A 61793-nucleotide genomic window follows, 5' to 3' on the forward strand; every position below is an offset into this window, starting at 1 on the left:
AACGTACCACTCCGTGGCATTTATTTTGGGAAGTTAAATCACAGCACTCAGTTCCTTGCTCGCATACAGCCACCCAAACCTTCAACTAGACTGCTCAACGGCCACTTTCAACAGTGATGCTGTTTAAGCTGGAGGTTTCATCTATTCTGCGCAGCTTAATGTGTTCGCAGTAATGTCACCATGACCAGATGTGACATCATCATGACGTCACATCCAGTCTTGTCTAATAACCAGAACTGAGGTCACCACATGACAACATGTCCGGTCATGACCGATGACTTCACCGTGCGATTCACGCATATATGAAGCTAACCTTGCCAGGCATCCAATCTCCCCAGTACTATTCACAGCTTGCTTAGAGGAAGTATTCAGAGACTTGGAATGAGAGCAGTGAGGGATAGAGCTAGATGGAGAATACCTCAGTAATCTGCGATTTACCGATGACATTGCCTTGCTAAGCAACTCGGGGGATGAACTGCAAATAATGATTGATGACCTAGACAGGAAAAGTAGAAAGGTAGGCTTGAAAATCAATATGCAGAAGACTAAGGTAATGTTCAACAGCCTCAGAAAGGAACAGCAGTTTACATTAGGTAGCGAAGTACTGGAAGTAGTAGGCGAATATGTCTACTTAGGACAGGTAGTACCCGCAGATCCGGACCATGAAAAGGAAATAACAAGAAGAACAGGATTGGGATGGAGCGCATTTGGCAAGCACTCGCAGATTATGACTAGCAGCTTTCGCTCAAGAGGAAAGTATACAACAGTTGCATCTTACCATTACTCGCCTATGGGGCTGAAACGTGGAGGCTAACCAAGAGAGTTCTACTTAAGTTGAGGACAACCCAGAGGGCTATGGAACGAAAAATGGTAGAGGTAACATTAAGAGACAGGAAGCGTGCACAGTGGGTCAGAGAAATAACTCAAGTTACCGACATTCTAGTGGAAATTAAGAAGAAGAAATGGACATGGGCCGGACATGTAGTGCGAAGAGAGGATAACCGATGGTCACTGAGGGTAACAAACTGGATTCCAAGGGAAGGAAAGCGTAGCAGGGGGCGGCAGAAAGTTAGATGGGCGGATTAAGAAGTTCGCAGGGGTGAAGCGGATGCAACTAGCACAGAACTGGGTTAAGTGGAGAAATATGGGAGAGGCCTTCGCCCTGCAATGGGTATAGTCAGGCTGATGATGAATCCCACAGACTTTCGGCAGAAGCAATGTTAGGTAACCCAAGGGCCGCCTTATACGCCAGCCTAATCATAGCGTCCACCTTGTTTTCCTCCGTCACGTCCATATTCATACAAGGCGTCGCATAAACTGTTCTACTGATCACGAATGCCTGTACCAAATGACTTGACTCCTTTTCCTGCAATCCTCTCTTTAGATTGGAGATTCTTTCAGTGAGCCTCATAGCAGCGTTTACCGTATTCTTTAGCTTTCCTAAGGCCTCCTTATTTTTCCTGTTAGTCTGCAAATACATGTCCTGTTGTAGCATATCCTCCTCCTCTAATTGTCTGTCTCTACCCCTGGTGACACAGAGTAACATCGCACCAAGTGGTGACACAAAAGCGATCTGTATCTGAAGAATGGTGGCACCTTAGATAGAGAAATGTTCGTGTCAGGCCGCACAACAAAAAACACTGAAATTGTGTGATTCAGCAACTTCAGCTACAGATTTTTTTTTATCGCACTAGCAGCAAAGAAGCCAGAAGAGTCTGTCAGAAGAAGCTCTGATTTCAGCTTTTAGCGATTCAGGTACTACAACCACCTGTAATGCCAACTAGTGGCCAAAGGTGCACATAGTTTCCGTACCCACTTGCTTTTGAGTATGTACACATGATCGCTGCATGTTCTCAGTTTTATCTCTGTTTAGGAGGGTTTCCACAATCGTTAGCAACGATCTGCTGACACTGGCACACAAGCGTGTAGTTTTCACGTAGATAGGAACCTAGTGTATACTTGAGTGAAGGCTCTCCAGCTTATGATACAAATTATTTGTAAAAATAAAAATAAATATGATTGTACAGGGATTTTGGGGAAACCAACAGGTTGCTTGTTTTGACGGATGTTTGGAAGAAATGACTAAGTGAAATGCTTAAGTTCATAGGCCTCTTGTTTGTCCAACACGGGCATTGTGAAACTTCACTGGCTGAAGCTGCACTCGAATGAGGACATCTACAGTGGTTTGCCTCCACCAGGAACAATGCTGTGAATCTGCTTCATAGCAGTGCTGGTGCTTCTCAAAGTGGCAGTCCTGTACAATGTAGACCAGCTGCCACAAGTAATGCACTGGTACATCAATCAAGTGCGAAGCCCTCACAGCCACATTAGGCAGTATTTGCATGTAGCTTCCCGAGAAGAGTTCAATAAACAGATATTTAACCTTCGTGGCACACCAGCTCAAATTTTGTCACCCTCTGCAAAATGTGCCAACCATAAACCACAAAAAGTTGACAAATGCACGAAATGAGTTGTGCTATGAGCAAAAGAAGACCGGGCTTAAAAATAATGTTTCTAGCAATTTGGCAAAGTTACGAGAATGGCAAGCCTTCACAATGAACCACGTAACACATTGGTTCCTGGTATTTGGCTTCATTACATTTTATTGGTGTAGTCGGGAGAATAGGAATTTCCAACTCGCAACAACCACCCCATCTTGATACATCAAGGCAACTGCTGCAGACATACAACAGATCCGAAGGCATGTCGCCTAGCACACATTACAATAGATGCTGTCAAGAGAGTGCAAGAAGTGGCCGATTCCATGCCAAGTTACTTAAGACAATGCCATGTTTCGGACACCATCACATACAGAGAACTTTTGCTCAGATAACCACAGCTGTGTTACCCCCGCAAGGGTCAAGTGTTGTTGTATATGACAAACCCTTTAATCCATGCCAGGCCTGTTCACATATCAATCTGTTGCTTTAATTCTAAAGGCTGAAAACTAGAGAGGCAAAAAATTGCAGTCACACATTTGTGCTTCTCCACCTCCCGCCACTGCAAATCATGCGTCCAAAATCACTCTGAATGCTTTCCAAATAATAACATATCAGCAAATGCAAGGGTGACGATACTCCACAACAAGATTAAATACATTGCAAGCAAGATATTTTAAACTTAACTAGGAGCACGCTCTAAACCAGTAGGAGTGAGAGTGTCCATTTGGTCACACCAGTTACAGCTCACTGCACTACTGAGGTAGCGGCGGAATCCAACTGGTGGAGGAAACTCGTACGTCGGCCCAGAGTATTCCTTGCCTCTGTAAATGTAAATAAATGAGAGTAATACAGCAATAACATTTAGTTTGCATAAATTCAGCAAACTCACTCACAGTAGAGTTTGATTTGAGTAAAGCAAGTGAGAGTGCCTGCCGCAGAAGGAAAAAGGCAGTAACGAGACTGGCAGTCAATGCTAGCACAAATACAAATATTTAGCACACTTGCAAAACACTGAAATAGCAAACGAAGAGACTAAGTTAAATCACGTGTGCAGTAAGTGCGGAATATGCTGCGGCTTGCATGGAATTGTAATCAAGAGTGCTTATAGCAGCAACTGCCAAGCTCTTTGACAGGATTACGAGGTACAGTCTTTGTCAAAAGTGTAGAGCCTAGGGGGTCTGCTTCTGAGCCAGTTCCTGCGGCTTGTAATGAATTTCCGGTATTCCAACTTTGTTGATGGCAAGAAGATTTTTTGTCCTACCCCCTTCAGTGGGAAAGGCCTCAACTAATTCTACATCAGTGCCACTATTCGGCTCAGAAGCGGACCCCCCGGGCTCTACACTTTTGATAAAGGCTGTACATGCAACGGTACCTCACTCCCCTCAACAAAACGTACCACCTCAGGTTAATTATTGCTCTGTTTTCAAATAAGCTGTCAATGGCCTTGACAGCAGCTTGAAGCCAAGCACTGCCCGCTATTTATGGAGGCATTGTTTCTGCTATCATTCCCAGTTTTCTCAAAGTGATGACGCTGTTGGAGCAAGCAAAAGATATATATTAGGGAACTCTGCGGTATCGACATGCATCTGAAGTTCTAAATCTATATAAATAAGCTCAGCGAGTTCTACCAATGCAGTTATTTTCGTAGTAAGAGGGCAGATACTCTCATGGGCAAGAACCTATGATAGCCGAAAAGTCACCCTCATTGCTGCATGCACCGACGTGAGTACTCGACGGTGGAACGTGTGAGCATACAAGCACAATAAATTCGTGCGGGTATACGCCCGTATCTTGTAGCAATTTTATGCTGAGCAGTAGGCTCGTTTCACTCCAGGGCTCATTTCGCACTGGGCCAGTTTACATTTATACTATCTCTCAGCTAGCCAGCAACTCCCCTTCTTTAGCACTTCGTCGACACTGTAAAGAAGCTGACCTCTTGCACTGCAGCACCACGTATGGGCCGCATAGATAAATACCTTACGACAGTTTTTTGACAGAAGCACGACCGTTTCTATGGGCCCGGCCACTCTATCTGCTGAAGCTGCGAGGAAGGCAATAAAACCTCCTGATCATAAACCAGCGCGTTCACGCTGGCGCACCACACCAAAATACCTGCTACTGCCCAAACAAACTAGGCCACAAACGAAGAGTTTCAAAAAAAAAAAAAAGCAAATTACAAACTTCCGTGACTCTCGACTCACAATAGTTTCACATCATCTGTAAGTCGCCGCGTACGTCCCAATACCCCAGTGCACCCCGAAGACAACAGCAACCGGCGACCGATCGGTGCACAGCAGGTATGCAACGGTTGTTTCAAGCGCGAAGAAACGGGATCGACGCATTTATGCAGTCTCCACATGCCTTCGCCCGGAGACTGTCGCGTGATTACGCCGTGTCAGTAATTGTGATTACCGCATAGCTGCACTGCCGTGTAAAAACTCGTTAAAAAAACTGCAAGACTGTAGCAGAACGCCGACAAATGCTTTACCTAGAGCTCGCGGGCATGTACGATCAACACCATCTTCGCGTACGACTCACCGTAGTCGGAGGCTGCAGACAGGCCAGCGACAGGACAGAAGGCTACGCTGTTGAATTTAGGGCAACAATCCACAAACTGAATCAGATTTTCACCGAATTTGCATCTATCGGGATGATGCCCCGCAAACTACAACAAGCCGACGCATGAAAAGCGACCTAGGGCTCGCAAGGCGCAAGCACCCGTTGCCCGAAAAGCGCGCCAGCTTTTACTTGGGTGCGGTGGCTCGAAACTGGGTAAGTGGCATCTGGGTTTGAGGCTTATTTCCAGAAAAAAGCAAATACTAAAAGTTGTTTGACGTCACATCCGTCGAGAGAATCAACGCATCCTCCTTTCCACTTTGGTTCTGGGCGCGCATGCGCAGTTCACGGAGCCGGCTCTCTGCAAGTTCAGGGGGGGAATTCAGGTCTTATCCAGCGCGCGGTGGAGGCCGCGGTATCCCAAAGGATCCCCGCCGACCTCCTCTGTCAGCGCAACCGGTCCTTTGACTGGTCCCCTGCTTTTGGGCGCAATAAAAGAGTTCACCACGTTCACCACCACCACCGCTTAGTGTGACCGGAAGAGAGGGCAGCCGCTAGGGGCAGCACGTGTTCTGGGGCCATCCTCTCTGCCGGTTCTGCTGGAGTGCTTATGAAGCACCGGCGCGCGCGCTTATAATTTCGCACTTAAATCAGCATTAAAAGGTCCTAACCCTTCGATATTTATTTTGCGATATTTACACCCCAACTTCTGAGCAGATAGAAACTTTCGTAACGCTGACTAAACAAATAACTCCATTTCCGAGCAAACAGAGACGCGTCGTCTGCTCGAGCAGACGACACGCTGCGCTCACCGCTCCGGAGCACGCATCAGGCGCGCTTCTAGCTGATTGTTGCCACGTCTGGCCAATTAAAGAGAAGCTTCATGACATCATGCCGCCGGTGCAACACCTCTTGGGTAGCTGTTCAACGCATGTGAAATGAAGGTTCGCTATACTATCCGCCCCTTGTTCGCATCGCAACCAGACGCCGATTACATGGTGGTGAAGGAAGCAAGATTAAAGCGCTGTCGGGGAGGTTTGAGCGCCCGCTTTATCCCCGCGGGCACGACAACCATTGCCACACGAGAAACAGCGCTGCGCCTCATGGCACCAGAATGAACGTGGCGCTCCAGTGGCAAAGTGAAGTATCGAACACAAAAAAGCAAAGCTATCTGTAGGATGCGCGTGTCTATCTCAGACGACGGCCTCCACACTGTCAGACTGGGGCTTTTGCCGCGCGTTCGATCTGCGGTTCACACTTCTTGCAGGCATGCATAGCCTGGACTGCATGAAAGAAACAAAGAAACTGTGCACAGGAATGGAGGCAATGTGCGTCGTCGAATGATTAAAGTAAACGACTGCAGCTAAGAAACATTCTATTTTTAAAAGGGAATTCTCCATGACATTAACAATGTCTTCATTTCATTAGTAATATTTGGAATGCGTTGCTGGCTCATTGAACTTTATCGTATTTTTGCGCAATCTGTGTTTTGGTGAAGGTAAGACTCAAAAAACATCTCTGTGCTGCCCGATGCCACAAGCGCACCAGGAACACCACGCGTACGAATTTCCGAATCATTCACTACGGTGTCTGCCAGATTATTTGCAACGCCAAGACATAAATGACAAAATACAATATTATGCCACATTGAAAAACGGTGTGCGATTCACAAATGTCGTAGAATCTTGAATCCTGCGTCGTGCGCTGAGACTTGCGCAAGGGCGTTATTGGAGTGTCCGTAACTACTAGCGCAACGAAATTATGCAATATCTTTTCAATGAATTTGAAAGCTGAAGCAAAGGAGAATAGGGGACAAAGTTTAAGAAATATAAGAAAAATTATTTGCCTTCAGAAATTTTCATTGCTCGCTGTTTTCTTGAAATTAGCGCGATCGTACGTCTGTATTTGAAACATTATATAAATATAAGCTTTTGCAGTTTGATACATAAGTATGCTGAGAACAGTGTGTGGAAGATTGCCGCTCTATCACAAACGTTTTTTGAGACAAAGGCCTGCAAAATAGGCAAAATTTCATTTCCTGGCCTGATTTTGCCCCGCCGCGTGGTGCAGTTGATAAGATGCCCGACTACTGTGCCGGAGCACCCTGGTGCGATCCGACCGCCGACGGCTGCGTTTCGATGGAGGCGAAAAGAAGAGGCGTCCGAGTGCTGTGCGATGTCAGTGCACGTTAAAGATACCCGGGTGGTCGAAATTACTCCTTAGCCCTCCAGTGCGGCACCTTTTTCTCTCTTTCCGCTTTCACTCCCACACTCCTCCCTTCCCTAAAGGCACGGGTCAGCTGTCCACAGAACATTTGTGAAAGATACTATGCCTTTCCTTTCCTGTGAAAACTAATTATATTTTAGGAGATTTCATAAAAACAGACTAGGTGTTTCTTACAAATCTGGTGGAAAGGAGTAGTCGGAACCGCTATGCGCTACCAAATTCTCCTTTATTGTTCATATAAATAAAAAACTACAAAACCAAAAAAAAAAAATTATACGGATACAAACAAAAGCATGCATATTTTTATTGAGACCATTTCCAGCTACCTAGCTTTATTATAATTTCTGTAATCAATGCAATCAATAACCAAAGTTGTCAAAAACAACAGAGAACATAAGTGCGGCACTCTACTTCGTTATTATTAATTTCCTATGCCTCGAAAAAAAAAAATGGCAGCACAACCAATTGCAGATATCTTCTTTCCAGTCATCGGGCAACAGTATATCAAAATTTTAAAATCAATTTAAAAGGTCGGCCGACCATCCTTTGTTTGATCTTACATGGAATCGCCTTATAGCATCCTACCTTCAAATTGTGCTGTAATGCACGACAGGCACGTGTAATGGCAATAAAAAGAAATGCGAGCAAAGGCACGCCTACGGGTTCCGCTGTTTAAATTTCTTGCGTCATGTTTACAGTTGGGTTGCAGAACAAGCCTTCTACAATTGTCCGCAATGCAATAAATCAGGACATTAGCGTGTTTTTGATAATCAACCGGAAAAAAAGAACGGCGAGAAAAAATTCAAATCGTGGAGTGCGCGAACGTAACTGTGTTCGTTGTTTTTTATTTTTTTTTTTTTTTCAGCGCGACATTACCTGGAACTTTGCACATGTTGGCAGCTGTGAAGGCTCACATAGTCCTCTTGCACTCCTTTGCATGCTCTTTACGCATCGCTCACAGGAGTGCTTTAAGGAAATATTGTATTACTCGCGTTTGTCGTAAACAGCGGAGCTGCATATCAATTAAGAAATTATTCATGTGATCCCGAGTCGAATTATAACCTAGAAAATGGGCAGAAATATAGAGGTACATAATTCCAACATAAAAAAAAATTGTTTCAAGCAGGCGAACGCCCCTATGTGTCAAAAACAAGCGCCCGTCCTAGAGGCACCCATTGAAAAGCCAGCGAAACGAGCGACGAGACAGGCTGGATGGATGGATGGATGGAATATAGGAGCGTTCCCTTTGAAACGGGTTGGTAGCAGTAGCTATCATGCTCATTTTTCTCCCTATATCTTAATTGTTGATTTAAAATGGTTAACTAAACCATCATTCTATTTATTAAATTTTTTTTCCTTCATTACTAACATTATGTCACTTCTCTGCTTTTAAGCCACCAATGTTCCAGTCGTTTTTTGCTAGTTTCACCCGCCGGTTTATTCACCCGGCCACTGTTATCTCTAAACACCAGAGCTTCAGCAACAGTGATTGCGCCTGCATCAACTTCCGCATGGATACCATTACATTCGTGTATAATACGGTCAATTGTTTCACTGGAGTTTCCACACACAGCACATGCATCATCTCCATTGTTAAATTTCGATTTGTAGCTGCGTGTTCTAAGGCACCCTGATCTAGCTTCAAAAAGTAGGGCACTGCCTCTTGAGGTATCAAAGAAATCTTCCTTCTTGATCTGCATTTTCCACTTTCGGTATAATTTCACACTCTGTTTCTTTTCCATCGAATTTATCCCATTTTTACCTTCTGTGTTTTTGACCTGTTGCTTAATGCTCTTTAATTCTCCGTCCTTGTGACTAGCATACTAACTAGTTAGTTTCCTAGTTCTTTTCCTCCATTGTGAGTCAACGCTTTTTAAGTACAGGTATTTAAATACTATAGCTGCCCATCTGTTACTGTCCAATTTCCTCAGGTGTTCCTCATATAATATTTTACTCTGAGCTTCCCGTACTACGAAAGATGCCCAGCCCATATCTCCCTGTACCGCCTCATTTGTAGTTTTGCCGTGGGCACCTAGTGCTAATCGTCCAACGGATCTCTGATTTATTTCTAATGTCGACTGTACCTCTGATTTTAGGCACAAAACCGCATTTCCGAAAGTAAGTCCGGGCACCATAATTCCTTTCCAAATACCCCTCAAAACCTCATACATATTGTATCCCCACAATGCCTTATGCTTCATTATCCCAGCATTCCTTCGCCCTTTGGCCTTAAGTGATTGCTCATGCTTTCCAATGTATGCCAATCCTTCGTTTACCCATACCCCCAGATATTTATATTCTGCTACTCTAGGTATTTCATGGCCTTGTATTTTAAGACCCTGATCAGTTGAGCCGTTGAAAATCATCAGACCCAACTTAACTGCGCTGAAACTGAAGTCTAGAGCGTCCCCTTCCTCTCCACAATACTTAACTAGAGTTTGCAATTCTTCCAGACTCTCAGCTAGTAGCACAATATCGTCTGCATACGTCAAACCGGGCAGGCGCTGCTCTACCGCCTTTCCACCTAATCTATATGACAGGTTAAAACCTAGGTTACTGTCTTGTATCCTCCGTTCCAGGTTTATCATATAAAGCATGAACAGCACCGGTGATAGAGGACAGCCTTGTCTTAATCCTTTGCATACTTTGACATCCTCCATACTTCTTATCCCTTCCCACGTAATTTCTAATTTGTTATCCCGGTATATTTCCTGTAGGAACTCTATTATCTCATAACCGATACCTTCTTTTAATATGTTCCACAGGAGTTCCCTGCTTACGTTGTCGTACGCCCCGTTTATGTCCAGGAAGGCCAAATACAAAGGTCTATTATCCACTCTAGATATTTCGATGCATTGGGTAAGCACGAACAGGCTATCATCTAAGCGCCTACCATTTCTAAAGCCGTTCTGAAGTTCTCCGAGTATCTTGTTGCTTTCTACCCATGCTTGCACCTTTAATTTCACCGCCTGCATGGCTAACCTGTACATAACAGATGTTATGGTAATCGGCCTGTAGGATTTTATGTGCATCCTGTCCCCAGTACCCGTGCTGCCCCTGGCGGCCGTGCCATGCGTAAATGTCACACTAAGCGGCCGCTCCTCGCGGCGCCGTCGGACCACCTCTCTTTCTTCCACCGTGGTAGGTACATATATAACCCGAAGATGGTTAACGCCTGCGCATGTCCTGAAAAGTAGGACGAAAAAAAAAAATAAAAAAAAAAGCGTCCTCAGGCTAAACCTGTCATAATCTCGTATTTTTCAACAATATATGTTCACTTTCATGCAAAGATATATAGAAGTCGTGCTGACACACCTGACTCCACCCCCCCCCCCCTCTCATTGATAAAAAAAAGGCTTCTGCAAACTCGCGAGCTAATCTGTCTTTACTTCTGGTTCGAATTTTTATCTCTCCAAATTGTGGTTCATAGCTTTTTTTATATTCATCAAAGCACGAGTGGCAATGGGCGGGTAGGTTTTGGAACGAATCTGATGCTTTCCCTAAAGACCTGTTGTGTTCACCAGCACGCTCGTTAACGTAGCGCCCGGTCTTACCGACGTACACCTTTCCACACGTAAGGGGGATCTCGTAGACCACTCCTGTGGCAGAACTTACAAAGGGCTTCGAGTGTTTCCTTCACAGCCCGATGTTGCTTTAGCACTGCCGGTAACCTTCGGGCACATCTTGGCCAATTTGCAGGGGGCGGAGAAGACCATGGCGACTCCGTACTTGTTGCCAACTCATTTTAAATTGTGGGACACTTTGTGGATATAAGGTATCACCACAGGCTTGGCTCCATGAAAGTGTTCTTTCCTACGTTGCCCCTTTGGCTTGCCCTTGAGTTTTTGTAGCAATGCCTCAGTGACGCCAGCCAAAACATGGTCTGGGAACCCTGCTTTACGCAGTCTACTCACCTCACCCTGGAAGCTCACCCTCATCATGTGAGAGCATGGCTTGTGGAGTGCAGATTCCATAGAGAGGGCAGCAATAGCCCTCTTAACGGTTTTTGACTAGGCCAAATCAAATGGCAAGAAATCTTTCTTCGCCCTAGGTATAGGTAGCACCAGCACACGCTTCTGTCTCCCAGCTTAATGTTCAGGTCTAAGCACTGAAGGCAGTCCTGTTCAGGAAGCTCAAATGCGAAAGAGAGCCCCTTCCCATGTTGCTTAAACATTTCTAATATTCTCATAGCAATTACCTCATAGCGGCCTGTGTCATGTCTGTTTAAAATAACTAAGAAATCATCTACAAATTTAAAGAGTTTTAGGACAGTTCCGTCGTCAGTTAGTGATGCCAAGATATTGTCAATAGACGCGAGAAAAATGTTACTGCCACACTAGTGAACTGACTCACCTTCGTAAAATTGAAATGCGCGGACTGCTGGTTAGGCAAGAAAGCGACGGCCTGCATCGAAAGCCAGTGCTGCGGCACCAGCTGGTGATATGTGCAATCAAAGTGTGGTGATGTGCAATATAGAACAGGAACAATTGCCAGTACTGCGATCATTTTTATCACTGCGCCATGAGAGACGCGACCCCAGGGGAAGGCTTCTAGTGAATGTCGCGGAATGGACAAAGCATACATGTGCTCTTGCGGGTGCTTTAATAAAGCACCAACTTTGTAAAATCTTGTCATTTTGACTCTCAAAATCGGGACTGGCAGCACGGTCCAGCCCCGCTTAAGTCTAATGTCGGACGCTCGTTATCCTGGGCATGGGGACTCTCGCGCCGTTTAATTCGGTCGGAGTGGTGTGGGTCGCATCAGAGTACTACCCGTGAAAACAGGTATTGCCAATATATGAGATATTCTGGTGAAATCACGGGCGCTACTTTGCAGTGTAGTTCACAGCTTCAGCAGTGGAGGGAGTGATAAGGGAATTAGGTATGCGATGCAGCATTTCACTGTGCTACTTGCACCACAAAACGGCGACCACTGTGACGTAGGTGCATACTTCTGATAGTCCTCCTGAATCTTAATTTTATGCAACAGTGGTGGACAAGCACTCGTGCATGCTATGGTAGGCACAGTGGTTTAAGTTCCCCACTTCCTAAGCACAGCTCAGTGGCATAGTTTCTGTTTGCCTAACGTCGTTATCCCGCGGCTACGATGAGGAGCGCATCGAACGTTTCGAACGCTGCTGGGCACGCACTTGTCTTTTACTTTAAATGAAATGATTTTGCCTCTAGTTGTCGGTGACCTTGTGGTGACGTTGAATCAACATCCGGTCACCAAACGAGCTATAACCAGGAGAGTTCTCTGCTCTCTGGGCCTTGTACAGAACCGGCATACAAACACTAGAGGTTACCCAATCATTTTATAGTCATTTTCCCCAATTTATTTTCAATGTTCGCGGAGATATCGCTGAAGCTGTGCTTTTAAAATACTGCTGCGAAGATGACGAAGCGGGCAGTGGCGCAGGGCAGAGCGCTCGCGCCAGGCCTGCTGGCCATTAAAGCATATTTTATTGTCATGTCATCACGTCGTTCTGTTTCTGTTAAAGTTTACTTTGCCATTTATAGCAATGCTGTGCCAACGGTTTATACATGGCACCACGCGCTTCCTCATCCTCTGGCTTTCAATCGCCATTGAGGGAGTTCCGTTCCAGGGCAACAAGGGCTTTGTGCAGAACAACGGCTTCTGTGCCATCCCCAAGAATAGCGCACGGTCCCACACAGACGCATATTGAAACCCGTTAGACTCCGGCGGTCGAGGCAGCAGCAGTTTGAAGAGTGCTCCGGCATTTGAAATCAAGTCAATCGTGGTGCTGCGGCGTCAGTTCATCTCGTTTCTTATTGGCTGGTGGATGTATACACGCTTGTGTAGAACTGGAATGCCCTGCTTCCCCTACATTATTGGTAGACCAGTGTCGCATCGTGGCCTTGTACTTTCAAGGACCTTGTTTTTGTTTTTTTTTGTGAATGATATGTAGGAAACATCTTCCGGGACGCAGTCGCTTTGCGTGTTACGCCGAACCACGACAACGCCAACATTATGCGACCGCGTAAGAAGGCCACAAGGCCGCCATGGAGCCGGTAACTATTTCATGCCCCTTTCTGTTACAGGAGAGGCAGTAAAGTGTCGCCAGCAAAGATGGCATAACATGATGCTAAGCGCGGCGCAATCCACAAACTTGCTGAAAGTATGCGAGTTGATTAACGTCCCAAAGCGACTCGGGCTATGAGGCGCTGAATTATCCGATATTTCACTTTGTCATCACCGCACAGCTCATTATAACGCCCAAGAGGTTTTCTCAAAGAATGCTATTTGCAATATATTACCTTAGTCTTGTGCATATTGATTTTTAAGCCTACCTTTCTATTTTTCCTGTCTAGGTCATCAATCATTATTTGTAGTGCATCCCCCGAGTTACTTACTAAGGCAATATGATCAGCAAATCGCAGATTACTGAGGTATTCTCCATCTACCCTTATCCCTAACTGCTCCCATTCCAAGTCTCTGAATACTTCCCCTTAGCAAGCTGTGAATAGTGCTGGGGAGATTGTCTCCCCTTACCTCACACCTTTCTTTATGGCAATTTTGTTACTTTCTTTGTGCAGAACTATGGCTGTTGTGCCGCCACTATATATATCTTCCAGCACTTTCACGTACGGCTCGTCTACCCTCTGATTTCGCAATGCCGGCATCGCCGCCGGTGTTTCTACTGAGTCAAATGCTTTTTTGTAAACAATGAATGCAATGTATACTATAAGGGCTGGTTATATATTGAGCATTTTTTTATCATCATATCATGGATATGACCAATAGTAGAGTACCGTTTCCGAAAACCTAGCTTCATCCTTAGCTTGGTTGCAGTCTAAGGTTGTCCTGATACTATTAGCGAATAGCTTGGTAAATACCTAATATGTAACAGACAGTCAGCTGATTGGTCTGTAATTTGTGAAGTCCTTAGGGTCCCCTTATGAAACACGATAATGTTTGCGTTCTACCAAGGTTCTGGTAATGTTGACGACATCAGTTCCTGCATATACGGGGCGGTTAGTTTTTTTAGCACAATATCCTCCCCTCCCCATCCTTCAACAAATCTATAGTTACCTTATTCTCTCCAGCTGCTTTCCTCCTTTTCATAGTTTCTAATGCTTTCTTAACTTCATCCTTTGTGGCTGGCAGAACGTCTGACAGTATTTCCCTACCGCCAATCTCATTATTGTCCCGAGTTCTTTGGCTGCTATAGAGATCAGTATCAGCTACTTTGCCTATCTTGTCCAGATTCGTGATGACATTGCCCACCTTGTCCTTTAGCACATACATCTGAGTTTTGCCTATGCCCCATTTCCTCTTTACCGCTTTAAGGCTTCCCGTTCTTTACAGCATGCTCATTTTTTTCATGTTATACTTCCTTATATCGGCCACTTTGTGTTTATTGATTAGCTTTGATGTCTCTGCCAATTCTATCAAGTTTGTTGGATTGGAAGCTTTCATAATTTGGCGTTTCTAATCAAATCTTTCGTCTCCTTAGACAGCTTACCAGTATCGTCTCTATTCTGCTGCCTACTTCTACAGCGTACTCAGCAACATCTCCACAATTATTTTTCATTGCTTCTAGGCTAATGTCGTCAACCTTGGTTAGAGCTGAATATCTATTTTGTAGCTCGATCTTGAACTCTTCTGCCCTCCCCCTCACTGCTAATTCGTCGATGGACTTCTTCCTTACTAACCTCTTTCGTTTCTTCTTCAGATTTCAACAAATACGAGACCTTACCATCCTCTGCTTATTTCACTGCATCACACTTTCCCGTTTACCTATCCTGTGTAATGCCGGGGTTAGAACACATTATGAAGTCCATTTCATTTTTATTCTCCCGGTTAGAAATTTTCCATGCCACTTCCGGTATGGCCATATAAAGCATGCATTCACGCATACTGCGGTGGTGCTGTGTGATTGGTCAAGGCTTCTATGGTGCCACACCGCCTCGGTCAAAATAAAGCCGGCGCAAAAGCAGGTCACATTTTGTTCACGACCAGCATGAGCCATTAAAATATTTCACCCTAATATTTGTCTATATTGAGCATATCATGCTGGACAAGAAATAATTAGTCGGTCTTCGGCACTTTAGATGCTTTGACGCACGGCATCTCAAATGAAGCGATGATGTCGTTAGGCACCATGTCAAAGCAAAACAGGTTGCTGCCGTCAATATAACGCAAGGCAAACTCACAAAAAGTTTATTCCCGTTTTTGTTTGGAATACCACAGCTACTCCTGCTCCATTGCAAAACAAGTACTTTTTGCTGTTCAGCCTCCATCGCGGAGTTTCAGTGGTAGGATGCTCGACTGCCGAGTTCGAGAACGGGGGGTTCAATCGCATTTGTTTCGCAAGGCGCTCCTCTGCTGGGGAATTTGACTGCACGCAAAACTACCACAGGTGATCAACGATATCGAAGCCCGCCACTGCATCATCCGCCATAGCCTATGCATCTTTCAGGCGATAAAATTTTGTTTGTTTGTTATTGAAGGCTTCTGCGCACCCGAAATAGTAAATTTCGCTACGCAAAATGTGCAAACGTTTGAGAAACATATCTTCCCAATCGCCTAATTGTTACACTAAATATGTATACATCAATATACTTCACCGCTAGGAAATTAAAATCCCTTTTCGTATAAGTGCTACTGCTTGCTCCCGACAAAACACGTTTCTGATAAGGGCAGCAAAATATAGCATCATATGTGGCTAACCATCAGTGTTTAGTTCAGGAATAAATACATATTGATAGTAGCAACATAAGATCAACTCATTGTTTTGGGATAGTTTAATATATCCGGCACCTGTTTTGCAAGTAACACGGATATTTTGCTTCGCATAAGGTTGAGCCAGGGCTCAATATTTACAGTGATGAAATCCTCAGCCTCTCAAAATTGCTTGCCTGAGCATGACACTATCCATGCGCACTGTTTTTACGATTTCCTTGTACTGACTGATTCATCGCTTTCACTTTAAAACTATTGAACAGTCGTATAAGGCACATGCATACTGTTGAAAAAGCGATACAAAAAACAAAGCTGTCATTAGGCAAGTGATATACAACAAAAATATCAGGCCCATGAGTGCTGTACAGCGCAAGAAGCGAGAAAAACGACACCAGTCAATCTTTTAAGACCGGTGGTTGTGTGTCATATTTTCCTGAAACCCGCACTTTGTTTTTTCCTCGGCATTGGAGCATGGGCCAAATCCACGGATGTTTTTCTGCAATGCTGGATCATTCATCGCAGAAGGAATGTTTTCTTCACCAACAAACCCACCGTAAGCTTGGAAGCAGACCTACACCGCGCGATTTGCTGTGATCGTACCGGCTGCCGATCCACACTTATTGGAATGACGGTGGCGCCACCTCCAGGTCGACCTCGCACCAATACTTGGACTCTCACTGCTTCTTTGGCTCCCCGTTTTGCAGCTCAGCACTCATGGGCCTGATATTTTTGTTGTGTACCACTTGCCTAATGACAGCTTTGTTTTTCGTAGCGCTCTTTCAGCAGTATGCACATGTCTTATACAAGTGTTCAATCATTTTAAAGAGAAAGCTATGATTTAGTCACTGCAAAGACATCTCAAAACCACTGCGCATGGGCGCTGTTATGCTCTGGCAAGGAATTTTGAGAAGCTGAAGATTTCCTCATCACTGTAATTATTGAGCAGTGGCTCAACCTTATGCAAAGCAAAATATTCGGGTTACTTGCTGAAGATTTCTTCATCACTGTAATTATTGAGCCATGGCTCAACCTTATGCGAAGCAAAATATTCGGGTTACTTGCAAAACAGGTGCCGGATATATTCATCATCAGCCTGATTATACCCACTGCAGGGCAAAGGCCTCTCCCATATTTCTCCACATAACTCGGTTCTGTGCTAGCTGCATCCAGTTGACCCCTGCGAACTTCTTAATCTCATCCGCCCACCTAACTTTCTGCCGCCCCCTGCCACGCTTTCCTTCCCTTGGAATCCAGTTTGTTACCCTAAGCGACCATCGGTTACCCTCTCTTCGCACTACATGTCCTGCCCATGTCCATTTCTTCTTCTTAATTTCCACTAGAATGTCGGTAACTTGAGTTATTTCTCTGACCCACTCTGCACGCTTTCTATCTCTTAATGTTACCCCTACCATTTTTCGTTCCATAGCCCTCTGGGTTGTACTCAACTTAAATAGAACTCTCTTGGTTAGCCTCCACGTTTCAGCCCCATAGGTGAGTACAGGCAAGATGCAACTGTTGTATACTTTCCTCTTGAGCGATACCGGTAAGCTGCTAGTCATAATCTGCGAGCGCTTGCCAAATGCGCTCCATCCCAATCTTATTCTTGTTATTTCCTTTTCATGGTCCGGATCTGCGATTACTACCTGTCCTAAGTAGACATATTCGCCTACTACTTCCAGTATTTCGCTACCTAATGTAAACTGCTGTTCCTTCCCGAGGCTGTTGAACATTTGCATATTGATTTTCAAACCTACCTTTCTACTTTTTCTGTCTAGGTCATCAATCATTATTTGCAGTTCATCCCCCGAGTTGCTTAGCAAGGCAATGTCATCAGCAAATCGCAGATTACTGAGGTATTCTCCATCTACCCTTATCCCTAACTGCTCCCATTCCAAGTCTCTGAATACTTCCTCTAAACAAGCTGTGAATAGTACTGGGGAGATTGTGTCATTGTGTCTTCTTGCCTAACACCTTTCTTTATGGGAATTTTGTTACTTTCTTTATGCAGAAATATGGTTGCTGTGCAGCCACTATATATATCTTCCAGCACTTTCACGTACGGCTCGTCTACCCCCTGATTTCGCAATGCCTGCATCACCGCCGAGGTTTCAACTGAGTCAAATGCATTTTCGTAATCAATGAATGCTATGTATAAGGGCTGGTTATATTCCGAGCATTTTTCTATCACCTGATTAATGGTATGGATATGATCGATAGTAGAGTACCGTTTCCGAAACCCTGCTTGATCCTTTGCTTGATTGCAGTCTATGGTTGTCCCGATTCTATTAGCGATTACCTTGGTAAATACCTTATACGTAACAGACAGTAAGCTGATTGGTCTGTAACTTTTAAGGTCCTTAGAGTCCCCTTTCTTGTGAATGAGGATAATGTTTGCATTCTTCCATGGTTCCGGTACCGTCGATGACACCAGGCACTGCGTATACAGGGTGGCCAGTTTTTCTAGCACGATATCCCCCCGTCCTTCAGCAAATCTGTAGTTATCTGATCCTCTCCAGCTGATTTCCCCCTTTTCATAGTTTCTAGTGCTTTCTTGACCTCGTCCTTCGTCACCGGTGGAACGTCTGACTGTTTTTCCCTACCACCAATCTCATTACGGTCCTGACTACTTTGGCTACTGTAGAGATCTGTATAGAACTCCTCGGCTACTTTGACTATCTTGTCCATATTAGTGATGACGTTGCCCGCTTTGTTCCTTATCGCATACATCTGGTTTTTGCCTATGCGCAATTTCTTCTTTACCGCTTTAAGGCTTCCCCGTTCTCTACAGCATGCTCAATTTTCTCCATGTTATACTTCCTTATATCGGCCACCTTGCGCTTATTGATTAGCTTTGATATCTCGGCCAATTCGATCTAGGATATATTAAACTATCCCAAAACAAATAGAGTTCACCTTATCTTGCAACTATCAAGATGTATTTATTCCTGAACTAAACCCCGATATTTAGCCCCATATGAAGCTATATTTTACTCCCCTTGTCAGAAATGAGTTGGCTCGAGAGACAGCAGTAGCAGTTATATGAAAAGGGATTTTAATTTTCTACTCGTGATGTATATTGATGTAGGTGTATTATGTAATATTTGGTGTAACAGCTAGGCGATGGGAAGATATGTTCCTCAAATGTTCGAGCATTTTTCATAGCGAAATTTACTCACTGTTACTATTCCATCATTTCTCCAGCTGCGTCATGCAAGTATGAAGCATTTGAGCCGTGCTAAGATTGGTGCCCTCATTGAAGAACTAGAAGCCGTTCACTGCATCGAAATCACCAAGGAAGAGGGTATATTATGGTGCGATATGTGGTGCAACAATGGGGACACATCAGATGCCACTTACTCTGAACTTCTGCTTCAGGCCAAGAAAAGTTGCTGTCTGATGTATTTCATGCTCTCTGCGGTACTAACAAATATTTGTAACAAACTGTAACTGATAAAATTTTGCTTATTTTCCACATTCGGCAACACTTAGAAGAGATTTCTTTTCTAGTTAGTGAAAAGTTTTGCAGAGAAGTTTTGGGTTTGGGGAGTTTAACGTCTCAAAGCAACTCCAGCTATAAGAGATGATGTAGTGGAAGGCTCCGGGACGTTCGACCATCTGGGGCTCGGTGGCCGCTTTTCGCCTCCATCGAAAAGCTGCCACCTAGGCTGGGATTCTATCCCGCATTCTTGGGCAAACCACTCGAGCACCTTAACCACTGCGGTGGGGTTGCAGAAAAGTAAACAAATATAATAAATGTGCGTATTGTAACGTGATTATGTCTCCTACTTTTCCACAAAATATTATTGTCATACCAGTTCAGTCTGAGCGTGCTTCATAAGATCATACGTCATTTTATTCAAACAATAAATTATTTAGAAAACGATACGTTTATCATATATTAAAACACCTTGGAAGGCCGTCCTCGAAACTACCATATTCCCCAACATGGCGGGTTGAAGGAGGCCCCAGAGCTGGCTTCCACCTGCATTGAAAAAGGGTATTGCATTTATAAAAACACCCGATTCGAGTAGAAAGTTAACAACAATGCAATCAACTGCTTTCTGGGAGATGAAGTTGTCTTTTTTTTCTACACATCCCAGTAGTTATTAGGCAACGTGATTGTGCCTTTCTGGTGGTTTGGTTTGGGTTTTTTTTTTCTGAAAAAGGAGGGTGTATGTGTACACCTAAAGTGTAAGGGTCATTCAATATTCAGGCAACTTTCAGTTATCACATCTGGAGGCACACACTTCTTTGGCACAATACGGCACACCTAAGTTGGCTGATAAGCACTGCAGCATTGCACGTATTCGTGGCTAAAACCCTTGCCGCTGCTGCTAGTGTGCCTCTGTCTACATGGGAAGAAAATTAGAATAATTTCGGTTTGCACTAAAAGATTACTAGCAAATATAATCGGAAACATCTCTGAGCCTGTGCCCGAGCCCTGTAGGAAGACTGGGACTATGGGTCCTCGCAGGCAGGCGATTTCTTCCAGTTATCCTTAGAGACAACTGGGGAAGAAGGCCCTGCAAAATGAACCGAACTACAAGACAGATATGCTCAGCACCTTCCATTTTTCGACGTCCAAAAGTGTCGTTGCTCTGCTCTCTCAGCCTAGCCCTGCAGTTGCCTATAAGTTGACGGAGATATTCGATCTGGTGACTAGCCACCTGCGCCATTTTACTCATTCATCACACGTGCAGTAGTGTCAAGTATATGGTGCTTTATTTACATATTTGTGACTAGCATTGCCTTCGGCATCACAGAAATCATTAAAAAATTTATCCAAGACTGTCTGGGTCAATTTCAAAATTCCCTTCTTCCTTTTGAATTTTTGCGTAATTTACTTTTATTTATTCTCCGTACCCTCAAGCAACGAGGCATTATGGAGAGGATTGAAAAAACATAAAATGAAAAATGTATAAGTAAGCGGCAAGTACACATAGTTAACCCTAAAGATAACTGGGAAAGAAGGCCCGACAAAATGAACCGAGCTACATGACGAATATGTACGGCACCTTCCATTCTTTCAACATTCAAAAGTGTCGTTGCACTGCTATCTCACCATAGCCCTGCAGTTGCCTATTAGTTGGTGGAGCTATTCGATCTAGTTACTAGCCACCTTTGCCATTTTACTCATTCATCACACGTGCAGTAGTTTCAAGTATATGGTGCTTTATTTATATATTCAGCTGGCACACGCACTGGAAGCTCGGTCTGTCTTTTTCGGACGAGATTGTGCTTCGCTCTACGATCGTCTTGTGTCACCGGTCACCATCTCCTGTCCTCCGATCAACCCCTAATAAACCCCTCTGTATTTGATGGAGGTGCCAGGGTACGACTCTTACACGATTACCGTGGAGCTCCACAGCCGTACGATACCTATGGTGACAAACGAGGTAGGCCAACAGCCAGTGGCAGCCCCTTCACAGTCTCTCTCATGCTCCGCTGCCATTCAGCAGTGAAACCCCGCAGTTTTCAGCGGGCAGGGTGACCAGGATGTTGAAGATTGGTTGGCCTCGTACGAGCGGGTGAGTCATCATAACAACTGGAATGACCGCATGAAGATCAACAACGTCATCTTCTACCTCAGTGACATTGCTAACCTATGGTATCGAAATCATGAGGCCGACGTGCCAACTTGGACTAACTTTAAGGCAAAGTTCACAGACGTTTTCGGTCGTCCCACAGTGTGGCAACTACGCGCTGAAGAAACCTTGCACATAAAAGCTCAGCCTGAAGATGAAACCTTCGCAAGCTACACTGAAGATGTGTATTTCTGCAAGCGTGTCGACCCGTCATGGATGAGGCTGCCAAGATAAAAAACATAATGAAGGGCATTGATGCCGATGCATTTCACATGCTGTGGGCAAAAGAGCCCCACCACGGTCGCCTCAGTATACAACCTTTGTCAAAGTTTCGATGAGTTTCTCAAGCAACGCCTCTGCACTTGTCGCCCTCCCGCACCTGCTGCATCCATCTCTTGCCTGGCTGTGAGCAACGACCTTTTGGCTCCCATCAAAGATTTTGTTTGAGAAGAGGTCGCCCGACAGCTTGGGCTTTTGTCTGGCCCACGCCTGTCGTCTACAGCCCAGCTGCTTACCCCTACGATCCGACACACCATTACGCAGAAGGTTGCCAGTGGTCTACTTCCCAATTTTGGCCAGCCAGCAACTGTACCTTTGCCAGTACAAATTCCTCCTACGTATGCAGAAGTTACCACCCGCTCTCCACAGCCACAGTCCTTTGCATACACGCCGACTATGGTGCCACCGTCTGTCGCTCCATGATTCTGATCAATGACTGGTCCCTACAATCCTTGGTGCACAAATGACAACCGGCCCATCCACTATGCCTGTGGTATTCCAGGCCACGTCGCCCACCTGGAACACCGTACCCGGTGTTCTGCCCCCACACGCACTATGGCTGAATGCAATTATCAGTACACCTTATGCCCCCCTTCGGTGACATCTCCAGGGCAGCCGCACAACTCGTCGCGCCGCCAGGACATTCCATTGGACCGCTCGTCGTCCCCTCGCCGTCGGCCTTTGTCGCCAATGCGGCAACGCAGCGTGACACAAGACTAGAAAAAATAGCACCCGCAGTTCCTAGGACACGAACTGCGCACATTTCGCCTACCACAAATCCTCGCCTGTCTGCGCCGAACATTCTCGAAATTTTAGTTGACGGTGTTCATGCACTTGCACTCGTCGATACAGGGGCCACTCTCTCCGCCATATATATATGACAACATGAATCTGATTAGGGCACCCCAATACAAGTATCTTGGTGTGCTATTTGCAACTGATATGCACTGGAAAGAACAAATTAATATTTGCTCCAAATTAGCCAATGGTTGTCATGTTTTACTAAGAGCCAGGGACTGCTTTGTCTTCAAATTTTACGCATCCTGTATTTCACCTTTGTGCACAGTCAGTTGTCCTATTGTCTGGAAACATGGGGTGGTACATATAAAACATACCTAGATCCTGTTTCTCGCCTTCAAGAACGAGCCATTCGTATAATAACTTATTCAAACAGTACATACCCCAGTAAGCCACTCTTTCAGCAGCTTTGCGTCCTACCGCTATCAATGGCATATAAACTGAAGATAGCTGAAATAGCAAACATTGTAATAAAATCTAACCCCTGCCCTTTAGTTTATTTAGATTACCAAAGAAACAAACAAGAGCTCCAAATAACAACCTATTTATTTACCACCTTGTTATAATATGTACGGCCGGAGACTCCTAGAATATAGTGGAGCCCATGTGTGGAATGAAGTCCCAAATGAAGTTATAACTTTCCGGCATCTTTAAAACACTAATTTCCATGGGAATGTCGGCATGAATTATATTGTGCGTGCTAATTTTAAAGTTTTTCATTAGGTCTGGAGTAACATTGTACTTGTTTTGTATTTGGACCCATTACTAGCCGTAAAGGCTATGGGTCCATTCAACCAATTGTTCGTGTAGTTTCTCAGAACAATATTAAAGAAAAAAAAAATTAATTTCACTGCATCAATTGAAACGTTAGCTGCAGCCAAAACAATGTGCAGCCACGTTATGTGCTTGTCTTGGTAGCATCAATGCGTGGTAGGCATGCTTTGGTGCCACTGAGAGCACGAGGATTAACAAGGCAATGATATTGTAAGATTTAGTGTATTACAGGCTTTATTCTGCCTCGCACGTCTAACAATCATTGTTACATGAAATAGTGACAAATGAGTAAGACAAATGTTTCAACGTTTGCTGTAGTGTGATAGCAAAGCCTATCTTACAGGATGTTGAATTTTAACAGATTCTCCGAATTCCCTTTCCTTACCTGGGCCTATAAGAAATGGCCAACACCGCAAAGCTGGCTTTTGCCTTGCTGGCATTCCTAAGTGCAGGCATCATATCACTTCACACTGCTAAACGTAGGGGCTGCCATTTCTTTTTATTTTTGTTTTCAGATTTTCACCCTGTCCGAGTGCTTTGAATGTGCCCGGCAGGATAGCTACTTGTCTTTCTCTAACCTTGCTCCATTTGTATCAGAGCTCTTATCCTCTACATAGGTGCACACCACATGCCTATCCATGCGCTGCAGGCAATGCATGCTGTGGAAATATCTGGCCACATTTGCTCCACAATGATGAGCATTAACCGATGCAACACTGTGCCGGTTCAAAATGTGCCCCCAGAGCTTTCTTAAGCCACAAAACAGAGGCAGCATTTTGTACACAGTCTGTCATAGGTAGCGTGTTGCACACGAGATATGTGCAAGTCAAGAACATGGTCAGAGCTGGCCGTTACTTAGGGTCACCACAGTTTCCTATCAATGAGAAAGTTGTCTTTACTGAAATACATGTAAAGCAGTTCACCATATGTGGCTTCTCTCACTCTTTTATTACACTCAGTTCTATGGGAAACCAGCCAAGTGGTATCACATTGCTCATATTACAGTAAAACCTTGTTAAGCCGTAGTTGGCCGGAACTCAGAAAAAGTATGTACTAAACGGTACTACGGCTTAACAGGAGTAGCGTAAAATTATTCACTTATCAGCCAAAAAACAAGTGGAAACAGGAAGTAGGTTGAAAAAAATGCAGCTTTTATTTTGCACTGCAAAAGTTGGTAATCTTAGTCTGACGCCGCGGTGCGCCAGCAGCGACAACAGCAGTTATACATTCAACCCTCCATTGAAATCACACGACGATTACTGCCGAGCAATCTGAAGGTTAAAACATGAATAAAGCTATGGCTAGGGCAGGCAGGCACACAAGCTGTGCGAACAACCCAAGTGCAGAGCGAATCTAGCGAGCACCACCTGCTAACGCGGCCGCTGCCTTACCGCGTATTATGCAGGAGTAACCCGTATGTTTCAGGTTAAGGAACACACCACACCTTTCAGCACAGTTTCAGTGTCGCATTATAAGCATGAAGTCCCTGACCCCAACCAGAAAATCACAGGTGATGATGATTGGGCTGTGGATCTGCTGGCAGTGCTTTTCCTATAAGCATCAGGCAGACTACTATTATGAACCTTCCGCGGATACTGGAAAATCGTGATCAATTTCGCTTAATGTAATGAGAAGAGGAAATAACTGCATGGGTGTGAATAAAAGTGTCCCAGGTGGAACCGTATCGCATGGCGCCGCCGCGGTCTCCTGATACCTCGATCAGCGATGGCGCCCCTGGCAGCCGCTCTTGTCTTGGGCGGCAGTTTCATGACCGTTAGAGTATTGAAGGACTCTGCCGTGGCACACTACTGCACGTGGCCAGTGCATACGTGCTCACTTGTCCCGATGCAACTGCTCTATATACGGATTTCAAGCATGTGCGCCATCTATGGAGTCAAAGGGATCTGGGTATGCGCAGTGGAACGTGCGGTGGCAGATGATGACAACTGATTGCTGTACATTTAAACTTTCTGTGATGAAGGTTGACAGTGGACATAATGAAGATGCCATCCATTACAAACAAGCAAAATCGTGGGCCCTCCTGTAACAGGGCTACTGACACTGCTTTCACTTCTTTGGTCCAAAAGGGAGATAAGATTGGCAGGGCCCTCTTTAACAGCAAGGGCTGGAAGGTCACATTGCTTGTTTATGTGACACTGATGTTGGTGTAAGTAAGAAGGGGAGAAAGCAGCTGGATACTGATTCATCCCAACAGAGTAAAGTGACGCCTAACATGGACAAATGAGGGAACGTGTGCAATGTGCAATTCGGAGGTCGTGGGTTCGGCGGCACATTGTTTTTTCTTCTACTTTCAGTTTAATTATCTTTCCCCTGAACAGATTCCATTACTAATTTCTGTGATTACCCAAGTAAAAATTAAAAAATAGAAAGACAAAAAGTACAATCCCCAATGCTTTTCTTGGCCTCACCGACTGTTGGCTTCTTTCCTTCATGTATTATAACGAGCACCCTCATTTCCCCTTCATTTATGTGCTCGTAGCTTAGGGGGGTCTCTGTTCTAGCAGTCTTGAAGCCATTGGTAGCATAAGAGGGTTCTAGCACAGCTTTCGCCCTCGCTCTTGATCACGTTCTACGTGACACTGGCGAAAAACACAGGACGTTCCACGTCCGCCGCTATGGTTGAGGGTGGCGCTGGTGAACACTCTCAAGGTTCGTATATAGACAACATTAATAATCAAGAAAGTAGCAGGGGGGACAGCGGCCGATGTAGCTCAGTTGGAAGAGCACCGGACGCGATATTCGGAGGTCGTGGGTTCGGTTCCCACCATAGGCATGTTTTTTCTCCTACTTTCAGTTTAATTATCTGTCCCCTAAACAGATTCCATTACTAATTTTTTTGATTACCCAAGCATAATTTAATAACCCTGTCAAGCGCAAAATAAAGTGAACTTACGGCAAGTGTCACTTACGAAAAGTGCACTCTACCGCTGCTAAACAGCATAACATCAGTGCACTTGCCAAAGTGTGCACTCAGGTCGGATTGCGTTCACAAAACAGACTTCGAGGGCTGAGCGCGTAGCCTCGCAGGCAGAAATTTCTTCGTCACAAATGTATTATGTAATAAGATATGTATACAAGTTAATTTTACGTGTTTTGTACATATTTCCATTTGATGAAATGTTTAATAATAGCGACGGGCAAAATATAAAATAACAAAAACATGATGTAACCACATTATGAGTGGTGCGCCACTGCGGCTACACCATTTTCAGTTAGGGGGCGGCTGTTATTGTTCGTGGTGTTCGTTGATAAGGGGTCTATGAATCATGGCCCGGTGTTAAATTTTAAGCATTTTTTAAATGTTTTACTACTTTAAAAAGCAGTTCCCTGAACTTCGTGCTTGGACGTCCCAATTTCTTTTTTAAAACATGTTTTTCAGTTGCTAGTTTCGTACCAACGAGTGCTTATACGAGTGCACTTCATTTTCCCATTTAGCACTGCGTAGCGTAAGGTCTCTTTCAAGCTGCGAAGTGCACTCCGCAGAAGTGCACTTTAACTTGCATGCTTCACTGGGGTATAAGTTACACAAAACTCTATAACATCAATTTCTTTTTTTTATTTTGCCATGTGTACAAAACACATTTGGCGAGCTGCCCTGAGTGCCAAATTAATAACTGTCAAGAAAACAACCTGACAATAGCTAATACCCATTTTCAACAGCACAAGAGGCACCTGTACACATGGACTTCACCAGACGGTCTGTTCAGGAATCAGATTGATTATATTCTTTGCAGGCAGAGATGGAGAAGTGCTCTACAAGCAGTAAAAACAAGGCCTGGGGCCGATTGTGGCACCGATCATCAGCTTCTTGTTGCCAAATTTAAGCTTCGATTGAGGAAAATGCAGAAAACTAGAAGGCCTTTCAGGTATGATCTGGATCAAATTTCATCAGAATATACTGTGGAAGTGAGGAATCGATTTCAAGAATTAGATCTAGAAGACAGAGAGCCTGAAGAGATGTGGACTGATGTTTGTGATATAATACAAGAAGTTGCTACTAAGGTAGTTCCAAAGCAAAAGAAATGCAAGAAAGCAAACTGGTTATCTGAAGAGGCTTAGCAAATAGCTGAGGAAAGGAGGATGGCAAAAGTTATGGAGCAAAGAGAAAGATACAAGGTTCAAGGTTCTCAATGCAGATTTTCAGAAAATAGCAAGAAGAGATAAGAATGCCTTCCTGAACATACAGTGCCAAGCAGTTGAGAACAACAGCCAATTGAGGAACACAAGAGCTCTGTATAAGACAATCAAAGATATCAAAGAAAGCTTCTGCGCTAAGCTGGGCGTGATAATGGAAAAACAAGGCAGGGACCTCACTGAAGCCTCAGAGATAAAGAAGAGGTGGCAGGAATTGACAGAACTGTACAAGAAGGACCCGGATGTGCAAACCCAACATAAGATGGTTGTGATTACTGATCTCGAGTCGGGCATCCTGAAGAGTGAAGGTGAATGGGCCTTAGCCAACCTTGCTAAGAACAAAGCTAGCGGAATTGATGGCATTCCAGCTGAGTTGCTTCAAAACCTCAACCATGACGACGCTGTTAACATTCTGTATACATTATGTCAACCAATTTGGAGACCCCTGCAGTGGCCACAGGATTGGAGGTCAGTTTACATCCCCATTCCAAAGAAAGGCAGTGCCAAAGATTGTTGCAACTACCGCACGATCGCGCTTATTTCGCATGCTAGCAAGGTGATGTTGAAAATTCTCTAAGGTAGGCCGCAGCAGTATGTGGATCGCAAGCTTCCGGACATGCAAGCTGGGTTTCGCAAGGGCAGAACTAGAGACCAGATTGCCAACCTTCGCTGGATCATGGAAAAAGCAAGAGAGCTCCAGAAACCCATCTACTCTGCTTTATTGATTATGCGAAATTGTTTGACTGCGTAGATCACAGCAGATTGTGGCAAGCTCTCCAAGAGATGGGAGTTCCAATTAGCCTCATCTGTCTCCTCAGGAACCTGTATGAAGGGCAAGAGGCCACAGTCAGATCTGGGCATGGTCTTACTGATTGGTTTCCAATTGAGAAAGGAGTGAGACAAGGCTGCATACTGTCGCCCTGCCTATTTAACCTATATGCCGAGTGCATCATGATGAAGGCCAAGTCTGGACGAGTCTTCAGCTGGAGTGAAGATTGCTCGGAAATGTATCAACAACCTTAGATATGCGAATGATACCACTTTAATGGCAGAAAGTGAAGTGGAACTCAAAAGACTTCTGATGTGCGTACAAGAAGAGAGTGAGAAGTTAGGGCTTAAACTGCACATTATAAAGACAAAGATTATGGCGTCTTGCCCTACCAAGTAATGGAGCATCAAGGGAGAAGTGGAAGCTGTGACAGATTTTCTCTTCTTGGGCTCCAAGATTACCCCGGAAGGAGACTGCAGCCATGAAATTAGGAGATGCCTGCTTCTGGGAAAGAGAGCCTAGTAAAGAGCAGAGACATTACACTGCCAACCAAGATCTGTATAACTCGTGCTATGGTCTTTCCAGTTGTGATGTATGGATGCGAGAGTTGGACTGTGAAGAAGGTTGACCGCCGAAGAATTGACGCGTTTGAATTGTGGTGCTGGCGGAGACTCTTGAGAGTTCTTTGGATGGACAGAAGATCAAATCAGTCAATATTGTTGACCATAAACCCTGACTGCTCATTGGAGGGTCAAATTCTAATGTTGCAGCTCAGCTACTTTGGTCATCTGATGAGAGGAGAGGAATCGCTGGAGAAAGATTTGATTTTGGGAAAGGTTGAGGGTCACCGGAAAAGGGGTAGGCAGTGAACGCGATGGTTAGATGGCATCTTCGAGGCGCTGCAGATGAAGTTATGTCATGTTAGGAAGATAGAGGGAGACCGGAAAGCGTGGCATGATATGGTCCATAGGGTCAATAAGAGTCGGACAAGACAGAACGACTGAACTGCACTGATAACAAGAGCCTTGATGCTGTGTAAAAGCAGAAAGCTCTTTAAAAAAATAACAGCGCGAACAATGGGGATGAAGGCTAGAGAAACACAGGACAAGTATCCCCGTTGTTCGCTCTATTACTTTTTTTTAAAAATATATCACTAACTCGCCCGCCTATCTATTGTGCAGAATGATCACCACGAGCATGAGCAGCAGAAATATTCTTTTTAAAAGTGTCCTTATCTCCGTTCTCAGCCATGTCTGGACACTGCAAACTAATATGCATTTAACATGGTCACAGACATTAAATATATTTGCCAGTGCTTGGCAGAACAATGGCAGTGAAAGCTGGATCAGTTTGGAAATTGAGCACCGGTACAAGAACTGTTATAATGCGTGCATCATTGTAACAGCACCACATGGCATGCAACTGAATAGCTCGTGTACTGTACATAGTGGATTACAAGTAAGCCTATATACTGTATATGAAAAGCCCTAAAAACATGACAGCTCACACAAAGTCAGGCCAAACTCTCCTCCTCTCTTATTTACTCTTAGCATGCCTTGAACAATGTCATCATCCTCATCATCAGTCGGAATATACCAAGTGCAGGGACACTTGGTATATACCACAGCAGCGGACATGGAATGTTATGCGTTAGCATGATTGTCACATAGAAGGTCAACTAGCGGGAATGGGAGCTTTAATAACTGTCTTGTACAACCTATGATAATGTCCTCATTAAGCTAACCAGCAAACAAAATGCAGAATAACTAAAGATCTCTCCTGTGCTCTTTCGCATCAATTACAGTGACTGAGGTAATGATTCCTCCCACATTTCCGGAAGTAGAATTGCACCTAAAATGATTGAGGAAACCGAGCACATCACATCAACAATTACGAGCCATTACAATTACAAGCCGACACATCTTATAGCATTTGATTTTACTGGTGTGCAAAAAAAAACACTGAAAGAACAATGTCTACCTGTTCTAAATGCAAAATCGCTTCTCCTGTAGAGCCTTGCATGGGTGTTTCTTATATGAACTGAAGCTACAGGCAATTTTCAAAGATAAGAACTGCAGGCATACAGAGGAAAGAACCTTAAATCTCCTCACCTGTAAAAGAGCTCTATGCACGTTACACTGCGCTAGAAAAACAGCTACTTTTTAAATTTAGGCACACCTCAACAGAAAGGTTCTTCAGAAGATCACTCTTAGGCAAGTCTGCGTTCACATCTCCACTGTATGGATTTTGAAAACAAAGAAACAGATAAGGTGTTTAGCTCCAGTCCTCATGACTTCAATACTTTTCTTGAGATGCCCGTATGTGGCATTCGTATATACAGCGAGGTTGACTTCAGACATGGTAGTTGTGGAAAAGAACACACACAAGACTGGGTACAGGATGAGTGCGAGCACGACAAATTTTCCCTCCCTGTCGGCATTCATCAGATGTAGGTCTTACTTCCTGAAGAAATGAACCACAGCTACCATTCGTGTTGCATCCTTGCCAAAGAAGGCTTGACAACAGGTCTCGACAGAGCATCTATGCCTTAATGGCCCCTCTGCTGGTTTTCGATATCTATTTTTGTAGCCACTCTTTGATTCACCTCCTTGACTCAAGAAGTCAGATACGTGAAAAAAAAATAAAAATTTCCAAGTTTATGCTTCAGAATTACTGCTCCTGTAATTTATTTGTGTCAGGTGTCCTTGACACAGTTGTTATGCATGCAGTGAGATGGGATACAAAGGCTCACGTTCAGACAATACTTTTTTTTTCTTGCAATGCAACGCAAAGCTAGCTTGAACAGTTTTGCGCATGTAATAACGTTTTTCAGTCACTGGGACTCGCCGCAACATTTCGACGAAGTGGATCACTTGAAAGACGCGGGCGAGCTGCGCATACACGAAGAAAAATTTGGAACATTCAACGGATTACACTCTTAACCCCAAAACTTGTCATCATTCCAAAGTGGCACGTGCCTCCAAGAAAGAACAAATGCCTGCCAGTTTATGCAATGGAATTAGACCTAATTAAGCTAACCACCACTGCAGTTTGACAGAACAGCAGACGACAGTCATGAAGATGCACGCGATCAGGCCACACAAGTCTGATCATGCATTCAGCAAATCGTCGAAGTGTCCAGAACAGCATCATGTTGTAGAAAGATATTCATGGCTGAAAACCGTACCACATGAATGAACATAGCCATCAACAGTAAAGCGACCTGTGCTGCATAAGCGAACTGGGCCGAGTGCTTCGACCGACTATCGGTAGCCACGAGACGTACCCGACATAGCGCCAGCATGCGAACGCGATGGTGTGCGGGAATGTAGGTAGTCATCAGGAAAAAAAACAACGCTAGACCGTATGCAGCAAGACAACTTACGTAACAATGAATTCATTACAGCACACAGCTTGCGGGAAGCAACAACTCATGACGTGCACAACTGCCGTCATTTTCGTTGTGACACGTAAATGGAATGCGCAAACGTGCACACGTAGCGCAGCACCTTTCGCGCGCAAGGTGCACGCGCAACACGCTGTGGAATGGCTGAGGTAACTGTCCTTGGAACAATTCGTTTGACGTAATGATCACGGCAACAAAACGACAAGCAAGAAAACAGTCACCAGCACTGCAAGACGCAAGACATTTGCTGTAAACGCTGGTTTTGGTTTTGAAGGCAGCCGTAAAATGTCCTCTTCGTTAAACCGTTTTTCGCGGCATTGCAAACAAGGCTGCTGGGATATAATGCAGGATGAACATGCAATTTCGAGAAATGCACGAAACTTTTTGAGGCGCAGTTGTTTCAGCCTTTCGTGACACGACTATGTGTGCAACGGAATACTGCTGCGACACTGGCACCTCATTTAATTCATATGTGCGATCCAAATTTTGGATCAGCTGCAGTGCATTGTTCCGGAGAGTTCTCTAGAGAACGCGGAAGCGTTTACCGCAAATAATGTCATTTAAGGACAGTGACTGGAAATGACTGTGCTCTGTATTAATTGTAGCGCTGCTTGATAGTAGCACTGAAGTAAATATGTATGGCGCAAAAAACATTACTGCTATAACAATTCATTTATTTCACCATATATATGATAGGAGCTCCTGAGTAAAAATCTTGTATGGAACTCAAAATGGTGCATTGTAGATAATGACTGCATGTGTTGTGTGCATGTTAAGTGGACTAAATGATCGCTGTTAACTGGGGCACTCATGTTGGTTAGAAGTTTACGAAAAAAATTCATCTACGGAAGCCCTCCAATGAATGCAGTTATTCATCCTAAATTAGTGTGCCTTGCTCAGAACAGCTGTTACAGTTCATGGAATGGTAATGGTGTCGGTGACAAGACTGATCAGCCTGCTCAAGAAAATGGTGTGACACCAATGACAACAGTGACTCATTCTATTTTAGTGCTTTCAGGCATTGTACATTCCCCATTGTTCTGAACCCCAAGGCATGCTGCTAAGCTTGTTGCGTAGGGCACTCAGCTACTATAGGGCAGGGAATCTGGGTTTGATCCTGGCCAAATGCAGTGCGAACCTGTATGTATGATATCGGTGCACATGAAAGAACCTCAGTTGGTTAAAATTATTCGGAGCCCTTCACTGCGGCATGTGCCTCATAGCTTGGGTCGCTAAGGGCAATAACTAAGCCCCATAATCGGGCCAACTCGTTGCCAGCTTTATGGGTATCTCACCGGAAGGTCTACTGTGCACACCTTCAGTAGGGACATTACTAGTACTATACTATACTATACCCAGTACTATACTAGTACTATACACATACAGCAGAGCCTAACTTATAAATTTTGAAAAAAATACTCATGAAAGGCCCCTATCAGAAAACAAATCAGTAAAGCTTATGTACCGTCTTTGCCAAAAGTAACCAGGCTGCTCCGAAAGCTGGCGGAGCAAGCACGCGGCCGTGTGGCGGCATTGCGCTCGCTGTGGCTTATCGGTGCTCGTCAGCTCCGAGGGTACAATAGCTGACGTAACTTCGCACCCTCACTCTCGCCCGTTGGATGATAAAAACTAGGCGCGTATGATGTGTGGGCTGCGGTTTTACGTGTGCGAAGCCTGGTTGTGCCCAGCGAGGGCGCTCAGTATAGCGACGGGGCTATTCGCTCTTCTTGGCAACTGCGGGAAACAGAAAAACAGGTGATAGTAGACACGGTGAGCTCTTGTTCGTTTCTAGGACGAATATGTGCTAGGTTTGCCAGACAGTGTCGCCCTGAAATAAGGGTTCCGCGAGCGGGAAAGCAATCATGTGCATATAATGGGTAAGCGCGAGGAAGGTTTTATTTTAGTTTACTTAAACCAAAACTTACCTACAAGCAAGTGCAAAAATTTGTTACAATCAATCATTGCACATATTTTAAACAGTCACCCCGAGGGCTAACACAATTTCGCAAGCCTAAAAGAGAGATAAGGTGGCTTGAAAGGGTTCACAAGCTTTTCCTAGTTACGACCTGTAATGTGGCACTACGCAAGGCACCTTGAAGAAAGCATATTGAAATTTCGAGGTGCGATGTACAGGCGCATGGAACACACAGGAAAGCGCAATTCTGCTGGTGCGTTTCAGCAGCGGATTACAGAACACAAGCACGTATAATTATACAGCGAGAAACGGGACATATTATCTGCTTCAGGACAGTTGCCATGAAGAGCGAATAGCCCCGTCGCTATACTGAGCGCCCTCGCTGGGCTCTACCAAGCTTCGCACACGTGAAACCGCAGCCGACACATCATACGCGCCTAGTTTTTATCATCCAACGGATGAGAGTGAGGGTGCGAAGTTACGTCAGCTATTGTACCCTCGGAGCTGACAAGCACCGATAAGCCACAGCGAGCGCAACGCCGCCACACGGCCGCGCGCTTGCTCCGCCAGCCTTCGGAGCAGGCTGGTTACTTTTGGCAAAGACGGTACTGTGGAAATCCTACTATACATCATCATTTTGCTAGCATGTTAGCACTCATGGGACAAGAATGCGCAGCTGGTAGTTCCAAGTTGTCGAATATTATATAACGTTGGTATTGTTGCTGTAAAATTTGATCAGGCAGGAAGGCAAGTGCAGCTATACATTGTGCCTCATCACATTTTTATATCAAGTGCTTTTTTGTTACATGGTGTACAGCTCCAGCAGTGCAGGCCAGAGCAGGTGGAACCACACTGATCGAGTGTTTTATTCAGTCAGGTTTCACCGAAGGGGACATTTTGGAAAAGGGTGCAAGTTAGACAATTTGTGGGCCCTGCTCTGCCACACTATCCATGTGTGTGGCTGCTCAAGTTAGTGATGAAGCACACTGAACCAAGAGTGCAGGACAAATCGCAAAGGTAGGAAGACAGCTATCGACAAAGTGCATGTTTCTGGAGCATGATTAAATGCATATGAAATGAGCAAACACAAAAATAAAACAAAATCAAGACCAAGAGTGCAACAGAGACCTGTCTTTTATGTATCAAGCTGGGCAATGTTCTGGTAAAAGAAAGGAATTGAAAGTTTGGTAATGCAAGATGCCCTTTGCATTGCCCTCAACAGCGACCTGTTTCAACAATGTGATGTACGCTGAGGTACTACTTCAATTCATGGACATGAAAAATTTCCCCGGTATGCATTATTACATATGAAGACTGAGGTGGTATCATGCATTAACAAATGTTTGGTTTCTTTGTTGTGCCACGAGATTGATTATCTTTATTCATGATTGGCAATTGTCCGTGTTTTACTCTCGGTAGTCATCAGTTTTTTTTTTTTTTTGTGAATTTCCTCTTTGCTATGCATTTAGTGTGCTCACATAGTAAATGGCTTTGGTTAGTATCATTTGGCACCAGGCGCATTGCTTAAGATGCTTTGGCTAAGCGAGTGACTTTGTTTAGCCTTCCTTACTTGCCTAACTTTGACCGGCTGACAAGCAGGAGAGTGTGCAGAACTGTTGACATGTCAGGATTGGCTGCGTGTTATTCTCTCGACTTGTTTTATTTTCGTCTGTGTTGTGTGCCCATTGCAACGGTAGCCTTTAGCATGAGCAGGATTTCCGATGCAGTATTGCTGATGTTCACAGTGCTTAGCCAGAATTTAAAGCATACAGGAAAGTGAAGGAAGAAAGCTGTCCATCAGCAGTGTGGTAGATGCATCTCATGTCCTTATCGACAATCTGATACTCTTCATCAAGGGCTTGAAAAAAAGTCTTATGGAAGTCTTGAAAGGTGCAATATTATTGTAAAGTGGTGTGAAATTGTAAAAGGCTTAAATGTAAAAAAAGGCTCACTGGCCCTTTATGATGAGATGCCCTGGCATATCCAGTTTTGCATATCTTCTGTTGGTGTGCAGTACTAGACTTCATTTCATTAAATACCCTAAAAGAGATAGTAAAATTATGGGACATTAAACCATACAAACCCAATAGTAAAATTAAAAAATACATACCCATAGTTTCAGGAAAGCTTTTACATCTGCGACGAAGTGATGTGAGCAAGTGATTAGAGCAACATTGTCTGGAACGCCATTCCGGACTGCATACAGATATTGCACAATGTTGGTGAGGAGCATGTCTGGAACCTTACTTTCCTAAGGTTGTTTGGCTTTTGCTGTTTGCTTACAATATAAACAAGATGGAGATAGCACCCAAATATATCTAGACTTCCAGATTTGTTATAAGGTGGAAGGTGGAACAAGTCCTCCCGACTTGTTGCTGTCGGCTGAAGAAATTTAGTCATAGGGCACTTGCCCTCCAGTGCCAGCTCATGGTAGGTGCTAACACTGAGCTGTTAAGGAAAAAGCTGCCAAAGGCTCAACAGCTTGATACTTGCAGAACACGCCTCGGTAGCCTGCCCAGTAGCTGCATGCTTAGAGGTCAGCTGGTACCAGGTAGCTTACATTACTGGTGGATTTGGGCATATGGTACGCTGTAACTTCATTCTGAAGCATGCTTTATTTAGAGATTTCAGGCACGCAATGGAGCAGATGCTCGAGACCTTACTTTATGGGATAATTCTCTATGTCGTACATATGTCTCGATCAGCAGTTGATCTTGAAAATACGTGCTACTAGTTATGTGTCACAAATTCAACCAGTTGTACGCGTATGAAACATTAGGCTTATATCTTTCAATGTTCTGACTGTTGCCTTGCAATAATTGATGATGAATCCTGTATGGTACATAGCATGGAGTCATTATCAATTATTACATTATTAGTACGTATCTATACTAATAATGTTTTGAATGACGGTGCCTCAACCTTGCGAACATAGCCTGAATTGGTGTGTCTCTAGGAATCTCTTGTATCTTTAGCTCTAGGAAGGGCTAGAGCACAGGACCTCCTTTGCTTGTTCTATTTGCTCTATTTAATTTGCATACAGTATAGGCATATAACGTAAATGGCATATTTGTGAGGGCATTATGATAATCATGGATAATTAGACAACTTATCTGATTATCCACACCTGAGAATGGACTTTTTTTCCAACAAATTTAAATCCTTAGAATCACAAACGACTGGTTAAAAATACACTATTTTTGCTAAGCGTCTTTCACAGGTGTCACACATCTCACACATGTATTGCAGTTTGACTGCTTGCTAATCATTCAACCAAAAACAGTGGAATAAGCCTTGCATATAAGTTATGATTTCGCTGCACACATACCGAATTATGTTTCAGTAAATTGAGAGCATGCCATTTTCTTTGTCATTTTGTGAACTGCAAATTTCTCGTCTCTGTTCGCTGTGGCAGTTTCTGGCCGTGAATCTATGCGGTGAATCTAGATGAGGCTGTATTATCGGCTTCATGGTAGCAAGGCTCTTCCATGTGGTGTATTATAGCTGAAATTGACAAAAAGATAACACATAGCTTTTGGCAAGAATTTTCGTCATGAGCGCACGGAGGCTCGGCAGCAGTAGCAGGCGGATAGATGGATGGATTATAGGAGCGTCCCCTTTGAAACCGGGTGGTAGCAGTAGCTGTCATGCTCATTATTCTCCCTATATCTTAATTATTGATTTAGATTGGTTAACTAAACCATCATTCTATTTATTAAATTTTTGTTTGTACATTACTAATATTACGTCACTTCTCTGCTTTTAAGCCACCAATCTTCCAGATTCACCCGGCCACTGATATCTAAACCCCAGAGCTTCAGGAACAGTAACTGCACCTGAATCAACTTCCGGATGGATATCATTACATTCGAGTATATTATGGTCAATTGTTTCACTGGAGTTACCACATACAGCACATGCGTCATCTTCATTGTTAAATTTCTTTTTGTAGCTGCGTGTTCTAAGGCACCCAGATCTAGCTTCAAAAAGTAGGCACTGCCTCTTGAATTATCAAAGAAAGCTTCCTTCCTGATCTGCATTTTCCACTGTCGGTATAATTCCACGCTGTTTCTTTTCCATCGAATTTATCTAATTTTTACTTCTTTGTTTTTCACCTGTTGCTTAATGCTCTTTATTTCTCAGTCCTTGTGACTAGCATACTTACTAGTTATAATGTGAAATCACCTAATGAAGCACTCAACATTTACACTGTTCCAGTATTAATGTTTTGAATGTGTGGCTTCATGCTTTCTTTTTTTTTTATCTTTCTGCAGGTCATTCCCTCAGACATGTGTCAGCAGATGGTCATCTTGGTTTCCCGTGCCTGTTTGAGAGTACCGGTTGGGTTCAGTGACTGTGGAGTCCCTTTCCACAGGCAATTGTAGCGAGCCCAAGTGCAGTAAATAACATATTTTAATGCAGTAGCATCAAAGGCCCTGTTATACAGAAAATCTGGTAATGGCATTGTTAGTTAAAAATCACGGGCATGGCTCTGGCTGGTGGACAACTGTCCAGTGGACAACTGCCCAGCCCATGGTTATATTCAGAAAAGCAAGTAAAGGGCAATCTGATTTAGTGTTGTTTCAAGCACGCTGGGTTTTCTAAGCGAGAAGATGCTGGTTCGCCCAATGAAGAGAGTGACGATTGCAATGACTTGTCTAATACAGATAGTATATTAGACAATGAAGGGGAAGCACTCTGTGTGCGGATGAACGACATCGCTGAAGACGACGGTAGCTGCAATTTCATGGACTACATGAATGCAGAATGTGATGTGCAAATGTCGTATGCGGACTTCGAAAGAGATCACTGACAGAGGACATTCCGACGACGATGATCCTGATGCTGAACCTGCCCGTGCACAGGTTTTAGCTGCGGTCGTAGAGTCGCTAAACGTCGTGCGCAGTTTTGTGGAGTGTAGTGGTGGTAACAGTGATATGCTGTGCAATTTGTCAACTGGAGGACATGACACGGTGCCGCAAACTACGGTGCCAAGCAGTCGCGCATCGATGACTACCTCAAGTGAACATCTAAATAAAGGGGCTGTATTGATGAACCAAGGTATCGTGCAATTGTTTTTCATTTTTCGTCCATTTTTGATAATTCGACACCCCGGTTAATTCTAATGTTTTTCGCGGTCCCAAGGACTTCGAATTAACAAGGTTTTAGTGTATATTAGGACGTGTTTGTATGGCTAAAAATGGATTCAGTCTTGTGCTGATGGTCGACAGGAAAAGAGCGATAGTTGGGTGCAGTTATAAGATTTATGTGCTGTGACTGAGTATAATAAAGTGTATGAAAAAGTTAGCTGTGGTTTAGCTTGTGGTTAAACCTGGAGTTACATGATAGTAATCTGCATGGCAATGCTTAGGGTTGGCCAGAAAGTAAAGACATTTCTTTTGCACTAAACAGTTTACTCTATGGTTTAACCTTTATGCTAGAAGGGAATCACTTCACATATGAGCACCCCTTTTGTCTCATCGTTGACCATTCTCATTCGTGCGTAGAAGACTTCTAGTACTATGACATCATCTCTGCATCGAACTCTGGGGCACACCGCAGTCACAAAGTTCGAATCAACCTTTTGCCCTTGCAACTCGTTGTTGTTCGACTCTACCAACTACTAAGTTATGTGTCTCTTCTTCTCTGCTTCTGGCTCTTTTTCATCTTTTCTAATTCTTCCTTCCTTCTTTTTCTTTTTTTTTCTTATTTCTTTGGACAGGCACGGCAAAATGGTGAGACTGTGGCCAATGTAGCTCTCACTACAAAAAGCTTAAGCACAAAAATTTCTACGCTGTGTTAGAGAAGGTAAGAAAGGTTAGATTTCATTGCTGTTATACTTGCGATAGAGTTATAATTAGAGCTGCGTTATCCTGAACAAGCTCCAATACAATGCAAAGGGTGGCATGATGAGGGTTCCAAATAGGGGCAGCATTGGAATTTGGGAAGAACAAGTTTTATAGGGAATTAAGTTTAAAAGGGCTGGGACATTGCTGAAGTTTCGGAGTAAATAACCTAACTTCTGGTTAGTGCTGCTAATAATTAGTTCGATGTGCGGCTTACAGGTTAGTGACGGGGATATAAGTGCACCCAAAAACCAGTAGGATGTTAGGGATTGAATCGGAATACGGTTCAGAGTATAGGAAGAAATAGTACATTTTTGTCTGTAAACTCATTAAAGTGCACTTAACAGGGTTTAATTGCATTTGCCACTTATTGCACCAAAGAGTGACATTATACAGGTCAGCCTGAAGGCAGTGTTGGTCTTCTTCAGTATTATATCATGATATAAACCTGCGCTGCCCTGCCATGCCCTACCCTGCCCTCTACCTACCTATCAACCAGTCTCTGTCTATCTGTATATATATATATATATATATATATATATATATATATATATATATATATATATATATATATATATATTGTGAGCCTTCCGGGGATGTTCTTTAATTTGTACATGCCATGATCTTCCTCTTTCATTTGTACATACCATCATCATCGTCCCGTGGCGCCACCTCCGGCACGCGCCTGGGTTTTGTCATCGGATTAAAACGCTAGACAAGGCATCGCTGGCCTTGCCGTCACGACCTTGCTGTCTCAACCTAGCCTTCTATCACACGATATATATATATATATATATATTGCAAGGAAGATTATACAGCGCCGACACAAACGATGATGAAGACTGCTGGGTTCCTGGCCGATCAGCTGGCACACGCACGGGAAGCTCGGTCTGTCTTTTTCGGACGAGATTGTGCTTCGCTCTACGATCGTCTTGTGTCACCGGTCACCATCTCCTGTCCTCCGATCAACCCCTAATAAACCCCTCTGCATTTGATGGAGGTGCCAGGGTACGACTTTTACACAGTGCACAGTCAGTTGCCCTATTGTCTGGAAACATGGGGTGGTACATATAAAACATACCTAGATCCTGTTTCTCGCCTTCAAAAACGAGCCATTCGTATAATAACTTATTCAAATAGTACATACCCCAGTAAGCCACTCTTTCAGCAGCTTCGCATCCTACTGCTATCAATGGCATATAAACTGAAGATAGCTGAAATAGCAAACATTGTAATAAAATCTAACCCCTGCCCCTTAGTTTATTTAGATTACCAAAGAAACAAACAAGATCTGCAAATAACAGCCTAACAAATAACAACCACCTTGTTATAATATGTACGGCCGGAGACTTCTACAATATTGTGGAGCCCATGTGTGGAATGAAGTCCCAAATGAAGTTATAACTTTCCGGCATCTTTAAAACACTAATTTCCACGGGAATGTCGGAATGAATTATATTGTGTGTGCTAATTTTGAAGTTTTTCATTACGAGGTCTGGAGTAACATAGTACTTGTTTTGTATTTGCACCCATAACTAGCCGTAAAGGCTATGGGTCCATTCAACCAACTGTTCGTGTAGTTTCTCTGAACAATATTAAAGAAAAAAACAAATAAAAAAAATTATTAATTTCACTACATCAATTGAAACTTTAGCTGCAGCCAAAACAATGTGCAGCCACGTTATGTGCTTGTCTTGGTAGCATCAATGCGTGGTAGGCATGCTTGCTATACATGTTATCAGTGCCACTCAGAGCACGAGGATTAACAAGGCAATTATATTGTAAGATTTAGTGTATTACTGGCTTTATTCTGCCTCACACAGTTTAACAATCATTGTTAAATGAAATAGTGACAAATGAGTAAGACAAATGTTTGAACGTTTGCTGTAGTGTGATAGCAAAGCCTTTCTTACAGGCATGTTGAATTTTGAAGATTCTCCGAATTCCCTTTCCTTACCTGGGCCTATAAGAAATTGCCAACACCGCAAAGCTGGCTTTTGCCTTGCTGGCATTCCTAAGTGCAGGCATCAGATCACTTCACACTGCTAAACGTAGGGGCTGCCATTTGTTTTTATTTTTGTTTTCAGATTTTCACCCTGTCCGAGTGCTTTGAAAGTGCCCGGCAGGATAGCCACGTCTTTCTCTAACCTTGCTCCATTTGTAGCAGAGCTGTTATCCTCTCCATGGGGGCACACCACATGCCTATCCATGTGCTGCAGGCAATGCATGCTGTGGAAATATCTGGCCACCTTTGCTCCACAATGATGAGCATTAACCGATGCAACACTGTGCCGGTTCAAAATGTGCCGCCAGAGCTTTCTTAAGCCACAAAACAGAGGCAGCATTTTGTACACAGTCGGTCATCGGTAGCGTGTTGCACGCGAGATACGTGCAAGTCAAGAACATGGTCAGAGCTTGGCCGTTACTTAGGGTCACCGCAGTTTCCTATCAATGAGAAAGTTCAGTCTTTACAGATATACATGCAAAGCAGTTCACCATATGTGGCTTCTCTCACACTTTTTTTACATTCAGTTCTATGGGAAACCAACCAAGTGGTATCACACTGCTTATATTACAGTAAAACCTTGTTAATCCGTAGTTGGCCGGAACTCAGAAAAAGTATGTACTAAACGGTACTATGGCTTAACAGGAGTAGCGTCAAATTATCCACTTACCAGCCAAAAAACAAGTGGAAATAGGCAGTAGGTTTAAAAAAAAATGCAGCTTTTATTTTGCACTGCAAAGTTGGTAATCTTAGTCTGATGCCGCGGTGCTCCAGCAGCGACAACAGCAGTTATACATTCAACCTTCCATTGAAATCACACGACGATTACTGCCGAGCAATCCAAAGGTTCAAACATGGATAATGCTATGGCTAGGACAGGCAGGCACACAAGCTGCGCGAACAACCGAAGTGCGGAGCGAATCAAGCGAGCACCACCTGCTAACGCGGCCGTTGCCTTACTGCGTATTATGCAGGAGTAACCTGTATGTTTCAGGTTAAAGAACACACCACACCTTTCAGCACAGTTTCAGTGTCGCATTATAAGCATGAAGTCCCTACATCACAACCAGAAAATCACAAGTGATGATTGGGCTGTGGATCTGCTGGCAGTGCTTTTCCTATAAGCATCAGGCAGACTAATATTATGAACCTTCAGTGGATACTGGAAAATCGTGATCAATTTCGCTTAATGTAATGAGAAGAGGAAATAACTGCATGAGTGTGAATGAAAGTGTCCCAGGATCAACCCTATCGCATGGCGCCGGCGCGATCTCCTGACACCTCGATCAGCGATGGCGCCCCTGGCAGCCGCTCTTGTCTTGGGCGGCAGTTTCATGACCGTTAGAGTATTGAAGGACTCTGCCGTGGCACACTACTGCGTGTGGCCAGTGCATACGTGCTCACTTGTCCCGATGCAACAGGTCTATATACTGACTTCCAGCATGTGCGCCATCTATGGAGTCAAGGGGATCTGGGTATGAGCAGTGGAACGTGCGGTGGCAGATGATAACTGATTGCTGTACATTTAAACTTTCTGTGATGAAGGTTGACGGTGGACATAATGAAGATGCCATCCATTAACACAAGATTGTGGGCCCTCCTGTAACAGGGTTACTGACACTGCTTTCACTTCTTTGGTCCAAAAGGGAGATAAGATTGGCAGGACCCTCTTTAACAACATGGGCTGGAAGGTCACATTGCTTATTTATGCGACATTGATGTTGGTGTAAGTGAGAAGGGGAGAAAGCAGGTGGATACTGATTCATCCCAACAGAGTAAAGTGACGCCTAACATGGAAAAATGAGGGAACGTGTGCAACGAAGCGGAATGCTTGTGACACATGGACGCATGTTCGTGCATCAGGCATCGCTCGGACAAATACCAGGGGTTATACCCTCGAGAAACATGCAAGTTAATACGGGCAGTGCACTCTACATCTCAAGACACTTTACGCTGCACAGTGCTAAATGAGAGAGCAGAGTGCCCTTGCAGATAAGAAATTGGCAACTATATAAAATATTTAAAAAGAAATATGTGCACTTCCAGGTCTAAAGTTCAGAATACTGCTTTCTAATATAGCAGAACACAAAAAAATGACTAAAGTTTGATATCGTCCCATTAATAGGAGACTGCATATCAATAAACATCAGATACAACAGAAAATGGCTTCGGCACAGTGCCAGAACAAAGCCTAATTTGAAAGTTGCATACATATTTACATCATGTTTTTGTTATGTGATGCCTTGCTTGTAGCTATCTTAAAACAATTACTCAAATAAAGATACCTACAAAACACGTATGTCAACCTGTATGCATATCATTTACACAATACGTTCTGTGACGAAGAAATCACTGCCCGCAAAGCTACAGACGGCTCTCGAAGTTTATTCTGCGAACGTACTCTCACTCGAGTGCACTTATGTTATATTGTTTAACAAATTCAGAGTGCACTTTTCGTGAGAGACACTCCCCACAAGTGCACTTTAGTTTACGGGCTTAAATGGGCTATTACTAAACATGACTGGAACCAGCATTTCGAAAAGCATCAGCTCTCAGTGAAACTAAAATCCCCACAACCATAAATATGTAGCATATTCTGAATTTCAAAATGCCACACGCAATACTTCTATGTGCTCCTCTGATCACTTTTTCAGTTGCACGATATTCATTTTTGAATTTTTAAACATTATTTTTTTTCTATATTCAGCTTCAAACCTTTGTAATCCACTTCCTTTTTTCATATTTTACACCTTGGTACTACCCAAGCTGTGTTTGATTAGCTACTTTTCTTCTTTTCGCTCTTCTTGTGCGAGTACTTACAACGTATTCTCTTCTCATTCACCTTTCATACTTTTCTTTTGCATACCCCTCCCAAAATATCTCACGTGCATCAGGTTAGCAGTTAAGGTAAAAATGAAGTAACTAAGCCATGTGCAGACCAGTTCAAAATTGAACCCCTACCTGGTGGTATTGTAAGACCAGTTGAACCACATCGTAGCTGGCCACTCAATTATGCAGTCCATCTGGTATATGGGCCCTTCGTAAAGGTTCTTCACCACCTTCCTGTACACATCACTGAGCACAAATGTTGCTTTTTCATCACACAGGGGTGCCTGTTGTGCCATAAGATACCAGTCATGACTCTCCTCCTCATCCGAGATGAACAACGACAGCTGGAGCTCCAGCTGCGATGGTGTTCTGCACAAGCAACAAGAAATCACAGCACAAAATTGAGTGAGGAGCAATGTCAAACCGGTCAGCCAAACTGTCAGCCTTTCTAGGGACACCAAAGAAAGACTGAAGCTGCAGCTGACAAACAGATTGCTGTCATAGAAAGCAGTGATGAGTTAAGCTAGGTAATGTGAAAAAAGAGAGACAGTGGCATCACCTGCCAAAACCACTTTTTACAAGAAACTAAGATCACATTACTGCAGTTTTTTTCATTCCAGATCTTTGATGCAAGGTCACTGCATCATTTCCAAATGATGATAGGGATCACAAGCTTGGATCCCGTGGCAGAAAAGAAAAAAAGTGTTCAAATTTTAAGCATAATTTAAGAAGGAAAGAAGCCAACAGTCGGCGAGGCCAAGGAAAGCATTGGGAATTGTACTTTGTCTTTCTATTTTTTAATTTTTACTTGGGTAATCACAGAAATAACGCATCCTCCGAATAACGCGTCCGGTGCTCGGACGCGATATTCGGAGGTCGAGGGTTCGGTTCTCACCATCGGCACATTGTTTTTTCTTCTACTTTCAGTTTAATTATCTTTCCCCTGAACAGATTCCATTACTAACTTCTGTGATTACCCAAGTAAAAATTAAAAAATAGAAAGACATAAAGTACAATCCCCAATGCTTTCCTTGGCCTCGCCGACTGTTGGCTTCTTTCCTTCATGTATTATAACGAGCACCCTCATTTCCCCTTCATTTATGTGCTTGTAGCTTACGGGGGTCTCTGTTCTAGCAGTCTTGAAGCCATTGGTAGCATAAGAGGGTTCTAGCACAGCTTTTGTCCTCGCTCTTGATCACGTTCTACGTGACACTGGCGGTAACACAGGACGTTCCACGTCCGCCGCTATGGTTGAGGGTGGCGCTGGTGAACACTCTCAAGGTTCGTATATAGACAACATTAATAATCAAGAAAGTAGCAGGGGGGACAGCGGCCGATGTAGCTCAGTTGGAAGAGCACCGGAAGCAATATTCGGAGGTTGTGGGTTCGGTTCCCACCATCGGCACGTTTTTTCTTCTACTTTCAGTTTAATTATCTTTCCCCTAAACAGATTCCATTACTAATTTCTTTGATTACCCAAGCATAATTTAAGTTACACAAAACTCTATAACATCAATTTCTTTTTTTTATTTTGCCATGAGTACAAAACAAATTTGGCGAGCTGCCCTGAATGCCAAAATAATAACTGTCAAGAAAACAACCTGACCATAGCTAATACTCATTTTCAACAGCACAAGAGGCACCTGTACACATGGACTTCACCAGACGGTCTGATCAGGAATCAGACTGATTATATTCTTTGCAGGCAGAGATGGAGAAGTGCTACACAAGCAGTAAAAACAAGGCCAGGGGCCGATTGTGGCACTGATCATCAGCTTCTTGTTGCCAAATTTAAGCTTCGATTGAGGAAAACACAGAAAACTAGAAGGCCTTTCAGGTATGATCTGGATCAAATTTCATCAGAATATGCTGTGGAAGTGAGGAATCGATTTCAAGAATTAGATCTAGAAGACAGAGAGCCTGAAGAGATGTGGACTGATGTTTGTGATATAATACAAGAAGTTGCTACTAAGGTAGTTCCAAAGCAAAAGAAATGCAAGAAAGCAAACTGGTTATCTGAAGAGGCTTAGCAAATAGCTGAGGAAAGGAGGATGGCAAAAGTTATGGAGCAAAGAGAAAGATACAAGGTTCTCAATGCAGATTTTCAGAAAATAGCAAGAAGAGATAAGAATGCCTTCCTGAACATACGGTGCCAAGCAGTTGATAACAACAACCAATTGAGGAACACAAGAGCTCTGTATAAGACAATCAAAGATATTAAAGGAAGCTTCTGCGCTAAGCTGGGCGTGATAATGGAAAAAGAAGGCAGGGACCTCACTGAAGCCTCAGAGATAAAGAAAAGGTGGCAGGAATACACAGAAGAACTGTACAAGAAGGACCCGGACGTGCAAACACAACATAAGACGGTTGTGATTACTGATCTCGAGCTGGGCATCCTGAAGAGTGAAGTTGAATGGGCCTTAGCCAGCCTTGCTAAGAATAAAGCTAGCAGAATTGATGGCATTCCAGCTGAGTTGCTTCAAAACCTCAACCATGACGACGCTGTTAACATTCTGTATACATTATGTCAACAAATTTGGAGAACCCTGCAGTGGCCACATAATTGGAGGTCAGTTTACATCCCCATTCCAAAGAAAGGCAGTGCCAATGATTGTTCCAACTAGTGCACGATCGCACTTATTTCGCATGCTAGCAAGGTGATGTTGAAAATTCTCCAAGGTAGGCTGCAGCAGTATGTGGATCGCAAGCTTCCGGACATGCAAGCTGAGTTTCGCAAGGGCAGAGGAACTAGAAACCACATTGCCAACCTTAGCTGGATCATGGATAAAGCAAGAGAGTTCCGGAAACCCATCTACTTCTGCTTTATTGATTATGCGAAATCGTTTGACTGCGTAGATCACAGCAGATTGTGGCAAGCTCTCCAATAGATGGGAGTTCCAATTCACCTCATCTGTCTCCTCAGGAAGCTATATGAAGGGCAAGGGGCAATAGTCAGAACTGGGCATGGTCTTACTGATTGGTTTCCGATTGAGAAAGGAGTGAGAGAAGGCTGCATACTGTCGCCCTGCCTATTTAACCTATATGCCGAGTGCATCATGATGAAGGCCAAGTCTGGACGAGTCTTCAGCTGGAGTGAAGATTGCTCGGAAATGTATCAACAACCTTAGATATGCGAATGATACCACTTTAATGGCAGAAAGTGAAGTGGAACTCAAAAGACTTCTGATGTGCGTACAAGAAGAGAGTGAGAAGTTAGGGCTTAAACTGCACATTATAAAGACAAAGATTATGGCGTCTTGCCCTACCAAGTAATGGAGCATCAAGGGAGAAGTGGAAGCTGTGACAGATTTTCTCTTCTTGGGCTCCAAGATTACCCCGGAAGGAGACTGCAGCCATGAAATTAGGAGATGCCTGCTTCTGGGAAAGAGAGCCTAGTAAAGAGCAGAGACATTACACTGCCAACCAAGATCTGTATAACTCGTGCTATGGTCTTTCCAGTTGTGATGTATGGATGCGAGAGTTGGACTGTGAAGAAGGTTGACCGCCGAAGAATTGACGCGTTTGAATTGTGGTGCTGGCGGAGACTCTTGAGAGTTCTTTGGACGGACAGAAGATCAAATCAGTCAATATTGTTGACCACAAACCCTGACTGCTCATTGGAGGGTCAAATTCTAATGTTGCAGCTCAGCTACTTTGGTCATCTGATGAGAGGAGAGGAATCGCTGGAGAAAGATTTGATTTTGGGAAAGGTTGAGGGTCACCGGAAAAGGGGTAGGCAGTGAACGCGATGGTTAGATGGCATCTTCGAGGCGCTGCAGATGAAGTTATGTCATGTTAGGAAGATAGAGGGAGACCGGAAAGCGTGGCGTGATATGGTCCATAGGGTCACTAAGAGTCGGACAAGACAGAACGACTGAACTGCACTGATAACAAGAGCCTTGATGCTGTGTAAAAGCAGAAAGCTCTTTAAAAAAATAACAGCGCGAACAATGGGGATGAAGGCTAGAGAAACACAGCACAAGTATCCCCGTTGTTCGCTCTATTACTTTTTTTTTTAAATATATCACTAACTCGCCCGCCTATCTATTGTGCAGAATGATCACCACGAGCATGAGCAGCAGAAATATTCTTTTTAAAAGTGTCCTTATCTCCGTTCTCAGCCATGTCTGGACACTGCAAACTAATATGCATTTAACATGGTCGCAGATATTAAATATATTTGCCAGTGCTTGGCAGAACAATGGCAGTGAAAGCTGGATCAGTTTGGAAATTGAGCACCGGTACAAGAACTGTTATAATGCGTGCATCATTGTAACAGCACCACATGGCATGCAACTGAATAGCTCGTGTACTGTACATAGTGGATTACAAGTAAGCCTATATACTGTATATGAAAAGCCCTAAAAACATGACAGCTCACACAAAGTCAGGCCAAACTCTCCTCCTCTCTTATTTACTCTTAGCATGCCTTGAACAATGTCATCATCCTCATCATCAGTCGGAATATACCAAGTGCAGGGACACTTGGTATATACCACAGCAGCGGACATGGAATGTTATGCGTTAGCATGATTGTCACATAGAAGGTCAACTGGCGGGAATGGGAGCTGGTAATAACTGTCTTGTACAACCTATGATAATGTCCTCATTAAGCTAACCAGCAAACAAAATGCAGAATAACTAAAGATCTCTCCTGTGCTCTTTCGCATCAATTACAGTGACTGAGGTAATGATTCCTCCCACATTTCCGGAAGTAGAATTGCACCTAAAATGATTGAGGAAACCGAGCACATCACATCAACAATTACGAGCCATTACAATTACAAGCCGACACATCTTATAGCATTTGATTTTACTGGTGTGCAAAAAAAAACACTGAAAGAACAATGTCTACCTGTTCTAAATGCAAAATCGCTTCTCCTGTAGAGCCTTGCATGGGTGTTTCTTATATGAACTGAAGCTACAGGCAATTTTCAAAGATAAGAACTGCAGGCATACAGAGGAAAGAACCTTAAATCTCCTCACCTGTAAAAGAGCTCTATGCACGTTACACTGCGCTAGAAAAACAGCTACTTTTTAAATTTAGGCACACCTCAACAGAAAGGTTCTTCAGAAGATCACTCTTAGGCAAGTCTGCGTTCACATCTCCACTGTATGGATTTTGAAAACAAAGAAACAGATAAGGTGTTTAGCTCCAGTCCTCATGACTTCAATACTTTTCTTGAGATGCCCGTATGTGGCATTCGTATATACAGCGAGGTTGACTTCAGACATGGTAGTTGTGGAAAAGAACACACACAAGACTGGGTACAGGATGAGTGCGAGCACGACAAATTTTCCCTCCCTGTCGGCATTCATCAGATGTAGGTCTTACTTCCTGAAGAAATGAACCACAGCTACCATTCGTGTTGCATCCTTGCCAAAGAAGGCTTGACAACAGGTCTCGACAGAGCATCTATGCCTTAATGGCCCCTCTGCTGGTTTTCGATATCTATTTTTGTAGCCACTCTTTGATTCACCTCCTTGACTCAAGAAGTCAGATACGAGAAAAAAAATAAAAATTTCCAAGTTTATGCTTCAGAATTACTGCTCCTGTAATTTATTTGTGTCAGGTGTCCTTGACACAGTTGTTATGCATGCAGTGAGATGGGATACAAAGGCTCACGTTCAGACAATACTTTTTTTTTTCTTGCAATGCAACGCAAAGCTAGCTTGAACAGTTTTGCGCATGTAATAACGTTTTTCAGTCACTGGGACTCGCCGCAACGTTTCGACGAAGTGGATCACTTGAAAGACGCGGGCGAGCTGCACATACACGAAGAAAAATTTGGAACATTCAACGGATTACACTCTTAACCCCAAAACTTGTCATCATTCCAAAGTGGCACGTGCCTCCAAGAAAGAACAAATGCCTGCCAGTTTATGCAATGGAATTAGACCTAATTAAGCTAACCACCACTGCAGTTTGACAGAACAGCAGACGACAGTCATGAAGATGCACGCGATCAGGCCACACAAGTCTGATCATGCATTCAGCAAATCGTCGAAGTGTCCAGAACAGCATCATGTTGTAGAAAGATATTCATGGCTGAAAACCGTACCACATGAATGAACATAGCCATCAACAGTAAAGCGACCTGTGCTGCATAAGCGAACTGGGCCGAGTGCTTCGACCGACTATCGGTAGCCACGAGACGTACCCGACATAGCGCCAGCATGCGAACGCGATGGTGTGCGGGAATGTAGGTAGTCATCAGGAAAAAAACAACGCTAGACCGTATGCAGCAAGACAACTTACGTAACAATGAATTATTTACAGCACACAGCTTGCGGGAAGCAACAACTCATGACGTGCACAACTGCCGTCATTTTCGTTGTGACACGTAAATGGAATGCGCAAACGTGCACACGTAGCGCAGCACCTTTCGCGCGCAAGGTGCACGCGCAACACGCTGTGGAATGGCTGAGGTAACCGTCCTTGGAACAATTCGTATGACGTAATGATCACGGCAACAAAACGACAAGCAAGAAAACAGTCACCAGCACTGCAAGACGCAAGAAATTTGCTGTAAACGCTGGTTTTGGTTTTGAAGGCAGTCGTAAAATGTTCTCTTCGTTAAACCGTTTTTCGCGGCATTGCAAACAAGGCTGCTGGGATATAATGCAGGATGAACATGCAATTTCGAGAAATGCACGAAACTTTTTGAGGCGCAGTTGTTTCAGCCTTTCGTGACACGACTATGTGTGCAACGGAATACTGCTGCGACACTGGCACCTCATTTAATTCATATGTGCGATCCAAATTTTGGATCAGCTGCAGTGCATTGTTCCGGAGAGTTCTCTAGAGAACACGGAAGCGTTTACCGCAAATAATGTCATTTAAGGACAGTGACTGGAAATGACTGTGCTCTGTATTAATTGTAGCGCTGCTTGATAGTAGCACTGAAGTAAATATGTATGGCGCAAAAAACATTACTGCTATAACAATTCATTTATTTCACCATATATATGATAGGAGCTCCTGAGTAAAAATCTTGTATGGAACTCAAAATGGTGCATTGTAGATAATGACTGCATGTGTTGTGTGCATGTTAAGTGGACTAAATGATCGCTGTTAACTGGGGCACTCATGTTGGTTAGAAGTTTACGAAAAAAATTCATCTACGGAAGCCCTCCAATGAATGCAGTTATTCATCCTAAATTAGTGTGCCTTGCTCAGAACAGCTGTTACAGTTCATGGAATGGTAATGGTGTCGGTGACAAGACTGATCAGCCTGCTCAAGAAAATGGTGTGACACCAATGACAACAGTGAGTCATTCTATTTTAGTGCTTTCAGGCATTGTACATTCCCCATTGTTCTGAACCCCAAGGCATGCTGCTAAGCTTGTTGCGTAGGGCACTCAGCTACTATAGGGCAGGGAATCTGGGTTTGATCCTGGCCAAATGCAGTGCGAACCTGTATGTATGATATCGGTGCACATGAAAGAACCTCAGTTGGTTAAAATTATTCGGAGCCCTTCACTGCGGCATGTCCCTCATAGCTTGGGTTGCTAAGGGCAATAACTAAGCCCCATAATCGGGTCAACTCGTTGCCAGCTTTATGGGTATCTCACCGGAAGGTCTACTGTGCACACCTTCAGTAGGGACATTACTAGTACTATACTATACTATACCCAGTACTATACTAGTACTATACACATACAGCAGAGCCTAACTTATAAATTTTGAAAAAAATACTCATGAAAGGCCCCTATCAGAAAACAAATCAGTAAAGCTTATGTACCGTCTTTGCCAAAAGTAACCAGGCTGCTCCGAAAGCTGGCGGAGCAAGCAAGCGGCCGTGTGGCGGCATTGCGCTCGCTGTGGCTTATCGGTGCTCGTCAGCTCCGAGGGTACAATAGCTGACGTAACTTCGCACCCTCACTCTCGCCCGTTGGATGATAAAAACTAGGCGCGTATGATGTGTGGGCTGCGGTTTTACGTGTGCGAAGCCTGGTTGTGCCCAGCGAGGGCGCTCAGTATAGCGACGGGGCTATTCGCTCTTCTTGGCAACTGCGGGAAACAGAAAAACAGGTGATAGTAGACACAGTGAGCTCTTGTTCGTTTCTAGGACGAATATGTGCTAGGTTTGCCAGACAGTGTCGCCCTGAAATAAGGGTTCCGCGAGCGGGAAAGCAATCATGTGCATATAATGGGTAAGCGCGAGGAAGGTTTTATTTTAGTTTACTTAAACCAAAACTTACCTACAAGCAAGTGCAAAAATTTGTTACAATCAATCATTGCACATATTTTAAACAGTCACCCCGAGGGCTAACACAATTTCGCAAGCCTAAAAGAGAGATAAGGTGGCTTGAAAGGGTTCACAAGCTTTTCCTAGTTACGACCTGTAATGTGGCACTACGCAAGGCACCTTGAAGAAAGCATATTGAAATTTCGAGGTGCGATGTACAGGCGCATGGAACACACAGGAAAGCGCAATTCTGCTGGTGCGTTTCAGCAGCGGATTACAGAACACAAGCACGTATAATTATACAGCGAGAAACGGGACATATTATCTGCTTCAGGGCAGTTGCCATGAAGAGCGAATAGCCCCGTCGCTATACTGAGCGCCCTCGCTGGGCTCTACCAAGCTTCGCACACGTGAAACCGCAGCCGACACATCATACGCGCCTAGTTTTTATCATCCAACGGATGAGAGTGAGGGTGCGAAGTTATGTCAGCTATTGTACCCTCGGAGCTGACAAGCACCGATAAGCCACAGCGAGCGCAACGCCGCCACACGGCCGCGCGCTTGCTCCGCCAGCCTTCGGAGCAGCCTGGTTACTTTTGGCAAAGACGGTACTGTGGAAATCCTACTATACATCATCATTTTGCTAGCATGTTAGCACTCATGGGACAAGAATGCGCAGCTGGTAGTTCCAAGTTGTCGAATATTATATAACGTTGGTATTGTTGCTGTAAAATTTGATCAGGCAGGAAGGCAAGTGCAGCTATACATTGTGCCTCATCACATTTTTATATCAGGTGCTTTTTTGTTACATGGTGTACAGCTCCAGCAGTGCAGGCCAGAGCAGGTGGAACCACACTGATCGAGTGTTTTATTCAGTCAGGTTTCACCGAAGGGGACATTTTGGAAAAGGGTGCAAGTTAGACAATTTGTGGGCCCTGCTCTGCCACACTATCCATGTGTGTGGCTGCTCAAGTTAGTGATGAAGCACACTGAACCAAGAGTGCAGGACAAATCGCAAAGGTAGGAAGACAGCTATCGACAAAGTGCATGTTTCTGGAGCATGATTAAATGCATATGAAATGAGCAAACACAAAAATAAAACAAAATCAAGACCAAGAGTGCAACAGAGACCTGTCTTTTATGTATCAAGCTGGGCAATGTTCTGGTAAAAGAAAGGAATTGAAGGTTTGGTAATGCAAGATGCCCTTTGCATTGCCCTCAACAGCGACCTGTTTCAACAATGTGATGTACGCTGAGGTACTACTTCAATTCATGGACATGAAAAGTTTCCCCGGTATGCATTATTACATATGAAGACTGAGGTGGTATCATGCATTAACAAATGTTTGGTTTCTTTGTTGTGCCACGAGATTGATTATCTTTATTCATGATTGGCAATTGTCCGTGTTTTACTCTCGGTAGTCATCAGTTTTTTTTTTTTTTTTTGTGAATTTCCTCTTTGCTATGCATTTAGTGTGCTCACATAGTAAATGGCTTTGGTTAGTATCATTTGGCACCAGGCGCATTGCTTAAGATGCTTTGGCTAAGCGAGTGACTTTGTTTAGCCTTCCTTACTTGCCTAACTTTGACCGGCTGACAAGCAGGAGAGTGTGCAGAACTGTTGACATGTCAGGATTGGCTGCGTGTTATTCTCTCGACTTGTTTTATTTTCGTCTGTGTTGTGTGCCCATTGCAACGGTAGTCTTTAGCATGAGCAGGATTTCCGATGCAGTATTGCTGATGTTCACAGTGCTTAGCCAGAATTTAAAGCATACAGGAAAGTGAAGGAAGAAAGCTGTCCATCAGCAGTGTGGTAGATGCATCTCATGTCCTTATCGACAATCTGATACTCTTCATCAAGGGCTTGAAAAAAAGTCTTATGGAAGTCTTGAAAGCTGCAATATTATTGTAAAGTGGTGTGAAATTGTAAAAGGCTTAAATGTAAAAAAAGGCTCACTGGCCCTTTATGATGAGATGCCCTGGCATATCCAGTTTTGCATATCTTCTGTTGGTGTGCAGTACTAGACTTCATTTCATTAAATACCCTAAAAGAGATAGTAAAATTATGGGACATTAAACCATACAAACCCAATAGTAAAATTAAAAAATACATACCCATAGTTTCAGGAAAGCTTTTACATCTGCGACGAAGTGATGTGAGCAAGTGATTAGAGCAACATTGTCTGGAACGCCATTCCGGACTGCATACAGATATTGCACAATGTTGGTGAGGAGCATGTCTGGAACCTTACTTTCCTAAGGTTGTTTGGCTTTTGCTGTTTGCTTACAATATAAACAAGATGGAGATAGCACCCAAATATATCTAGACTTCCAGATTTGTTATAAGGTGGAAGGTGGAACAAGTCCTCCCGACTTGTTGCTGTCGGCTGAAGAAATTTAGTCATAGGGCACTTGCCCTCCAGTGCCAGCTCATGGTAGGTGCTAACACTGAGCTGTTAAGGAAAAAGCTGCCAAAGGCTCAACAGCTTGATACTTGCAGAACACGCCTCGGTAGCCTGCCCAGTAGCTGCATGCTTAGAGGTCAGCTGGTACCAGGTAGCTTACATTACTGGTGGATTTGGGCATATGGTACGCTGTAACTTCATTCTGAAGCATGCTTTATTTAGAGATTTCAGGCACGCAATGGAGCAGATGCTCGAGAACTTACTTTATGGGATAATTCTCTATGTCGTACATATGTCTCGATCAGCAGTTGATCTTGAAAATACGTGCTACTAGTTATGTGTCACAAATTCAACCAGTTGTACGCGTATGAAACATTAGGCTTATATCTTTCAATGTTCTGACTGTTGCCTTGCAATAATTCATGATGAATCCTGTATGGTACATAGCATGGAGTCATTATCAATTATTACATTATTAGTACGTATCTATACTAATAATGTTTTGAATGACGGTGCCTCAACCTTGCGAACATAGCCTGAATTGGTGTGTCTCTAGGAATCTCTTGTATCTTTAGCTCTAGGAAGGGCTAGAGCACAGGACCTCCTTTGCTTGTTCTATTTGCTCTATTTAATTTGCATACAGTATAGGCATATAACGTAAATGGCATATTTGTGAGGGCATTATGATAATCATGGATAATTAGACAACTTATCTGATTATCCACACCTGAGAATGGACTTTTTTTCCAACAAATTTAAATCCTTAGAATCACAAACGACTGGTTAAAAATACACTATTTTTGCTAAGCGTCTTTCACAGGTGTCACACATCTCACACATGTATTGCAGTTTGACTGCTTGCTAATCATTCAACCAAAAACAGTGGAATAAGCCTTGCATATAAGTTATGATTTCGCTGCACACATACCGAATTATGTTTCAGTAAATTGAGAGCATGCCATTTTCTTTGTCATTTTGTGAACTGCAAATTTCTCGTCTCTGTTCGCTGTGGCAGTTTCTGGCCGTGAATCTATGCGGTGAATCTAGATGAGGCTGTATTATCGGCTTCATGGTAGCAAGGCTCTTCCATGTGGTGTATTATAGCTGAAATTGACAAAAAGATAACACATAGCTTTTGGCAAGAATTTTCGTCATGAGCGCACAGAGGCTCGGCAGCAGTAGCAGGCGGATAGATGGATGGATTATAGGAGCGTCCCCTTTGAAACCGGGTGGTAGCAGTAGCTGTCATGCTCATTTTTCTCCCTATATCTTAATTATTGATTTAGATTGGTTAACTAAACCATCATTCTATTTATTAAATTTTTGTTTCTACATTACTAATATTACGTCACTTCTCTGCTTTTAAGCCACCAATCTTCCAGATTCACCCGGCCACTGATATCTAAACCCCAGAGCTTCAGGAACAGTAACTGCACCTGAATCAACTTCCGGATGGATATCATTACATTCGAGTATATTATGGTCAATTGTTTCACTGGAGTTACCACATACAGCACATGCGTCATCTTCATTGTTAAATTTCTTTTTGTAGCTGCGTGTTCTAAGGCACCCAGATCTAGCTTCAAAAAGTAGGCACTGCCTCTTGAGTTATCAAAGAAAGCTTCCTTCCTGATCTGCATTTTCCACTGTCGGTATAATTCCACGCTGTTTCTTTTCCATCGAATTTATCTAATTTTTACTTCTTTGTTTTTCACCTGTTGCTTAATGCTCTTTATTTCTCAGTCCTTGTGACTAGCATACTTACTAGTTATAATGTGAAATCACCTAATGAAGCACTCAACATTTACACTGTTCCAGTATTAATGTTTTGAATGTGTGGCTTCATGCTTTCTTTTTTTTTTTATCTTTCTGCAGGTCATTCCCTCAGACATGTGTCAGCAGATGGTCATCTTGGTTTCCCGTGCCTGTTTGAGAGTACCGGTTGGGTTCAGTGACTGTGGAGTCCCTTTCCACAGGCAATTGTAGCGAGCCCAAGTGCAGTAAATAACATATTTTAATGCAGTAGCATCAAAGGCCCTGTTATACAGAAAATCTGGTAATGGCATTGTTAGTTAAAAATCACGGGCATGGCTCTGGCTGGTGGACAACTGTCCAGTGGACAACTGCCCAGCCCATGGTTATATTCAGAAAAGCAAGTAAAGGGCAATCTGATTTAGTGTTGTTTCAAGCACGCTGGGTTTTCTAAGCGAGAAGATGCTGGTTCGCCCAATGAAGAGAGTGACGATTGCAATGACTTGTCTAATACAGATAGTATATTAGACAATGAAGGGGAAGCACTCTGTGTGCGGATGAACGACATCGCTGAAGACGACGGTAGCTGCAATTTCATGGACTACATGAATGCAGAATGTGATGTGCAAATGTCGTATGCGGACTTCGAAAGAGATCACTGACAGAGGACATTCCGACGACGATGATCCTGATGCTGAACCTGCCCGTGCACAGGTTTTAGCTGCGGTCGTAGAGTCGCTAAACGTCGTGCGCAGTTTTGTGGAGTGTAGTGGTGGTAACAGTGATATGCTGTGCAATTTGTCAACTGGAGGACATGACACGGTGCCGCAAACTACGGTGCCAAGCAGTCGCGCATCGATGACTACCTCAAGTGAACATCTAAATAAAGGGGCTGTATTGATGAACCAAGGTATCGTGCAATTGTTTTTCATTTTTCGTCCATTTTTGATAATTCGACACCCCGGTTAATTCTAATGTTTTTCGCGGTCCTAAGGACTTCGAATTAACAAGGTTTTAGTGTATATTAGGACGTGTTTGTATGGCTAAAAATGGATTCAGTCTTGTGCTGATGGTCGACAGGAAAAGAGCGATAGTTGGGTGCAGTTATAAGATTTATGTGCTGTGACTGAGTATAATAAAGTGTATGAAAAAGTTAGCTGTGGTTTAGCTTGTGGTTAAACCTGGAGTTACATGATAGTAATCTGCATGGCAATGCTTAGGGTTGGCCAGAAAGTAAAGACATTTCTTTTGCACTAAACAGTTTACTCTATGGTTTAACCTTTATGCTAGAAGGGAATCACTTCACATATGAGCACCCCTTTTGTCTCATCGTTGACCATTCTCATTCGTGCGTAGAAGACTTCTAGTACTATGACATCATCTCTGCATCGAACTCTGGGGCACACCGCAGTCACAAAGTTCGAATCAACCTTTTGCCCTTGCAACTCGTTGTTGTTCGACTCTACCAACTACTAAGTTATGTGTCTCTTCTTCTCTGCTTCTGGCTCTTTTTCATCTTTTCTAATTCTTCCTTCCTTCTTTTTCTTTTTTTTTCTTATTTCTTTGGACAGGCACGGCAAAATGGTGAGACTGTGGCCAATGTAGCTCTCACTACAAAAAGCTTAAGCACAAAAATTTCTACGCTGTGTTAGAGAAGGTAAGAAAGGTTAGATTTCATTGCTGTTATACTTGCGATAGAGTTATAATTAGAGCTGCGTTATCCTGAACAAGCTCCAATACAATGCAAAGGGTGGCATGATGAGGGTTCCAAATAGGGGCAGCATTGGAATTTGGGAAGAACAAGTTTTATAGGGAATTAAGTTTAAAAGGGCTGGGACATTGCTGAAGTTTCGGAGTAAATAACCTAACTTCTGGTTAGTGCTGCTAATAATTAGTTCGATGTGCGGCTTACAGGTTAGTGACGGGGATATAAGTGCACCCAAAAACCAGTAGGATGTTAGGGATTGAATCGGAATACGGTTCAGAGTATAGGAAGAAATAGTACATTTTTGTCTGTAAACTCATTAAAGTGCACTTAACAGGGTTTAATTGCATTTGCCACTTATTGCACCAAAGAGTGACATTATACAGGTCAGCCTGAAGGCAGTGTTGGTCTTCTTCAGTATTATATCATGATATAAACCTGCGCTGCCCTGCCATGCCCTACCCTGCCCTCTACCTACCTATCAACCAGTCTCTGTCTATCTGTATATATATATATATATATATATATATATATATATATATATATTGTGAGCCTTCCGGGGATGTTCTTTAATTTGTACATGCCATGATCTTCCTCTTTCATTTGTACATACCATCATCATCGTCCCGTGGCGCCACCTCCGGCACGCGCCTGGGTTTTGTCATCGGATTAAAACGCTAGACAAGGCATCGCTGGCCTTGCCGTCACGACCTTGCTGTCTCAACCTAGCCTTCTATCACACGATATATATATATATATATATATTGCAAGGAAGATTATACAGCGCCGACACAAACGATGATGAAGACTGCTGGGTTCCTGGCCGATCAGCTGGCACACGCACGGGAAGCTCGGTCTGTCTTTTTCGGACGAGATTGTGCTTCGCTCTACGATCGTCTTGTGTCACCGGTCACCATCTCCTGTCCTCCGATCAACCCCTAATAAACCCCTCTGCATTTGATGGAGGTGCCAGGGTACGACTTTTACACAGTGCACAGTCAGTTGCCCTATTGTCTGGAAACATGGGGTGGTACATATAAAACATACCTAGATCCTGTTTCTCGCCTTCAAAAACGAGCCATTCGTATAATAACTTATTCAAATAGTACATACCCCAGTAAGCCACTCTTTCAGCAGCTTCGCATCCTACTGCTATCAATGGCATATAAACTGAAGATAGCTGAAATAGCAAACATTGTAATAAAATCTAACCCCTGCCCCTTAGTTTATTTAGATTACCAAAGAAACAAACAAGATCTGCAAATAACAGCCTAACAAATAACAACCACCTTGTTATAATATGTACGGCCGGAGACTTCTACAATATTGTGGAGCCCATGTGTGGAATGAAGTCCCAAATGAAGTTATAACTTTCCGGCATCTTTAAAACACTAATTTCCACGGGAATGTCGGAATGAATTATATTGTGTGTGCTAATTTTGAAGTTTTTCATTACGAGGTCTGGAGTAACATAGTACTTGTTTTGTATTTGCACCCATAACTAGCCGTAAAGGCTATGGGTCCATTCAACCAACTGTTCGTGTAGTTTCTCTGAACAATATTAAAGAAAAAAACAAATAAAAAAAATTATTAATTTCACTACATCAATTGAAACGTTAGCTGCAGCCAAAACAATGTGCAGCCACGTTATGTGCTTGTCTTGGTAGCATCAATGCGTGGTAGGCATGCTTGCTATACATGTTATCAGTGCCACTCAGAGCACGAGGATTAACAAGGCGATTATATTGTAAGATTTAGTGTATTACTGGCTTTATTCTGCCTCACACAGTTTAACAATCATTGTTAAATGAAATAGTGACAAATGAGTAAGACAAATGTTTGAACGTTTGCTGTAGTGTGATAGCAAAGCCTTTCTTACAGGCATGTTGAATTTTGAAGATTCTCCGAATTCCCTTTCCTTACCTGGGCCTATAAGAAATTGCCAACACCGCAAAGCTGGCTTTTGCCTTGCTGGCATTCCTAAGTGCAGGCATCAGATCACTTCACACTGCTAAACGTAGGGGCTGCCATTTGTTTTTATTTTTGTTTTCAGATTTTCACCCTGTCCGAGTGCTTTGAAAGTGCCCGGCAGGATAGCCACGTCTTTCTCTAACCTTGCTCCATTTGTAGCAGAGCTGTTATCCTCTCCATGGGGGCACACCACATGCCTATCCATGTGCTGCAGGCAATGCATGCTGTGGAAATATCTGGCCACCTTTGCTCCACAATGATGAGCATTAACCGATGCAACACTGTGCCGGTTCAAAATGTGCCACCAGAGCTTTCTTAAGCCACAAAACAGAGGCAGCATTTTGTACACAGTCGGTCATCGGTAGCGTGTTGCACGCGAGATACGTGCAAGTCAAGAACATGGTCAGAGCTTGGCCGTTACTTAGGGTCACCGCAGTTTCCTATCAATGAGAAAGTTCAGTCTTTACAGATATACATGCAAAGCAGTTCACCATATGTGGCTTCTCTCACACTTTTTTTACATTCAGTTCTATGGGAAACCAACCAAGTGGTATCACACTGCTCATATTACAGTAAAACCTTGTTAATCCGTAGTTGGCCGGAACTCAGAAAAAGTATGTACTAAACGGTACTATGGCTTAACAGGAGTAGCGTCAAATTATCCACTTACCAGCCAAAAAACAAGTGGAAATAGGCAGTAGGTTTAAAAAAAAATGCAGCTTTTATTTTGCACTGCAAAGTTGGTAATCTTAGTCTGATGCCGCGGTGCTCCAGCAGCGACAACAGCAGTTATACATTCAACCTTCCATTGAAATCACACGACGATTACTGCCGAGCAATCCAAAGGTTCAAACATGGATAATGCTATGGCTAGGACAGGCAGGCACACAAGCTGCGCGAACAACCGAAGTGCGGAGCGAATCAAGCGAGCACCACCTGCTAACGCGGCCGTTGCCTTACTGCGTATTATGCAGGAGTAACCTGTATGTTTCAGGTTAAAGAACACACCACACCTTTCAGCACAGTTTCAGTGTCGCATTATAAGCATGAAGTCCCTACATCACAACCAGAAAATCACAAGTGATGATTGGGCTGTGGATCTGCTGGCAGTGCTTTTCCTATAAGCATCAGGCAGACTAATATTATGAACCTTCAGTGGATACTGGAAAATCGTGATCAATTTCGCTTAATGTAATGAGAAGAGGAAATAACTGCATGAGTGTGAATGAGAGTGTCCCAGGATCAACCCTATCGCATGGCGCCGGCGCGATCTCCTGACACCTCGATCAGCGATGGCGCCCCTGGCAGCCGCTCTTGTCTTGGGCGGCAGTTTCATGACCGTTAGAGTATTGAAGGACTCTGCCGTGGCACACTACTGCGTGTGGCCAGTGCATACGTGCTCACTTGTCCCGATGCAACAGGTCTATATACTGACTTCCAGCATGTGCGCCATCTATGGAGTCAAGGGGATCTGGGTA

The 61793-nt window shown here is 43.7% G+C and overlaps 1 protein-coding gene across 1 annotated transcript; it reads right to left on the bottom strand.

The window, feature by feature from the left end:
- Positions 1–19760: 19760 nt before the first annotated feature.
- LOC146172107 (uncharacterized) lies at positions 19761–60538 on the bottom strand. The gene is made up of 3 exons (XM_084585967.1): positions 60459–60538; positions 44423–44659; positions 19761–19911 (listed from the first exon to the last, which is right to left on the bottom strand). Exons 1-3 carry the CDS (start codon positions 60536–60538, stop codon positions 19821–19823), a joined length of 408 nt encoding a protein of 135 aa, XP_084442093.1. The 3' UTR covers positions 19761–19820.
- Positions 60539–61793: the final 1255 nt, after the last annotated feature.

The sequence above is a fragment of the Amblyomma maculatum genome, unplaced genomic scaffold (assembly GCF_055883805.1).
Source record: "Amblyomma maculatum isolate TAMU_Amacu unplaced genomic scaffold, ASM5588380v1 scaffold_13, whole genome shotgun sequence".
Taxonomy (NCBI): domain Eukaryota; kingdom Metazoa; phylum Arthropoda; class Arachnida; order Ixodida; family Ixodidae; genus Amblyomma; species Amblyomma maculatum.

Bases quoted from the DNA above. Each gene is read 5' to 3' on its own strand.
- LOC146172107 (XM_084585967.1), bottom strand. From the start codon at position 60,538: ATGCATTGCCTGCAGCACATGGATAGGCATGTGGTGTGCCCCCATGGA. The intron at 44,660-60,458 runs GTTAGAGAAAGA...TTGCTTGTGCAG, and splicing joins TCTGCTACAAATGGAGCAAG to AACACCATCGCAGCTGGAGC. The intron at 19,912-44,422 runs GTAGGGGTTCAA...TTTTCAATGCAG, and splicing joins TGGTCTTACAATACCACCAG to GTGGAAGCCAGCTCTGGGGC.